Source organism: Physcomitrium patens, chromosome 16, assembly GCF_059467195.1.
Source record: "Physcomitrium patens ecotype Gransden chromosome 16, ASM5946719v1, whole genome shotgun sequence".
NCBI lineage: Eukaryota > Viridiplantae > Streptophyta > Bryopsida > Funariales > Funariaceae > Physcomitrium > Physcomitrium patens.
The window spans coordinates 4300909-4371728 of NC_143425.1; the positions used below are offsets into that span (position 1 = coordinate 4300909).

Below are 70820 nucleotides of genomic sequence, written 5' to 3' on the forward strand. Positions count from 1 at the left end.
TACAATTACTGCACCTGATATTGGGATGCATATTGGGTGGTTTATGCCTCTTTTCCTTGTCTTTTGCTAAGTTGACAGTCAGTTCTTCCATTTTCATTGTCAAAGTTATCAACAAAGGCTCAATTAGATCCTTTGGTCCAGTTTGACTTGATAATTCTTTTGCAGGTACTACTTTTTGATATGGGAAGTATGGAAAATACGACACTACACTTGTTGGTGGTATGTTCTGCAATGGAATAGCATTCACTGCTCTTTGTGAATTAACACTAAGGTTTGCACCGTAATCCAGCATTCTTGGGTAATTGTTCCTAGTTTCACTCCAAATTGGTATTAAGTAACCTGCTTGAGATGGAATCATTGTAGCTCCAATGGCTAAGAATTGGTCATAGTGACATTCTTCCCACACCTTTGCTCGTGCTAGTGAGGAAGCAACAATGGTCGATTGGGCCTCCTTCACGAATAACTTTAATTCTCATGAGTAAAGTCCGTTAACTAATATGGACAAAATAAACAAATCAGACATTTGGTTATTTGGCCATTTACTAAGAATATCTGCTACTCAGCCATAATATGATTATACCACTTCTCTTGGTACCATTTTGCTATTTATCAATCTTTTCCTAAGTCGCTCTTCAAATTCAATTGATCAAAAATGGGTTAAAAATGTCTTTTTTAATGCCTCCCAACTAAAAAATTGACCGACCGACTAGCGATTATACCATTCAAATGATGTATCCTTTAATATTTTTGGCAGCCATCTTGACCAAATATCTTCAATTCTGCCATTATTGGCTACGCATATAGTCAGAAACTGAGACAAATGTTGATCTGGATCCGCATCTAGCAAACCTCTAAAAGTAGGTAATAGAGCCACGTTAGTTGTGTGATCTTCCACTGCATCCATTTAGACTGTAATTGAAACTACTGATCCTCCGAACGCTATTAAAGATGCCGGTGTTCTGCTCAATTCCTTATTAAAATAAAATTATCTCCCGCAAAAGTCTTTTTTGGACTTCCAGGCCTTCCCGATTGACTATTATTATCTCCAAATAATTTTACTGGTTGAATATGAGGTGAAAACAATGGATTTTTATATACTCTAAATTGGTCTTTATTGGCAAGTGATTTATGCCAATCTTCAGAACCAATCTTGTTAAAATCAGACGTATCTCCAATTGAGAAAATACCCAATGGAGTACCTAATTCCTCTGTGCCTTCCTCGCTTTCTGTTAACGGCTTCGAGAGGTATGCTGGACTATTAGCAATGCTCCCGATGAGTGCTATTGGCAATTTCTTTAATAGTATGTACTTCTGAAATATTAGAGGTCGATCGTCTTCTGAGTATGATCGAATATGCCGACAGGCATGCAACCACAACTTAACCCAACTTTGTCGATGCTTCTTTTTCAATTTGTGATCTCGCTCATTATGCAACAAATTTCTTGCTTGCAATCTCTTTGTTCTTTCCTTTGATTGCTTTATTTTCTTTGCTGTTAAATTCTCATTTTTAATAACCATACCCTTTTATTATTTCTACTGAGTTTGTTTTTTAATCTCTTTTACTGCTTCGGTAGTTAATTCCTAACACTCAATAATATTGTCAATCCCCGACAATGGTGCCAAAATGTGATTGTCATTTTACTTATTCTGAAAGAAACCTCCCAGAATAAACCCGTATAGGGGAATTCGAACCTAGAAAAAGACCATGTATATGAGCTCCAATTGTTAGGGTTACATAATTAACCGCTACTACTGAATGCTTAGAATATCGAAGAACACTTAACTTTTTCTCCTACTGTCCATTCTCTCATATCAATACGATAACAACCACGACATCAATTTCAGTACCCTGTGTAATTCACGAACACACAAGCATAATCCAAACCCTGAAATGAACTACTTTCAATCCACAGAATCTGATTGAGACAATTCCTTCGATTACAATTCCTTTCTATTAAACTCACAACCTTACAATAAATAGTGACTCGAAACTTCCATACATCATCAATCTTTCACAACAATTGATAAACAGTGATCCATAAACAACTTCATAAATCAAACATTGATTCATTAAATCAATTCTCTTCACTAGAATCAACACTAACACAAAAGAAACAAGAAAACTAAGAAGAAGAGATAGCATCAAACTTATCCTGGCTCATTACTATTGCAATCTGGTCCCTCTCTCATAACTATCACAGTGTGGTATTTTCTTCCTCTCTCCCATCCTCCTTATACTACCCCGAGATACCAACTCCTATACTATGGATGATAACTACTTTTCCTGACTATTCATCCATTCTACCTACTAAACCACCTTTTCAGCAATTATCTATCCCTGTTTACATTATACACTAGATATCTATATTCTAAAAATAACTACTTATTCTACAAGCTTAGAGATTGATGTTCATTTATTACAATCAATTAACATTGATATTTATTTTACTACTTAAAATTATTTTATTATAAAAAATACTCATTAATTTATAAAAATATTCTTTTTCAAATACTCAAATTTTGACTTTGTCTTTATTACAATTGATGATGTTAAAGTAGAGAGAGTTTGCCTCAAGATAACATTGGACTTTTGACTATCATTAATTATTTAATTAAATTTCAAGAAAAGAAAGTACCAAGTTTATATATAAAATTATCCCTATAGAGATAATTATATTAATACATAAGTCCTAAGTACCAAAAAATATCCAAAATGTGATAGAAATATTCTAAAATCTTGTATATCCTTAAGGGGAATTTTTTCCAAACTTCAATAGCTGATATTTCACAATTAGATTATCCAAAAAAATTCAAATTTTATATGAAGTATTAATATACTTTAAACATCTATTAAAAAAAATTTCAATTTGAAACTTTTTACAAATCTTAAAATATTACCAAAATCCAAATAGTAGCTTCAAACCTTTGTTTATATACATCCATTGTTATAATATAACATAACTAATAGGTGAAAAGGATGAAAAAATTATTATATTATAAAAGAACTTACTTCAAATATTGTAGCAAATTATCTTAGAAAATAAAAAATAGTCCAAAAGAAAGTAAAATTAAAAGTGTAAATACTAATTTTTTGCAAAGAAGGATTCTACTTACTTTGTAAGGCCATAAATAAGACAAATCAAGGTAGATTAGAAAAATAAAGAATATAAAAAAATGTGGAGGAAGTTAGGAGTTAATTTTAGCAAAAATTAACTGAAAAGAAAAAATTTGATACCTAAAGAGGATCAATTATCAATTTGGGTCGAAATCAGATCCTAAGGCACAAAACTGGGCACTTATAGTAATTCAAGGATTCTTTGACAGATCAAGGAGTGAAATTAAAGAGCAGACTTGAAAGAGATTTTTTATACATTGATTTTGAGTGATTTAAGTGAATAATGACTTTGCAAGAGCTTTGCAAAGTCATAGTTGTTTTGGATAACTTTGGAATTTATAAAATAAAAAAGATATTATATTTTAAAAATTTTCATAAGTTTGTTAATAGATCTATAGTTTAAATTTTAAATACTTATGAGAATAGTTTTCTAAAGTATATATTATGAGTTTGAGCTTGATCAAATAGTTGACATGAAGTTTTTTGAATTTCAAGTAGGTTGAGGTCTCGAAAATTGGACTTTAAGAGGTAGTTAGGGTTTTTAAGATCTTTAGCAATCTACTAGTTGGATTGGAGTAAAATTTATATAATAGGATAATAGACTTGATTTTTATATATTTATATGAAATTTAAAAACATTTAAATAGTTCAAAAAAAAATATTGGCATTGGAAGTTCAATATGCACATTGGAATAGGAGGCCAATCAACACCTAAGTAGATTTTAGGATTTTTCTTCCATTTTTTAAGTGTGTATGCTAGTTGTTAACTTAGTTTTTGAAAATAATATAAATATTTAAGTAAGATCAATGATTTAATTAATAGTTATTGAGGTTCTAAACTATACTAGGATTAGATTGAGTTTGTTAAGGTTTAGTTAAAATTTGGTTTAGAATTAGGATTTGGTTTAGGATTTGATTTAGGATTTAAATTTTTTTTAGAATTTTTTTTAGATTTTAGGATTTTTTTAGGATTTGATTTAGGATTTAGGATTTGTTTAAGGTTTGATTTAAGATTTAAGGTTTGATTTAGGATTTAAGATTTATCTAAGATTTGATATAAGATTTAGGATTTGTCTAGGATTTGATTGAAGTCCATTAAGGTTTCAATAAAAATTACATTAGAATTTGGTTGAGATTTATTTAAGATATATTTGTGATTATTTTAATATTTTTTAGGATTTTTTAAGAATTCTTTTAAGGTTTATTGTGGATTTTCTTTCAATTTTTTTAAGGATTTCTTATTGTTTCTTTTGTAATTTCTTTAAGGTTTCTTTTTGAATTTAATTAAAGCTTATTTAGAGTTATTAAGATTTAATTAAATTTTATTTAATATTCTATTAGAATTAAGATTTTATTGTAGAAATTTCCATTCTATCTTCTACAACCACATATGTCATTCTTAAAAAAGACTGTATGCAATACAATAGCACAATTATTTTGTACTTGATTAAGAATAATTAGTGATTGTACATGCCATAAAGATATGGTAATACTATTTATTGGAGAAGCAAGTATTTGTTCAAACTGACCATCAATCCTTGCTATATGATTTGCATCTAAAAAATATGAAATCACATCATAGATGGAAAGAATAATTGCAGATTTTTGATATATAGCTTAATTATAAGCAACAAAAATAATATATTGTGTTAGACAACTTATTGCAAAGACCAGACTTGAAGGCTAAATTAGAAAATAAGACAGAAGTTATTACCATTAATAGTATTATTTCAAATCTAATCAAAGACATAGAATGGAAGAAAGCTATGCATTGAGATACTTATTTCAAGATAGTTAGCAATCGACTAAAGATGGATAATACACAATATCAAGATTATAGTCTTAGTGATGGCTTGTTTTATTTCAAGAAGTGGATTTATGTATCTAATAATGCTATATTCCAAACACGCATATTTCAAGAGGCACATCATATTCCAATATTTGGACATCATGGATAAGAGAAGACATTAAAATGGATCTCAAAGTCATGATTTTAGACAAGTTTGAATTGTAATATTTAGGCTTTTGTGTATTCTTTCAAGTCATGTCAACATATTAAAGCATGGAACGTAGCATCTTTTTGATTATTACAATCTATTCCACTACCTACAACATTTAAAAGTTGGTGATTATGGATTTTATTATATGTTTGTTGTACATGCTTCATAATTATATGATAATTTCCATCTTTGTAGATCAATTCTTGAAGCAACTTCATTAAGCCATGGTACATTCAAAAATTGATGCCCTAGCTTTTGCATGGATCTTCTTCAATATTATCTTTTTTTACCATGGATTACCTTATATCATCATTTCAAATCGAAATCCATACTTCACGGTGTCATATTACTTATTATCTTGCTTGAGAACGCACCAGACATTTGGCTATAGAAGATAAAATGATGTTTTGTAAGTATCCGAGTAGTCTAGTAGGTTTTAACCATCTAAATACAAACTATTTCGGATTTCAATATAAAAGCTTACTCCCAATATAAAGTGCTTAGAAACAATATTTTTAATAACTTCGAGATATAATAAGCATAATTTTTTCTATTATTTATTAGTTTTATTTTTATTATATTTATTTATTTATTTATTTTTTATTTATTTTTTAAACCCTAATCCTACAGAGTGAGCTTCGGTAAGCTGTAATTCTCAATCTGATTGTCCAATTGTTGTGAAACTTCTACCACTAGTGTCTTTACAAGTCTTCTAAATGATCAAGAAGTTCAATCCAATCCAACTTATAGATTGCAAGAAAATACCGTAAATCCACACTAATGTCCCTTGACCGCCGCCTAAAAGTTGATGACAAACTGTAACTTGTAATTTTTCCTTTTTTAATCGTTAATTCTCATTCAAACTTTGTGTGTAGCTCCGCCTTTAAGTCCTTGACTTATTGCGTCAAAATTCACCTTATTCCAGCTGATAGATCTCTAGATATTATAAAAATCCTAAACAACTTCAATATGCTAACTTCTAATACCTCTTTACACTAATGATCAAATATCCTCTATCTATACCGTTAGATTAACACAAATTTTTGCATGCACTTGGCATACTCAATCATCTAGACACTTCTATAATTTCAACCATAGATGTCTCTTTAATTTCATAAAACAGTCAAGAGTACTAGCCATTACTTTATTACAAAAATCCAATTCACCAATACAAACACTGACTTTTAGCAAGGGTTGTAAGTCCTCCCAAACCCTATGCATCCAATTCACCAATACAAACACTGGCTTTGAGCAACGATTGCAAAATCCTCCCAAATCCTATGAAACTAAGTCTTACACCTTTCGAAGGAGCTTGAAGCTAGCTCTCCGACCCCAAAAATCTCGATCTCCAAATGCCCTCTTTTTTTTTCTTTCTTTTTCTTTAATTCCATAAGGTCTCCAATTCTTCCGCCCTGGACTCGAAATTGGAACAACAAGCTGTGCTTCCATGGAATTCCCGCCTCTAAGAGGATATTTCCATGGAAAGGATGTTTTCCCCAAAATGGCATAGAGAACAGAACAGCTTGAAATGGAACCGAAGCCTCCATATTTGGAATCTCATTGGGTTGTCCAAACAAGTCAGGTCTCATACTGAGTAAGAAGCCTGTAACAGGACCAGAATTAGATGTCTCCATAATTGGGTCAAATTGGCTCTTCACATCAAGATCACCCAAATGTTGAATTGGTCATTTTTTCTTTTGCCGACTCTTGGTAAGAATGGCTTAGATACATTCCACTTGATTTATCGGAGAATCTTGAGGAGCTTGATTGATCTCCTAAATTTTTCCTTGGCTTTGGATCTGCTGATCCCAATTATTGAAATTGAACGGAGCATTACATTACTAATAAGTATGCCCTGACTGCTTACTATTCCCACACACTGGCGCTTTTCGTGATATAACATGTATAACAAGTAAAAAGGTGAAGAAAATATCATGTTTTGAGGATCTCACTTCAAAAATTTTGTAGCAAATTATCTTGAAAAAATAGATATTAGTCAAAGGATAGAATAATTAAAGGTGCTAATACTGCCTATTTACAAACTATGCTTCTATTTACTTTGTAAGGCCATAAATAAGGCAAAATAAGGTAGATTAGAAAAATAAAGAATATAGGCATATGTAGGAAGAAGTTAGAAGTGCAAATCAGTAAAAACTACCTCAAGAAGACGAAAGTTGATACCCGAAGAGGACCGGTTATGAACCTAGGTCGAAATCAGACCCTAGGGCACAAAACCGTGCTCTGACGGCAACTCAAGGAATCTTTGGCAGATCAAAGAGTGTGGTTTGATAGAACATTGAATAGGGTTTTTATGGGTGTTGATTTTGGGTGATTTGGATCTGTATTGACTTTGTAATAGCTTTGCAAAATCAAGGTTTGTTTCAGATGATTTGGGTTTTATGAAATAAAATAGGATTTATGTTTTGGGTGATTTCAAGAGTTTTGTAGTAGATCTACGGGTGGAATTTCGTGGGTTTATGATTATATTTGTTTTTAATATAAATTGTGAATTTGAGCTTGATCTAACGGTTGAATTGAGGAATATTGAGGTTTAAGTCGATCAAGGTCTTAGAAAGTAGAATTTTAGGTCTAGTAGGGTTTTTTAAGATTTCGTAAAATCTACTAGTTTTATTGGAGTGAAACTTATGTGAGAGGGTATTAGACTCTTTTTTCTATATTTATGAGAATTTTGAGATGAATCGAACGGTGTAAAGGAGAGATATTGGCTCTAGAAAATTGACATCAAGATTGGAGAAGGAGGCCGGCCAATACCCGAGCACATTTTTTAGGATATCATTAATTTGGTAACTCCGATCCTTTTCAATTTTTTTATGCTTGTTTTGAACTTAGTTTTTAAGAAGTGTGAAAAATTTGAGTTAAGATCAACGGTTGATTAATTAGTTATTGAGGTTTAAATCTGTTATAGTAATTACTAGGATTTGGTGTAGGGTTTGGTTAGGGTTTGGTTAGGATTTGGTTTAAGGATTGATTAGGATTTGGATTAGGATTTGGTTTAGGATTAGGATTTGATTAGGGTTTGTTTTAGGATTTAGGATTTGATTAGGGTTTGATTTAGGATTTAGGATTTGAATTAGGATTTGGTTTAGGATTTAGTTAGGATTTTATTTAGGATTTAGGATTTAGTTAGGATTTTATTTAAAGTTTAGGGTTTGGTTTAGGATTTGATTAGGATTTGGATTAGGGTTTGGTTTAAGATTTAGTTAGGATTTTATTTAGGGTTTAGGATTTGGTTTAAGATTTGGTTGGGATTTGATTTAAGATTTGTTTAGGATTTGATTTAGGATTTAGGATTTTATTAGGATTTAAGATTCAATTAGTTTTGGCCTAAAGTTTTAATGAAGTTCAATAGGATTTTAACTAGAATTAAATTAAGATTGAATTGAGATATATTTGAGTGATATTTGTGATCCTTCTAATATTTCTTTAAGAATTCTTATTGTTTGTTTGAAATTTCTTTGAGGTTTTTTTGAATTTGATTAAGCTTGCTTAGTATTATTATGGTCTAATTAGAGCATTGTTAGTATTCTATTAGAATTAGAATTTTGCTATTACAATTTCCATTCTTCCTTCCACAACCAGGTGCCTAGAGTATTCTCAAGCAAGACTTCACGTATTACGACAACACGTAATTATCACTGGCTCTGGGATTGGAACATTCACTAGCATAATGACCAATTTGTCTACAATAAAAACAATGAAGTGGTCTTCTTGAACCCCCATCAGTCATATTGGATGTCTCCACTGGTTTATACCTACTAGGCTTGTTCTACGTAGGATTAGAAAATGATCTTGGTCGTCCCGTTGGTACGGAGGGTACTTGGTTTGATGACGCCGGTGGAGCATACATTGTTGTCACGTTTGGTGGTACAGCTTGCAATGGGGTGACATTAATTGGCCCCTGAATATTGGCACTAGAATTGGCCACTGTTTCTAACATCCAAGATGACTAAATATTAATAAATCTTTTTCATTTATATTTTCACCATATAGTCATGTTACAATACGACTTCCACCCCCTTTGAACCTATGCATCCTTTGGTATACACCAAAAAACCTAGTTGTTGTTTGATTTATAATATGTTCTCCAAGTCTTTGTCCAAAACATCTTGTTCACTTTTGCTATCTAAGTCAAATTTCTCTTCTTGTTGAGGAATATCTATGTCTTTACCAAGGTCTTCTATATTTATTTTTGTGTATCTTTGTTTAAATATTTTTACTCGTTTCCTTGCAATTGATATTTTTAACCTTGTTCCATCTAACTCCCACAATGAATAAGTTGTATTGAATAGTTATAACTACATACGGTCCAAACCATCGCTTAGAAAACTCCCTTAAAATACTATGTTGATTTTCTAAGCTACTATCATAGACCAAAATCCAATCACCTTCAATTACTTTAGGCCTCAATCAATGCTGTTTATCAAATCATGCCTTGTTTTGTAACCTCTTTTTAACCTTTCTAATGTTATTTGCACATCTTCTGATATTTGTTCTAATTATTGAATTCTAATAGCTAGAAGTTCTTCTCTTATCAATCTATCTTCCCATGGTAGCACACTCCATGTAGGTACTTTTTCTTCAATTAGCATGATTGGTTTTTGACCTGACATAAGCTCAATAGGCATATATCCCATTACTGAGCTATGAGTTGTTCAATTAGTCCATAATAAAAATGACAAGAGTTGTGGCCATTCTCTAACCTTCCCATTACAAGCTTTAACTAATGCTTTCACAATTGGTAGGTGACCAAGCTTACTTTTTGTATTTCCTTTAGGATTATAAGCAGTAGTCAGTGATAGTTTAATTCTACATCTTTCAAAGAATTCATGAGCTTCTTGTGCATTTAATTCTCCACGATCTGCAGTGATTTTTTCTATACATCCGAAGCGACAAATAACATCTTCAACCAAAAATCTACAAATTTCTTTCGTAGATTTTATTCTCAATGCTCTTCCTTCTACTTGATTTGATAAATCTTTACAAACTAAGATTAAATATCTCATTTTCCATAACCTGATTGGAATAATAACCAAATCAACAATCCATTTAAAATGAATAGCTAGAAGATATATAGAATGAAGACCATCTCGATGTCATATATTAGAATATGTTTGACAAATTTCACACGACTCTACAAATAAGAGCACATCTCGATACATATTTTTCCACCAATATCGTTCCTTAAGTTTAGCAAAAATAGCCCAAATTCTTCTATGTCCTACCCATAAACTATCATGAAACCCCTTTAATAATTTTTGTTTCTCTTCCTTATTTCCTATCACTCTTTGTGGCATTCCAATTCCTTTCTTTGATCTCTTCCATAAGAATCCTTCTTGAAGCAAAAATCCATATGCATTTTTTCTTATTTGTTTAAATTTTTCTGTAGACCAATTTTCTTGCTTAGTCAAGGTATTCAAGTAATGACCAATATCTAATAATTCTCCTTCATAAAATTCTTCAAGAAATAGCTTTTCTTTGTTAAGATTTGATATTGAATAGAATTTTGATCCAACATCATCAATGTCTTCAACCATTTCGTCTTCTCTTTCATATCTTGCTCGAGATAGCATGTCTACTACTAAATTGTCTTTTCTAGCAACATGCTTAAATTTTGGATTTAATGACTTAATATAAGAAATCCATCTTAACATTGTAATATCCGACATTGAACAATAAGTAATCATTCTAAGTAATGGCAAGCAATCCGTTTCAATTACTATTGCTATACCAATCAAATAATCCATTTTAGCTTTTATAGCTGAAACAACTCCCCAAAGTTTTCTTTTGACTTGCAAATATGTACATTGATGAGTACTTAAAACTTTAGCTCGAAATCGAAGTGCAAATCTATTTCCACTTGAATCATCTTGACCCTCAGTCCATTTAATAGCATTAGGACTAGTATCCATAAAAAGAATTACTTATCTATTACAATTATAATCAATTCTTCTTAAAATTGGAGGTATCACCAATAATACCTTTAGCTTCTGCATTGCTTCAGTATGCTTTCTTTTCCATTTAAATCGATAATCCTTAAGTAATAATTCATACAATGGATTTGCTATATAAATATAATGAGGAATCCATATACAATAAAATAAACAAGCTCCTAAAAATCTGCATACTTCTATTAAAGAGTCACATAAATTTTTCATCCTTCCAATTGCATCAACTTTGCTTGCATCTAGCTTTCTCCCATAAAATCCACACAAATGCCCAATAATAAGAACTTCCTGTACTCCAAACGTAGATTTTACTCCTGAAAAATCAAGATGAACCTCTTCAAGTCGAGTTAAAATCTTTTCACAATCTTGTATATGATCAACAACATATTTGCGACATCTCCTCTCATCTAAAGTTTCATCTTTTTTTCCTTCTTTACATCTTGATAGGAATATCATCTAAAAAAGGTATAGTTTTTTTAGGAATGAAGTCTCTTAGTATCTTGTTCATCCCATTCATCATATGTGCAACTCAATTAGTAGCACCTTGTAGCAGAGTACACATTTTAAATAATCCTAGTGGAGTTCTCATTGATCTTAGATCTCTACTCTCATGTGCAAGTTAAAATTTATGATAATCCAAATATAAATCATCCATTGAATAAATTATCCTTCCCATAAACGCTTCTGTAAACTCATCTATTTAAGGTCGTTTACCTGCATTTTTTATAATTACTGCATTCATTGGTTGCATATTTCAAATAAAATTTAACGATCCATTTTTCTTAGGCACCGTAAACCAACGACTAGAATATAGAGCAAAAAAAGGCTCCAAAATTTTTATTTGCATCTTTTCTTTCAATAATTCCACCAATTCAGGTTAATGTGCCCTCGACACAAGAATTGGCCTTAAGTTCCAAGGTACATGAGGTACTGTAAAGATAACTATAGGAGCAACAACATTAGGATCTACACATCCTATTTCACGAGATCGAAAGACATATGATTTACCTTATTTTGTAAGTATTTTTTTCAAATATTCAATTTCTATTGGAAATAAAGAACCATCGCATCCAATCTTCAATCCTTCAAAAGTCTCTTTTATAAACTAATGTCCAATCTTCTTTAGATCTCTTAAACTCTCTTCTTTTAATGCTTCTTCCATTTGTTCTTTAGAATCTTCTAGTAAAGGTCCGACAACAGGTTTTACCTTTTTATCTACTGTTTTATATTTTGTCTCTACAATAACTTCTGGTGCTTAAAAAGATTCAAATATAGTATAAACCTCCCTCGAATGAATTTCAAAAATCTTATCATTATCCCCTAATCCAATAGATGTAATTAATTCCAAAGAATCTTCCAATCCATTTTCTTCATAAATATCTAAAATCTTCTCATCATATTCTAATGCCCTTAACTTACGTAGTTCCCTTTCAATACTATATAATCTTTTTCTTTCTTTTCTTTTAAAATCATCTAATTTCTTATATATAATATTTCTATTCTAAAAAATATCAATAAAATTTGCATCAAAGATACCTTCATCTCTTGAGAGTACCTCCTCTTTTGTACCTCCATAATCCCTCTTTGTAGTGGTACTTCCTCAAAATCCTTAAATTCTTCAACAAGCCTTGGCAATGGTTTTTCCTTCAACCTATCTTGATTTTGTCCATGATTAGGAGGTACTATTAGAAATTGTACAGATTTTCTTCCATCTTCACTACGTACCTTTACATAAGCACAACCATCGTCAAGTACTTTTGTTTCCATCCGTATTGCCGTAATATAAGGTTATCCTAAAATCAATCGATAAGACGTATCTTGAACAAAGAAATGTTGTTCTGTCGCAACATCTCCAATCCGAATTTTGACATCTGGACAAGCTTCATATAATTTGCCTCGCATATTATTAGCTGCTCGTATTGTCCATCCATGTTCCATATCAATTGGCCATTTCCGCTTCTTATAAAGATCCTTAGACATAAGATTTATTTCAGAACCATGGTCAACTAAAGCAACAATTGGTTCTTCTACATCTCCTACTTTCACCAATACTTCAGTAATTGCTCTTGTCCAATGCTTTTAAGTATAATGGCTTGAAGCTTCTATTTCTTTATCACTATAATCTTCAAAACTTACTCGTTGATTATACCCATTCTTTTCATTTGTTGATTGCTTGTAACCATTATCAACCTCTTCTTCATCTTTATATAATCATACATCAAAAGCATGTCTCATTCTAGCTTTGTCCATTAATTACCTCTTTTGCTAAATACTGTCAATGATAACATCATGAAACTCCTTCTTTGTAATTCCAAAAATTTCTTTCAATGTGGATTCCACCTTAGCATTTAATATACGGTCTTCCAGCACCCCTTTTAAATTTGTTGCCACTTCAATATCAGAAAGTAGCTTATAAGCAATTGGTCTACCCTTATCTTTAGTCTCCTTTATTTTTTCTTCAAATGATGCTGAAGTATCCTTTATAGGCAATTCTTGTGAAACCACCTCACGAGCCTCGTCTCCTCGAGTTTTCCTCTTAGAAAAATTTCCTTTTCTTATATCATCAAAATATCCTCGTCTCTTTTCTTCCATCAAAGCTTAATGTTGGTTCTTAGCAATATATGCATGAATTGAAAGAGACTCAATAGGATCTTTCCAATGTGTTGCACCTCGTATTGTAGCTGCAGTCTTCAATAACGCTTCTCTAGGCATTTTTTTTTTTTGCATTGTAGAAATGGCAGAAGCTCAAGATTCACTAGTTTCTATACTTCTACCAAAGTGTTAGGGACATAGTCTTTAGAACCTTCTAGAGACAAGTTCTAGAACCTTCTAGAAGTAAGTCTCTGGAACCTTCTAGAAGCTTCTTAATTAGTAGAAGCTGTTAGAGACATAGTCCTTAGAACCTTCTAGAGACAAGTTTCTAGAACCTTCTAGAAGCAAGTCTCAGGAACCTTCTAGAAGCAAGTCTCTGAAATCTTCTAGAAGCTTCATAGTTAGTAGAAGTTGCTTGAAAAGCTTCCTAAATAGTAGTATATATTAAAATCGAGGCTCAAGAGTTCTTCAGTCTCGACAACACATCTCTTGGAGCTCTAGCTCACCTCTCTGGTGTTGTTCTTGTATTCATCTGATTAATCTAGTTCTTGCCAGTTCTTCTTGAACTTCTTGTTAGATCTCAAGTCTATATTTCTGTGTCCGTGACAGTCTGTCGAGAGTTCACTCACCTCAGATATCTCAGTTAGTATCTTCCTCGTTAGAGTGCGGATTATCCCTCTGCTTGGAAGTGTACTAGTATTTTAGAGGTTACGGATTACCCTCCTCTAAACTGATATTTCTTTTGTTATAATATTGGAGTCTTATTCTTCTTGGAGAGAGTGAATTACCCCTTTTCTTGAAGCTCTTAAGGCATTTTAGAGGTTGCGGAGTACCCTCCTGTAAACCAATATTGTCTTCTTGTAGAGTCATTTTTGTCCTTCTCTTTGAATGGCAGGAGGCCAAGACATTAATATGAGAAAAAGTTCGGAGTCCAAGTTAGATGCCATCATGAATGCCCTCGCTACGTTGTCATATTACGTGCTTTCTTGCTCGAGAACGCGCCGGGCGTCTGGCTGTAGAAGGTAGTATGGAGATTCGTCGATAGTCAAGCAGTCTATCAGTTTTGACTGCTGGAATATAAATGACTACAACAATGTATCGTAAATCTATACGGATGCTCTTTGACTGCTTGTCGAAGTCCTTTTTACCCCAGCCGGTAGGTCTCTAGACGTTACAGAGAACCCCGAACAACCCAAACTGTTAATCTTCAATATCGCTTTGTACTTACGATCTTGTATCCACTGACTGTCTTGTTAGATTAACCCAATAAATTTCATTCACTCCGCATACTCAATCCTATAGACACCCTTTTAATCCTTCAATCACAGACGTAACTCGATTTTACAAAACAGTCAAGAGTATTCAAACCCACTTCATTAAAAATCTCGATTCACCATTACAATACTAACTTCAGCAGCGATTGCCTCAGTCTTCCCAAAACTCTACGAAGAAGAAAAATCCAAATTCTATGTCTTTCCTTTCCCGACCCGAAGCATGAAGCTCCTCTTCTCTAATCCCCTTGATCTTCAAAAACCTCCAATGAAAACCAAACTAGTAACCTTGCAAAAGCTTGAAAACTAGCTCCCCCCGATTCCCCGAGAGAAAAAAAAAAAAAAAAAAAACCCCCTTCAAACTTATTCTTCCCCTAACTTTATCCTCTGAATTTCTTATATCTTCCATCTTAGATCCGGAATTGGCTTCCACCGTCAAGCTTGGATCCAAAATTGGCTCTCGCCGTCAGAGCTTTCTCCTCCATTTTTACCTTTAAGAAATCCATTTACCAAAAACAACGTTCCTTGAAATGGCACAGAGAACAAGACAGCCTGAAACAGAATCGAAACCCGTAATCGGGACCACATTGAGTCGCCCGATCAATTCAGGTCCCATATTGGGTAAGATGCCTGTAATAACCTGGATGTCCCCATAATTGGGTCTGCATTGGGTTGCCTGGCCAATTCAGGTCTCATATTGGGTAAGAGGACCCGGATTGGATTCTCAAAATTGGATCCAATTGGCTCTTCGAACCCGTCGTGTGAATTGGTCCTTCTCTTCCTGCTGACTCCCGTTATTGGAATTGAATGGAGCATTTCAGTATGCCCCGAATGACTATAACGGAGTGACTGAACCTGGCCACTCAGTATTTGTACAGGAGTTGGTCGTTGCTCCCAATATTCGAGGTAACTGAATATTAATAAAATTCCCCTTTCTTTTTATTTTCACTGTATACTCGTGTTACAACACGACATCCACGCCCTTTGAACCTGTGCATCTTCCGGTATGCACCAATTTACCCAATTGCTGTTTGATTCAGAATATATCCTCTACGTATTTGTCCAGTTCGTCTTCGTCACCTTCATTATCCAAATCACTTTCATCTTCTTGCTACGGAATCTCTATACCTTCATTAAGGTCTTCCATATTCATCTCTGTGTGTCTTTGTTTAAATATTTTTACTCGCTTCCCTGCAATTGGTATTTTCAATTTTGTACCATCTAACTCCCGTAATGAGTAAGTCGCATTATCATGAACAATTGTTACCCGTATGGTCCAAACCAACGTTTTGAGAATTTCCGCAAAGTACTATGTTGATTATCCACACTATTGTCATAAACAAGTACCCAGTCACCTTCCTCGATTGCTTTTGGTCTCAATCGATGTTGCTTATCGAATCGTGCCTTGTTTTGTAACCTTGCTCTTTTTAACCTTCCCAATGCTATCTGGACATCTTCCGTTCTTTGCTCCAATTGTCGAATCCTAATAGCCAGAAGTTCTTCTCTTGTTAATCCATCTTCCCGTGGTAGCATACTCCAAGTAAGTACCTTTTCTTCAATCGGTATAATTGGTTTTTGACTTGTTATAAGTTCTACTGGCATATATCCTGTCACCGAACTATGTGTTGTTCGATCAGCCCATAATGCAAATGACAAAAGCCGTGGCCACTCTTTAACTTTCCCATTACAAGCTTTAACCAATGCTTTCACAATCGGTGGGTGACCACGTTTGCTTTTTGCATTCTTTTCTAGATTATAAGCAATAGTCAGTGATAGTTTAACTCCACATCTTTCAAAGAACTTACGAGATTCTTGTGCATTTAATTCTCCACGATCTGCAGTGATTTTTCCTACGCACCCGTAATGGCAAATGACATCTTCAAGCAAAAACCTACAAATCTCCTCTGTAGATTTTGTCCTCAATGCTCTTGCTTCTACTTGATTTGATAAATCTTCACGAGCTAAAACCAAATATCTCATCTGCCATAACCCAACCGGCATAATAACCAAATCAACAACCCATTTAAAATGAATAGCCAAAGGATACGTAGGATGAAGACCGTCTCGATGTCGGATATTAGAATACGATTGACAGATTTCACATGACTCTACAAATGAGAGCACATCTCGATACATATTTTTCCACCAATATCGTTCCTTGAGTTTAGCAAAAGTAGCCCAGATTCCTCTATGCCCTGCCCATAAACTATCATGAAACTCCTTCAATAATTTTAGTTTTTCTTCCCTTTTGCCTATCACTCGTTGTGGCATCCCAATTCCTTTCTTTGGTCTCTTCCATAAGAATCCATCTTGAAGTAAAAATCCATATGCTTTTTTTCTTATTTGTTTGAATTTTTCTGTAGACCAATTCCCCTGCTTAGTCAAGGTATTCAAATAATGACCAATATCCAATAATTCTCCTTCATAAGATTCTTCAAGAAATAACTTGTCTTCTTTGTTGAGATTTGATATTGAATAGAATTTCAATCCAACATCATCAATGTCTTCAACCATTTCGTCCTCCCTCTCGTATCTTGCTCGAGCTAGCATGTCTGCTACTAAATTGTCTTTCCCAGTGATATGCTTAAATTCTGGATTTAATGACTTAATATAAGCAATCCATCTCAACATCGCAATATCTGGCGTTGAGCAGTTAATAATCATTCCAAGCAATGGCAAGCAATCTATTTCAATTACTACTACTGCCCCAATCAAATAGTCCTTTTCAGCTTTCATAGCCGAAACGACTCCCCAAAGTTCTCTTTTGACTTGTGAATATGCACGCTGACGAATATTTAAAACTTTAGCCCCAAATCGAACTGCAAATCTACTCCCATTCGAATCATCTTGACCCACCGCCCATCCAACGGCAATTAGACTAGCGTCTATAGTAAGAATCACTGGTCTATTGCACTTATAATCAACCTTCCTCAATATTGGAGGTGACATCAATAATTTCTTCAATCTTTGCATTGCCTGAATATGCCTTTCTTTCCATTCAAATCGGTAACCCTTGCGTAACAGTTCATATAATGGATCTGCTATGTGAGCAAAATGAGGGATCCAGATTCGATAAAATACACATGCACCCAAAAACCTGCGAACCTCTGTTAAAGAATCACAATCCTCTTTCATCCTTTCAATTGCATCAACTTTAGTCGGATCTGGTTTTCTTCGGTAAGATCCACATAAATGTCCAACAATCACAACCTCTCGTACTCCAAATACAGACTTCATACCCGATAATGTAAGATGAACTTCTCCAAGCCGAGTTAAAATCTTTTCACAATCTTGTATATGATCAACAACATATTTGCGACACCCCCTCGTATCTAAAGTTTCATCCTTGTCTCCTTCTCTGCACCCTTTTATAGGAACATCATCCAGAAAAGGCATAGTCTTTTCCGGAATAAAATCTCTCAATACCTTATTCATCCCATTCATCATATGCGCAATTGAGTTGGTCGCGCCTTGAGGAAGAGTGCACATTCTAACCAATCCAAGCGGTGTCCTCATCGTTGTCATATCTCTACTTCCTTCGGCAAGTTGAAATTAATCATAACCTGAATACAAATCACCCATTGAATAGATCGCCCTTCCAGCAAATGCCTCAGCAAATTCATCCACAATAGGTCCAATTCGTGCATTCCTGACAGTTACAGCATTCACCGGCTGCATATCTTGAATAAACCGTAGTGACACATTCTTCTTAGGTACCGTAAACCATCGACTAGAATACGACACAAATGAAGGTTCTAATATTTTCATCTTTATCTTTTCTTTCAATAGTTCGACCAATTTAGGTAAATTTGCCCTCGGTACTGGAATCGGTCTTAGATTCCAAGGTACATGCGGTACAGTGAAGATAACCATAGGTGTTATAATATTTGGATCCACACACCCAATTTCATGAGATTCGAAGGCAAACGATCTACCTTGTTTAGCCAACATCTTTTTGAAGCAAGTAATTTCCTGCGGTAATTAAGAACCATCAGAACCAATCTTCAATTCTTCAAAAGTCTCTTCAGTAAACTGATGTCCAATACTCATTGGATCTCTTAAACTTGCTTCTTTTGATGCTTCTCCCATTTGTTCTTTAGAATCCTCTGGTAATGGTCCGGCAACAGGCTTTATCTTCTTATCTGCCGTTTTATATCTCGTCTCTACTGTGACTTCTGGTGCTTGAAAAGATTCAAGCATGGTATAAACCTCTCTCCAATGAATCTCAACAATCTTATCATTATCTCCTAACCCAATAGATGTAATCAATTCCAATGAATCTTCCAGTCCATTTTCTTCATAAACACCCAAAATCCTCTCATCATCTTACAATGCACCTATCTTGCGTAATTGTCCTTCAATATTATATAATCTTTTTCTTTCTTTTCTTTTAAAATCATCAACTTTCTTATACATAATATTTCCATTCTCCAATATACCAATAAAACTCGCATCAAAGGCACCTTCATCTCGCGAGAGTACCTCCTCTTTTGTACCTCCATAATCTCGCTTTACAGTGGTACCTCCCCAAAATCCTTAAATCCTTCAACAATCTTTGGCAATGGTTTCTCCCTCAACCTATCTCGATTCCATTCATGGTTAGGAGGTACTGTTAGAAATTGTACAGCTTTCCTCCCATCTTCGCTCCGTACCCTTGCATAAGCAGAACCATCGTCAAGTACTTTTATTTCCATCCGTGTTGTCGTGATATAAGGTTGTCCTAAAATCAACGGATAAGACGTTGTATCTTGAATAAAGAAATGTTGCTCCGTCGCAACATCCCCAATCCGAATTTTGACATCTGGACAAGCTCCATATAATTCGCCCCGTGTGTTATTAGCTGTTCGTATTGCCCATCCATGTTCCATATCAATTGGCTATTTTTGCTTCTTATAAAGATCTTTAGACATGAGATTTATTTCAGAACCATGGTCCACCAATGCAACTATTGGTTCTTCTATATCTCCTACCTTCACCAATACCTCAGTAGTTGCCCTTGCCCAATGCTTTCGAGTATAATGGCTCAAAGTTTCCATTTCCTTGTCACTAGAATCTTCGAAACGTACTCGCTGATTATACCCATTCTTTTCATTTGTTGGTTGCTTGTAACCAATATCAACCTCTTCTTCATCTCTACATATTCTTGCATCAATAGCATGACTCATTCCAGTTTCGTCCATTAATTACCTCTTTCGCTTAATGCTGTCAATGGTAACATCATGAAACTCCTTCTTTGCAATTCCCAAGACTTCTTTCAATGTAAATTCCACCTTAGCGTTTAATATACGTTCTTCCAACACCCCTTTCAAATTTGTTGCCGCTTCAATGTCAGAAAGTAGCTTATATGCAATTGATTTGCCCTTATCTTTTGTCTCCATTGTTTTTTCTCCCAATGATGATGAGGTATCCTTTACAGGCAATTCTTGTGAAGCTGCCTCTCGAGCCTTGTCTCCTCGAGTTTGCCTCTTAAAAGAATTTCCTTCTCTAGTATCATCAAAATTTCCTTGTCTCTTTTCTTCCATCAAAGCTTCATGTTGGCTCTTAGCAATATATGCATGAACTGAAAGAGACTCAACAGGATCCTCCCAACCTGTTCTACCTCGTATTGTAGCTGCAGTTCTCAATAATGCTTCTCGAGGTAATTTCCCTTCTTGCATTGTAGAAACGGCAGAAGCCCAAAACTCACTAGTTTCCATACTTCCACCAATTTCATCATCTACTCTAGTACCATAACTTGCATTTTCTCGTGCTACTGTTTCATGCTCTTTTAAGTAATCATGAATCAATGCTCTCATTCCTCCCTTGCCAAAATTGGTTTGAAGAAGATCCTCTCTATTTTTCAATGCTATCTTCCCATCTTTCCAGCAAATAATTTCCTGCCGTATCATATTATTAAATTCATTGCAATCTTTTCTAGTGTGTGAAGCATCATCACACCAAATGTATCTTTGTACATATCCTTGTTTTGAAACATTCTTCGAATTGTTTATAGAAGTATTCTCTTCAAGTCTTGCCAATTTGATTTGAAGATCTCGCATTCCTCGTATAATTTCTTCCATACCCATATCTGCTTTCTTTGACAAGGATGTCGAAGGTTGAACTGTAGGCATTGTTGGTGGTGTTGTACGTACTGGAGCTTTGGGTGCTTGTACTGTTTTCAAAATATTGCTCCTATCCTTCCTCCTTTCTTTTTTTGTAAGCAACCCCACCGCATCTTCAACGTTCTTCCACTTTGTTGTCAATCCTTCATCTTCTTCTTTGTCTTCAAGAAGGGATTCTAATTTCTCTTGCAATTCTCCATGAGCAGCTTGAAGAAATAGATCAACTTTGTTCGGCTCCAATGTCAATTTTTCTACCTTCGATAATTGAGAGTACTGCCTCTCAAATTCCCTTAGTAGCTCTGTTGCTTGCAAATTCTTATTGGGCCATTCAATCCATCCCAAAAACAGCTTCTTAGTAACGCGATCAGCATCTTCCAAGAAATATTCGTCTTTCAATGCATGTGAAAAATCCTCCCATGAATTCCCATAATGATCCGTAATCGATGTAATGTGGTCTCTTATCTCTGCTATCGTGGCAAGTCCAAATAGTGCAACCATTTTCTTCTCAGAAACCCGATTTAATTCCATTTCACGAACATAACATCTTAAATACCTTGAAATATTCCTCCCATCAAATTGATCAATTTTATTGACCACTGCTTGCAATGCTTTGGTTGCCAAAGCTTCCTTTCGATCATTGCTTTGCTATTGCTGCATTGACAATGAGAAGGCTTGAAACAAACTAGCAATAGATGGATCCATGTGCATACCTTGTCCTTTAGAAGACTCCCCACCAGAAACTCCTCCCAAAAATCCTACCAAATTTTTATTTTCGTTTTCCATTAAATAAAGATAAAATCAACCGAAATCCAATACCTTCTACCTCAAGCTTTCACGTCGGATTCACCACTTTTGTCGTATTACGTGCTTTCCTGCTCAAGAACGCGCCGGGCGTCTGGCTGTAGAAGGTAGTATGGAGATTCGTCGATAGTCAAGCAGTCTATCAGTTTTGACTGCTGAAATATAAACGACTGTAACAATGTACCGTAAATCTATACGGATGCTCTTCGACTGCTTGTCGAAGTCCTTTTTGCCCAGTCGGTAGGTTTCTAGACGTTACAGAGAACCCTGAACAATCCAAACTGTTAATCTTCAATATCGCTTTGTACTTACGATCTTGTATCCACTGACTGTCTTGTTAGATTAACCCAATAAATTTCATTCACTCTGCATACTCAATCCTATAGACACCCTTTTAATCCTTCAATCACAGACGTAACTCGATTTCACAAAACAGTCAAGAGTATTCAAACCCACTTCATTAAAAATCTCGATTCACCATTACAATACTAACTTCAGCAGCGATTGCCTCAGTCTTCCCAAAACTCTACGAAGAAGAAAAATCCAAATTCTATGTCTTTCCTTTCCCGACCCGAAGCATGAAGCTCCTCTTCTCTAATCCCCTTGATCTTCAAAAACCTCCAATGAAAACCAAACTAGTAACCTTGCAAAAGCTTGAAAACTAACTCCCCCCGATTCCCCGAGAGAAAAAAAAAAAAAACCCCCCTTCAAACTTATTCTTCCCCTAACCTTATCCTCTGAATTTCTTCAATCTTCCATCTTAGATCCGGAATTGGCTCCCACTGTCAAGCTTGGATCCAAAATTGGCTCTTGCCGTCAGAGCTTTCTCCTCCATTTTTACCTTTAAGAAATCCATTTACCAAAAACAACGTTCCTTGAAATGGCACAGAGAACAAGACAGCCTGAAACAGAATCGAAACCCGTAATCGGGACCACATTGAGTCGCCCGATCAATTCAGGTCCCATATTGGGTAAGATGCCTGTAATAACCTGGATGTCCCCGTAATTGGGTCTGCATTGGGTTGCCCGGCCAATTCAGGTCTCATATTGGGTAAGAGGACCCGGATTGGATTCTCAAAATTGGATCCAATTGGCTCTTCGAACCCGTCGTGTGAATTGGTCCTTCTCTTCCTGCTGACTCCCGTTATTGGAATTGAATGGAGCATTTCAGTATGCCCCGAATGACTATAACGGAGTGACTGAACCTGGCCACTCAATATTTGTACAGGAGTTGGTCGTTGCTCCCAATATTCGAGGTAACTGAATATTAATAAAATTCCCCTTTCTTTTTATTTTCACTGTATACTCGTATTACAACACGACAACGTTATCGCAAAGAACTGCAGAGATTGAAGGAGTCGTGGGAAGGCTTCATAATGATGGAGCATCTGGGATGGCACAATCTAGGTTGTACCAGCCTCAAACTTCTGCACTTGGAGAAGCAACTTTGCCTCATGTTCGACAAGCACCGCTGATTCTACAACATAAGGAGCTCCGAGTTAGCCTTCCAGACAAGTTTGATAGTACGCGTTCCAAGTTTTGAAGATTCGTCAATCAAATCAGGTTGATAACAGTTTTACAGCCCGAATACTATCCAATGGAGGAGTCACGTGTTGGGCTTGTTGGAACCTTACTTACAGGGCAAGCTCTATCATGGTTTGCTCCTTTGTTTGAGAAATGATCGTCCATACTAAACAACTTTGAAACCTTTTTGGAGGCGTTTGCAGAAGCATTTGGTGAACACAATAAGGTTCGATGGGTTGCAACAAAGATCCGGTCACTACGACAAGGGATGTGCTCTACATCAGTCTATGCATCAGACTTCAGGCAATTAGCATGCGACATCAATTGGGATGAAGAAGCGTTGATGAGTCAATTCTATTGGAGTTTAAGGGATGATGTGAAGAATTTTTTGTTAACTCTTCTTGATCCACAAATGCTCAACAAAGCTATTAGCGAAGCTGAGAAGTGAGATAATTGCCTATTCCAACGATGCCAAGATCAATGTTCAAGATAACATACGATTCGCCATGCCCCAACTATGTAAGCAAGAAGTGTGAATTCACATTCAGAGGTAGAAGACATGTAAATTGATGCGGAATGTATCAAATCCCTTATCCAAGAAGAAAAAAAGCTGCGTATGGAGGAAGGTCTATGCTTGTATTGCGGTGAAGAAGGCCACAAAGTTGGAAACTGTCCCAAGAAGCAAAATCAACGTATTGTCAAGACTAAGAGCATGTTTGTTCACGAAAACGAGGATGCCTAGCCACAATAGGAACCGTGCGGCTGGACAATGAAATATCACAACAACAACCAGGTTCCTTTCTTTCCACTCAACTTGTCCTTTGTTTTACAATCCCTTTGCTTATTGGCCCTCAGAAACAGAGAACCTTAGCATTATTAAATTCAGGAGCATCTGCTTGTTTCTTAGACGAAGAATTTGTGAAGCGTTATAAGATCCCTTTAGTACAAAAATCCAAACCTGTTCACGTTGAGGTCATAGATGGGCGACTTTTATTGTCTGGTAGTGTTACCCATGAATCAAAATCTATAGAAGTGACATTTAAGGGGCATAGTAGTCATATTATTTTCAATATTATTAGAATCCCATCAAATCCTCTTATTCTTGGTCTTTCCTAATTGAAAAAACATAACCAATCCATAGATTGGAGGTTGCGGAAGATGATCTTTCCCACAAAACCACTTAAGAGCAAGCCTAGTAGAAAATCCCAATTGAAAAATCTTTATTCATTGGAGCAAGAGGATTTATAAGATCATCCAAGGAAGGCACACTGTTTGTCATTTATGTGGCTCTAACTACCGGAGAGAAGATCTCGACAACAAGTATACTTGAGTAATATAAAGATTTTAAAGACGTGTTTCAAAAGAAGAATGCCGACATGCTACCGGAACACCGACCATATGATTACGCCATAGACTTGCAGGAAGGAGCACAACTGCCTTTTGGCCCAATCTACAATCTATCGCAGACGGAGTTGGAGGAGTTGCGGAAGTACATCGACGAGAATCTAGCCAAGAACTTCATCCGTCATTCAAAATCATCAGCTGGAGTACCCATCTTATTTGTGAAAAAAATAGATGGCTCGTTACAGATGTGCATGGACTATCGAGGCCTCAACAAGGTAACAAAGAAGAATCATTATCCGTTACCTTTGATTTCTGGTCTCTTAGAACAACTTAGACGTGCAAGGATCTTTACAAAAATTGATCTAAGGAGAGCTTACAACCTCGTACGAATCAAAAAAGGAGATGAGTGGAAGACAGTGTTCCGTACAAGGTATGGCCATTTTGAGTATAATGTCATGCCCTTTGGTCTTACCAATGCTCCAGCAGTATTTCAACATATGATGAATGACATTTTTCGAGAGCACCTTGACGATTTTATTGTCATCTATTTGGATGATATTTTGATATTCTCCAAAAATGAGGAAGAGCATGAAAAGCACGTTCGTTTGGTCTTAGAGAAACTATGCAAGCGAGGACTATATGCCAAGTTGGAGAAGTGTTTATTTCATCAAATAGAGATGGAGTTTTTGGGGTTCGTTGCGACTACAGAAGGCTTGAAGATGGACCCCAAGAAGGTGGAAGCAATCGTGTCTTGGGAGGTTCCGAAGACAATTAGAGACGTACAATGCTTTCTTGGTTTTGCCAACTTCTATCGGATCTTCATCAAGAATTACTCTCAAATTGCTGCTCCTCTTACTTGGTTGACATGCAAAGATAAGCTGGAATGGGAACCTCTTGTGGACAAGGCGTTTCAAGACGTGAAGATCGCATTTACTACGGCTCCAATCTTCGTACATCCAGACTTTACCAAGGCCTTTTATTTGGAAACTGATACTTCAGATTTTGCTTTGGAAGCTGTACTTTCATAAATGGGAGAAGACAAGAAGCTCCATTTGATTGCATTCTATTCTCAAAAGTTCTTTGCTGCTGAAATCAATTATGAGATCCACGATAAGAAACTTCTTGCTATAGTAGATTCTTTCCAAGAATGGCATCACTTTCTTGAAGGAGCTGCACATCCAGTGATCGTATACACAAATCACAAGAATTTGGAATATTTCATGTCGGCTCGAGTTCTAAATCGATGTCAAGCTCCGTGGAATATGTTGCTATCTAGGTTTGATTTTGTTATCACTTATCAATCTGGAAAGCAACAAGGACTATCTGATACCTTATTGAGGAGATCGTATCTTGTACCAAAGGCTGGAGAAGCAGCATTTGATCAACAATGTACGACATTGTTAAAGCCAGAGTAATTTCAGCTTTGCGCTACTATTGTGCGAATTGATGCTGACTTCTTGAATTAGGTACGTGCTGTGACCATTGAAGATTCAATAGCCATTGATACTAAGCAGCATGCCAATGACGACAAGTTCAAGGTGGAGAGAGATCTTTTATACTTTGAGGAGTGGTTATATATCCCAAAAGGACCAGTACGACTCGAAGTTCTTCAATCTCGCCACGATTTTCCAACTGTAGGATATTTTGGATTCAACAAGACCTTGGAGCCTATTTCTAGATATTTTTGGTGGCCTCAAATGTGAAAGGATGTGAAAGATTTTGTCCTCTCCTGCGACATCTGTTCAAGATCCAAGAATCCATGGCATCGCCCTTATGGACTCCTACAGCCATTGCCAATTCCACATCGACCATGGTCTTTAATTTCCATGGGCTTCATCACGGACCTGTCATCATCAAATTCATTTGACAGCATCTTTGTCGTGGTAGATCGACTTACAAAGATGGCGCACTTTGTCTCTTGCAAGAAGACATCGTCCAGTGAAATCACAGCAAGGCTCTTTCTCGATAATGTGTATCGATATCATGGACTACCAGATGATATCGTATCAAATCGAGGAACCCAGTTCGTATCAAAGTTTTGGAGATCTCTCTTTGAGATACTGAAGGTGGATATCAAGCTTTCTTTGGCTTTTCATCCTCAAACTGACGGCCAAACGAAACAGGTGAACCAAGTCTTAGAACAATACTTACGATGCAACATCGATTATCAGCAAGACGATTGAACTACATATTTGCCGCTAGTCGAGTTTGCATATAACAACACCCTCCATGCATCGACTAAATTCACACCATTCTTTTCTAAATATGGGTATCATCAGAAGCTTGATTTATTGAGTTCGTCAAGAAATAACAATCCAGCAACTGAAGGATTTGCGAAACAACTATCAAAGCTTCAAAATATGTTGAAGCTTCAATTACAATCCACTCAAGAACCCTACAAGGCATCTGCAGATAGATTTCGGAATCAAGCACCTACTTTCAAAATTGGAGATAAAACATGGCTTCTTCGACGGAATATCAAGACCAAGCGACCATGTGATAAGTTGGACTATCGAAGATTGAGACCATTTATCATCCAAAAGCAAATCAATCCAGTGGCGTACTGTCTAAAATTACCGGCTTCTATGAAGGTACATCTAGTCTTTCATGTTTTTCTGTTGGAGCCTTATCGAGAGTCGTCTTTTCCTGGAAGAGTGCAATGTCTGCCACTTAGTATTGAGATCGAGAACCACGAGGAATACGAGGTTGAAAAGGTGCTGGATTCACAGCAAAGGTGGGGCAAGTTGGAGTATCTTGTTCATTGGTTCGGCTACGACATTAATGAGCGAACGTAGGAGCCAGCTGAAAATCTCACCAATGCGTCGTAAAAGGTACAGGAGTTTCATCAACAACATCCTCATAAACCTTAGCCAGTTCAACAATAGCTTTCTTCTGAAGTTTGCTCACCCAAGAATATAAGAAAGGGAGACAGCACTACCAAAATTTGTAGTTGATGTAATTATTTTCTCCAAGATAAAATAGAATTTTTTTAGTAGCCATAGTTTAGTCTTCTGATATAGATAGCCAAGAGATAGATACTATGCTAGTCAGATTATCTCAACCGACTAGCTCACGAAGGCGATCTCGAGATGAAGAACCGCCTACACGACAACGATGAAGGAGGATACTAAGTAATCGATCACTGGTGATTGTATTTGAGTCCGAGCCTGCTTACGATGGTCAATCAAAAGGCGTGTTTGCAGGACAATTTCACAATGAAGATACGGAAGTTCATGCTTAGTCAGAAGTTGAAGGAATGGGCCATTACCATTGGCTTCAAGGGCCGATGAACCACTTGCCTCGTGAACAACAATTGAAGTTCATAGCAGATGTTATACGACAGATCTTTATTTTCTTACATTGGTACTGATTAACAAAAACATTGCTTCTCAGAGACCTCGAAGCTAAAAGAGGGGGTGATGTTAGGGACATAGTCCTTAGAACCTTTTAGAGACAAGTTTCTCGAACCTTCTAGAAGCAAGTCTCTGGAACCTTCTAGAAGCTTTTTAGTTGATAGAAGATATTAGGGACATAGTTCTTAAAACCTTCTAGAGATAAGTTTCTTGAACCTTCTAGAAGCAAGTCTCTGGAACCTTCTAGAAGCTTCATAGTTGGTAGAAGTTGTTTAAGAAGCTTCCTAAATAGGAGTATATATTAGAATCAAGGCTGAAGAGTTCTTCAGTCTCGACAACACATCTCTTGGAGCTCTAGCTCACCTCTCTGGTGTTGTTCTTGTATTCATCTGATTAATCTAATTCTTGCCAGTTCTTCTTGAACTTCTTGTTAGATCTCGAGTCTCTATTTCTATGTCCGTGACACAAAGTCATCATCTCTTCTAGCACCATAACTTGCACTCTCTTGTGTTGCTATTCCATGTTCTATTAAATAATCTTGAATCAATGCTCTCATACCTCCTTTGCCAAAATTGGTTTGAAGGAGATCCTCAATATCCTTTAATATAATCTTTCCATCTTTCTAGTAAATAACTCCTTGTTGTATCATATTATTAAATTCATTGCAATCCTTCATAGTATTTGAAGCATCATCACATTAGATACATCTTTGTACATACCCTTGTTTTGAAACATTCTTTAAATTATTTATAGAAGTATTTTTTTCAAGTCTTACCAATTTGATTTGGAGATCTCGCATTCCACGTATAATTTCTTCAATCCCATATCTCCTTTCTTCGATTAAGATGTTGAAGGTTGAACAATAGGCATTGTTCGTCGTATTCTATATACTGGAATTTTAGGTGCTTATACTGCTTTTGGAATATTACTCCTATCCTTCCTCTTTTCTCTTTTTGCAAGCAACCCACTACATTTTCAACATTTTTCTACTTTTTTGTCAATCCTTTATCTTCTTCTTTGTTTTTAAGAAGTCCCTCCAATTTTCTTTGTAATTCTCCATCAGCAACTTGAACAAATAATTTAACCTTGTTCAGCTCTAATGTCAATTTTTCTATCTTTGATAATTAAGAATACTGCCTCTCAAATTCTTTTAGTAGCTCTGTTGCTTGAAAATTCTTATTAGGCCACTCAATCCACTCTAGAAATAGTTTCTTAGTAACACAATCAGTGTCCTCCAAGAAATATTTGTCTTTTAATGTATGTGAAAAAATCTCCCATGAATTTCTATAATGCTCCATAATTGATGTAATATGCTCTGTTATCTCTAGTATCATGGCAAGTCCAAATAAATCAATCATCTTCTTCTCAGAAACTTGATTTAATTCCATTTTTCAAACATAACATCTTAAATACTTTGAAATATCCCTTCCATCGAATTGATCAAATCTATTAACCCTTGCTTGCAATGCTTTGGTTGCTAAAGCTTCTTTGCGATCATTGATTTGTTGTTGTTACATAGATAATGATAAGGCTTAAAATATACTAGCAATGGATGGATCCATGTACATACCTTGTCCTTTAAAAGAAAGCCTCTCAGAAACTCCACTTGAAGCTCCTCCCAAACTCCTTCAAATTTTTTATTCTTCTTCTCCGGATAAGAAAAATAAAAATAAATAAATTTTAATACCTCCCATCTCAAGTGTTTTACGTCAAATTCACCACTTATGTCATATTATGTGTGGTCTTGCTTGAAAACGTACCAGGCATCTGGCTGTGGAAGATAAAATGATGTTTTACAAGTATCCGAGTAGTCTAGTGGATTTCAACCATCTAAATACAAACTATTTTGGATTTCAATATAAAAGCTTACTCCCAATACAAAGTGCTTAGAAACAATATTTTTAATAACTTCGAGATATTATAAGTATAATTTCTTCTATTATTTATTAGTTTTATTTTTATTATATTTATTTTTTCATTTATTTTTTATTTATTTTTTAAATCCTAATCCTACAGAGTGAGCTTCGGCAAGCTGTAATTCTCAATCTGATTGTCCAATTGTTGTGAAACTTCTACCACTAGTGTCTTTACAAGTCTTCTAAATGATCAAGAAGTTCAATCCAATCCAACTTATAGATTGCAAGAAAATACCGTAAATCCACACTAATGTCCCTTGACCGCCGCCTAAAAGTTGATGACAAATTGTAACTTATAATTTTTCTTTTTTTAATCGTTAATTCTCATTCAAACTTTGTGTGCAGCTCTGCTTTTAAGTCCTCAACTTATTGCATCAAAATTCACCTTATTCCAGCTGATAGATCTCTAGATAATATAAAAATCCTAAACAACTTCAATATGCTAACTTCTGATACCTCTTTACACTAATGATCAAATATCCTCTATCCATACCGTTAGATTAACACAAATTTTTGCATGCACTTGGCATACTCAATCATCTAGACACTTCTATAATTTCAACTACAGATGTCTCTTTAATTTCATAAAACAGTCAAGAGTACTAGCCGTTACTTTATAGCAAAAATCCAATTCACCAATACAAACACTGACTTTTAGCAAGGGTTGTAAGTCCTCCCAAACCCTATGCATCCAATTCACCAATACAAACACTGGCTTTGAGCAACGATTGCAAAATCCTCCCAAATCCTATGAAACTAAGTTTTACACCTTTTGAAGGAGCTTGAAGCTAGCTCTCCGACCCCAAAAATCTCGATCTCCAAATGCCCTCTTTATTTTTTCTTTCTTTTTCTTTAATTCCATAAGGTCTCCAATTCTTCCGCCCTGGACTCGAAATTGGAACAACAAGCTGTGCTTCCATGGAATTCCCGCCTCTAAGAGGATCTTTCCATAGAAAGGATGTTTTCCCCGAAATGGCATAGAGAACAGAACAGCTTGAAATGGAACCGAAGCCTCCATATTTGGAATCTCATTGGGTTGTCCAAACAAGTCAAGTCTCATACTGAGTAAGAAGCCAGTAACAGGACCAGAATTAGATGTCTCCATAATTGGGTCAAATTGGCTCTTCACATCAAGGTTACCCAAATGTTGAATTGGTCATTTTTTCTTTTGCCGACTCTTGGTAAGAACGGCTTAGATACATTCCACTTGATTTATCGGAGAATCTTGAGGAGCTCGATTGATCTCTTAAATTTTTCCTTGGCTTTGGATCTGCTGATCCCGATTATTGAAATTGAACGGAGCATTACATTATTAATAAGTATGTCCCGACTACTTGCTATTCCCACACATTGATACGTTATTATCACTGGCTCTAGGATTAGGACATTCACTAGCATAATGATCAATCTGTCTGCAACAAAAATAATGAAGTGGTCTTCTTAAACCCCCATCAGGCATATTGGGTGTCTCCACTAGTTTATACCTACTAGGCTTGTTCTATGTAGGGTTAGAAAATGATCTTAGTTGTCCCATTGGTACGGAGGGTACTTGGTTTGATGACGCCGATAGAGCATATATTATTGTCACGTTCGGTGGTACAGCTTGCAATAGGGTGACATTAACTGGCCCCTGAATATTGGCACTGGAATTGGCCACTGTTTCTAACATCCAAGATGACTACATATTAATAAATCTTTTTCATTTATATTTTCACCATATGGTCGTGTTACAATACGAGAATGGGAAGTTTTTAGCAAGCCTTATTCAAACTATTGGACATACAACTTGTCATCTCTATAGCCTTCTATTTCCAAACAGATAAATAAATACAGCATGTAAATTAGACCTTGAAAGATATATTGCAGACATTTGTTGAAGTTCATTATAATGACTAAGATGAATACTTGACATCCTTAGAGTTTGCTTACAATGATAGTATTCAAGCAAGTATCAACCATTCTTCATTTTTTCTTAACACCAATCAGCATCTAATTATGCCAACAATTCTACATTGTTATGTTGATACCAATAAACTAACAACACAGGAGTTTATACAATGGCTTATAATAATCTTATAAGAGGTACAACACCACTTCTTTATTCCATAGAATCGATAGAAGCAATATGTGGATAACCACTCATAATACAAGACCTTTCAGAAAGGTGATCAAGTGTTATTCTCCAATGCCAATTTGCCATTTGTTACATTAACCCAAATCTGTAAACTGACACTTCGATGGCTTAGACCTTTCTGCATTTCTCGAATGAATTCTGATGTCACATACTGCCTCAAGCTTCTACCACATATTTAGGTCCATCCAATCTTCTATATTTCACAATTAAAGGAATTTCATACCAAGCCAAAGCACTTTCTAGATCGACACTAACTACCACTACCATTAGATGTAGTTGATGACCAATAAGAATATGAAGTAGATAATATTTTGGAGCATCGCTACCTTCACCATGGTAGTAGATATCTATAACTTTAGTATAAAGTTCTTTAGGAAGGCTATTCTATCTACTATGCAATGTGAAAACCTGTATATAATCTCATCCATTACCAAGAAACAATTTGGAGATACCATCAAGAGCAAAATGAGGACATTCTGCATTAGTGGAAAGGGCTTAATTGTAACATGGTATAAAAAAGATATTTATATTATTGATATATAAGGATAGATAGTTAGAACTATATTTGAGAAATTATAGAAATTTCTAGAATTGGGATTAGATTAGTGGATCAAGTAGGATCCACCAAAGAATATTTCAGAAAGAGTTTAGAGCAGTTATTTAAGTGGGATCTACCATAGAACCTTCTAAAAGGAATTTAAGGCAGTTATTTAAGTAGGGTCCATCATCTAGGAACATTCTAGAAAGTCTAAGGTGGTAGAACAAAGTATAGATAGGACTAATTAGGGCCTATTGAGTATTTGATCAAATATAGCTTTGAACCCTCTCTCTTAGTAAAGTCTAATTTTATATCTTTCTATTCAGCTTTGTTTTATTCTATTTTTGTTAGCACAATTTTGTCTTCCATGTCCTATTTTGTTTAGATTTGTTCAATTTTTTTCTCATCCATTTTTTCTTATTTTGTGATAAAATTTTATATTATTATAGATTAAAAGAGTCTTAGACTCTCAAGATAGACTAGTTCTATTTCAAACTAGTCTAGATCAAACAAAATTTGGATGTAAGATACATTAGAGCTTTGGAGGTTGGTTGGAGATTTTTTGGCATATGAATCCATGAAGAAATGCCAAATGTTGTTTGTTTGGCCATTCATCTTCTAAGAATACATCAAGTAGTATATGATCTAAATGATGAAGCAATTACAATTTTAGAACGTATTGAAAGATAAAAGATAATATTAATTTCATTTTTTGAAACATATGCAACAATTGAAGCTGTAAGATAATATACATACTAACAATTTTCACAATATTTTGTTTGGCATAAAACAAAGACATAGATATTAAAAAAATATAGATTTACTATTAAAAGATTATATTTTATAAATCTTACAATAGAAAAAAGATATTATTTGAGGCTTCTAATAATTTTCATTAAAGGTCCACAATCATTTGAGCACTTAAAGATTATTCATGAAATTTTTCATACAACATTTAAAAGTGCAAGTATAACTTTAAGAATGCTTAAAGATAATAGAGAGTGGCAACAATGTTTGAAAGAAGCATGAAGAATTTCAATTGGATTTCAATTAGGAGTATTGTTTGTTGTTTTGATATTGCTAGAAATTTGCTAAATCCATTAAACCTATGGAAAAGATTTTTAGAAAGCATCTTTAATGATCTCAATGCCTATTAGCAAAAAGAACATAAAATTGGCAATTGAATGAAAGAACAAATTAAAGATTTTGGACTTTACTTGGTGGATAAGATGTTGCAAGATTTTGACAGAACGCTTGCATAATTTCTTCTAATGCCATTATCAAAAAACAATTAGATCGCAAGAGTAAATAAAAATTGATTTATTACTGAAGAAAGAGTATGGAACATTCAACAATTAAAAGCAAATTTGAAGCAGTGTATTCCATAATTGAATCTTCAACAAAGAAAGGTATATGATGATATTGTAGCCTCTATATTAAAAGAATATGGATGTATATTTTTTCAAATTAGACCTATGGAAACTACTAAGACATTTGTCTATTATATTTTAGTAAGTAAAGTTTGATTGATGCAAAAAATTGTCATATGTGTTGTATCATGAAGAATTACTGCATTGCTACTTGAGAGAGAAAGAAGTACCCATTCTATGTTCAAGATTCTACTAAATAGTAACAAAGACTCTTTTTGTTCAATTACTAAGAATTTTGACCATGCTGAATTTATTTGCCAAACTTTTCTTAGTATTTGGAATGAACTTTCAATCCAATATTGTTGTTATGCTAAGGTAGTTGATTGTTCCTTTAGAGACATTTAGGATATTGATTGTCTATTTGGAAGAGCTATAATAGATTATGGCAAAGATTTTTGCCTAATATTGTAAGTAATTATAAAATAAACTTGAGAGAAAATTGTATCATCTTTTCGACATTCGATACTTTGGTGTCAATTAAAAATCCATACATTAAAAGAAAACATGAAGTTGAATTTAAGAGTACTTCAAGGAGATATTGAATTTGCTAATTGGCTTCTTTAAGTATAGAATGCATTTATATATTCTAAATATAGATGGTGGTGTATTTGAATTCTTTATAGTTACATTACTATTGATTAATATTTTTATTTTTGACTTTTTAAATTAAAAATAATAAAAATTTATTACCTAATAATATAATTATATTTTTTGATTATATGATTATTGATTAACAATTAATGTCTTTAGTTGATGTTCTTTATCAAAGATTGGCAAAAGAAAATATAGCAAATAATGCCTTTTTTAGATATAGAATTATTTTATTTGTACAAAATGATGATGTAGAAGATATTAATGATGAGATTATGGCCATATTTTTTAGAGAAAAATAAAAATATCTCTGCGATAATAAAGTTGTTATCAAAGATGGCATCAATAATGATAATGTTTATCCAATTGAATCTATCAAGTCACTTAATCCATTTGGAATGCCCAAATCAAGGCTTTGTTTTAAGATTGAGATCCTGGTGATGCTACTAAGAAATATTACTTCTTACTAAGGACTTTGTAATGGATCCCAATTAGTAATTACACAATTAATAGATCCTCAAGTATTTCATACCAACACATATTTTAAATCATTGCTAAGCTTCTTGAATCGAGTTCTTGAATCAAGAATTCTTAGAGGAAAATTTGGTAAAAACTTAGTGTTTATTCGGCAGATTACATTAACTTCTACAACAAAGGAACTTCCATTCATTCTAAAGAGAAAGAAATTTCCAATCCGTGTGGCATTTACAATAGCAATAAACAAATTCCAAGGATAATTAGTGAAGCATATTGGTTTGGATCTACAATAACCTATTTTTTTCCATGGTCAGCTTTATGTAGCACTTTCTTGATGCACTTTTTCCTGTTCTATCAAGATTCTTCTTTGAAACAGAAAAGATGAAGTTCTGTGCCCCAAAGCCGCTGAGCCGTGCGTTTCCAGGGCCTCGAGGCGGCCGTGAGAAGCCGCGTGAAGCCGGGGTCAGCGTCCAAGCTCGCCAGTTAGGCGTTAGAATTCGAGTGAATGCTTTCGCAGCACCTCCTGCTGCATTCGGTGCCGTCGTCGCGATTAAGATGACGGCGTGCTGCTGAATCACAAGACTCACCCACATGCATGGAACAATTATCTCTATCACTTCATTCTCGATCCTCCTGATTCAAGCAGTTTCTGGAGCATAGTTGTTGTCGCAGGGTCCGAGGCATTTAGGCAGCAGTCAGTGTTGCCGAGCGCATTCAAACAATCATTTTGACGACGGATTCAGTGCAGCAGATCGGAGACGTGAAATGGGTGCGTCTACGAATCCATTACTTCGTGCTCAATGGTGCGATATTCCGCTTATCGTATAACTGGGTGTAGGACTTCGTTATGGAGCCCCGCATAACTCTCGCGCGGATTTATCTTGCATTTTAGTCTGAAATCCATTCATCCCGCTTTCAGTGCCGGATCGTTTCGTAGCCTCTTTTCACCACGCGAATGTGCCGAGATGCGCAGATGCAAGCCGAATATGGCATTGTGGTTTTGAATTACAGGGATGAGCGCTCACGATACGCTTGGATCTAACACCAGGACATAGTAGCCTCTCCTGACACGCAGAGTCTGTTGCAAGTACAATTTCGCCATGTCGCGAGTTTACAATCACAGCCAAAGCAGAACACTTTATCGAAAGTAACGACGGATATACGAAATCCGAATCGGGAAAATCACACTTACAATAATGGTAATAACACTGCTGCCATTTGCTGGACGTATTCGAAAAATAGTTAGGCCAAGGTCGACAAAGACGAAGAGCCGCATAGCGACGCTGATGGAGCTCAGTTTGAGAGGGGCTCCAGGCCTCTCTCCGTCCGTCCGCCCGGTGTTGCTGTCCGTGCCCGCCCGTCACGGTCCTGTCACCACATGAAAATCCAACCCAACTGACGGAAAACTTTCAAGTAAAGGATCCGTTGCTGAGAATGCGATGTCTGTGATTAGCGATTACGACCCCCAGTTTGTCGCCGTGGTCTAGCAGCTGTCTGGCCAGGCGAAGTTTTATTTGTGTTTTTAACATTTATTTTCTTTTATCCAGGTTTTGAAATGGCGTAGCTCGCAAAGATATGTTTCGTAACGGAGGCAGACCATGGCTGCATGATTTGGAGTAGAGTGTGTTGAATCAAGGTTGTGTTAGAGCGATCGTTTAGTGTAACCTGCAGCTGCTCATCCATCGCTCTCTTCACATGCTCATGCGTGATGAGGGTTGACTGACGCATGGGAGAGAGAGAGAGGAGCGCATTCGCCGCGACGAATTACGAGAGGTTTTTCTTTCAATTTCTATTAAAAGAGTGTTTAACTTCAGTAGTCTACTGTTGCGATCTCAGAACGATTCTTCTTAAACCTCGTCCTCAGCGACTTTGGGCTGCCCGTGCGATTGTCTCAGAAAGGTTACTGCCCTGGGGAAGTAGTTGGAGTTGCATTGTGGACGGGTATGAGAAGTTAGTTCGGTATCTGAGTTGAACACCTATGAAATCCCGAACTTGCAGTGTGTAACAGCAGTACTGACGCTTTGCTGCATGGTGGCCGGCGGACATGTCTAGGTGAAGCTATACTACTGTGAATTCATACATCAGTCCGTGTCGTTTTGAAGGGATACGACAGCTCCACGGCACGTGCGTCTGCTTCCTGGCTAGTATACAATCGCTGGTGGCTTTAGAAAAGCCATCGCTCTCTTTGGGAGGTGATGGAAACAAGAGCGGCATCACTTTTGTAGTTTGCTCGTTGTGAAGGAACTGTGTAGGAGCCTCTCCACTTTCTATGCTAAGAGCCCCCGGAACTCTCCTCAGCCTTTTACCTGTAGAAACCGCAATGTTCCGAGGCTATACGTGTGAGCTTGTGTTCTGAATTCTTTGCTTCTCTTAGTGAGGTTCTTTTGCTGAGTTATTTTGTAGCGGGAATGCGTAAGTTATGTTTGTAGCAAACCAGGATAGGGCAGGACTGTAAACCTTCCCCAGTTTTGAGCGAGTGTAAGCATGTTTTTTGCTAGAAACATTTTGCTACGGAGCCTGTTGTCAATTTGATCAGTTTGCTGGCCGGAATGAAGAAGGTCCGTTTCTTGAAAGAGAAAAGTAGGAAGGACACGATCGTGTTCTTGGAAATGCGGAACCGTTTTGTGCTTGCCATATCCCTTTTGGCATTTCTTACCTTGGTGCGATACTGTCGTTTCGCGAATTCGCTGAGGGGTATTGCTCCTCCCATTCATGAATCCTTGCAAGTGGACTCGCCCCTTCTCTCGCGGGCTGCGAAAGCCCAAAACTTAGTGCACGACAGGTATGGCTCTGTCATTAGGCAAGCCGGAACTGATACTATCATCTTAGATGAGCATGAAGCAAATTTTGGTGGAAGCCTTGATGGGGTCAGAGGTAAGCACAAGGACGGCAGGGGTGGGATCGAGGCTTTGTGCAAAAATAGATACGTGCATGTTCTGGACGTTCCAAAAGAATTCAACGAACAATTGCTACAGGAATGTCACACACTGAAGGATTGGAGTGACATGTGCGTGGCGCTCTCCAACGCCGGCCTCGGTCCAGCCATGGTCGATGAAGATGCGTTCACCAGCTCGGGCTGGTATGAAACCAACCAGTTTGCTTTAGAGGTGATTTTCCACAACAGGATGAGACAGTATGATTGCCTGACAGTCGACCCAAGCATGGCTTCGGCGATTTACGTCCCTTTCTACCCAGGTTTAGAAGCCTCTCGCACACTCTGGAGCAGCGACATAAAAGCCCGAGATACTATTCCTCTCAAGTTCGTGGAGTGGCTGCAAAAGCAGCCAGAGTGGGCAGCACATGGCGGAATCGATCATTTCATGGTCGGCGGAAGGATCACATGGGATTTCAGAAGGCAGGGGAATTCTTGGGGCAACAAGCTGCTAACTCTTCCGCCTATGCAAAACATGACTACTTTGGTGATAGAGGCAAGCACATGGAACACAAATGACATGGGCATTCCATACCCCACCTATTTCCACCCGTCCTGCGACTCGGAGATTCGAGCATGGCAGCAAAAGGTGAGGTCCTTCCAGAGAAACGTTTTGTTTTCGTTCGCTGGAGGCAAGAGAGACAACATGGCCAGGTTGATTCGAGGACAAGTGATCGATCAATGCGGGCGATCGCCGTTGTGTAAGTTGCTGAGCTGCGACAGGGGAGCCTGCCAGTCACCGCAGCCTGTGATGAAGCTTTTCAAGGAGTCGCAGTTCTGTCTGCAGCCTCAAGGCGACTCTGCTACTCGCAGATCTATCTTCGACTCCATGTTGGCTGGCTGCATTCCGGTGTTCTTTCACCCAGAGTCGTATTCTGGCTACGTTTGGCATTTACCCAAAAATCAGTCCGAATACTCCATCTTCATCTCTGAAGATCAGATCCGCAAAGGAGTTTTAACCGTTGAGAATGTGCTGCGCGGTGTGGAAACTGAGACGATTCAACGAATGCGAGAGCGAATTATTGGGCTTATTCCTAACTTGGTATATGCTGATCCTCGTATGTCAATCCTAGAAGAGTCGACTGACGCTTTCGGGATAACGATAAAGGTACTCACTCTCTCCTAGTTCCATTTCGTTTCGTTCTATTTCATTTCTTCAGGCTTCTTTCATGTCTAAATGTCAATTTTCGCTGAATTTTCAAATTCTTGATTAAGTAAGAAAGTTATGTGATGAGCTTGCCCACGTTGATAGTCTTGTTGAGCTGTAATTTATCTTTCTGTCCTCTTGTTGACAGTTGACAATAGAAGATAAATTTCCCACTATTTCTCCTCTGTTTTCTGTTAAGAATTTTCATACAGATTAAAACCAGTATCCACATCTCAATCGGTTGCCAGAGACAAATGCCATTGTTCCGACTACCATTGATAGTGTTCATCGTCAACTTATGTACGATAACTGTGTGTTGCTGATTTCATATTCTAGCATCCGCCAGTCTTTCACGACAGATTAATAATGAAACCTACGAGAAAGTCTGTTGACAGTGCTCGATTCTTGTGTTGCAGGGAGTACTGGAGACGATATCCCAGAAGAAATGGGCCACGGCACAGCAGTTCTAAGATCGACCCAGCGGCAGCTCAAGATCGTGTGTTCCAGACAACAGAGCGTGAGTATTCAGGGGCTGCGTGAGCAGAAACTCAAAAAATGTGTATAATGATAGCATTGATCTCACAACCTGAGTTGCACGAAGCGGCAGTTGTGTCCTATTCTGGACTCTATCTAAGGAGTTAGCACTGCACCATTGTTGCTGAGCCCACAGCTGGAAAAGCTCTTTAGATGTTTCAAGCTACAATCTGAGAATCTTGACGTCCTACTGAAACAAACTTTATTCCAGGAAACTCAAGAAAAATCACCACCTTCCGGCGTCGCACACATCGTGTCTTCCTGAATAAGACTCGCATTTATGCTAAAGCGCCCTCGCATGCACTTGACATCGAGAAATTGCGTCCTGGAGCTCTAGAGTCACAGGATCGCTATGTTAGAAAGGGGTTAGAACAAAGTAACCAACCCGCTTATATGGCGAGAATCTGTGGAGAATATTCCCTGTTCAGGGATCGCGCCGTTTCAAGCAGCACCACCTGTGGCAGTATAAAACCTGTCAGAATTTATCATTAAAATCATTAAATACAGAGATTATTATTCATTGAACTATATCTTGTTATAATAAGGATTCTAATACGCTAATGCTGTAGAGATCTCTAGGTACTGCTGCGATCGTTGCACGCAACCGCAGATCCAAAGTACCGAGTCCGCTGATACGTAAGGCGAGTTGAGACCCACCCAGCATGCTGAGAATGGACGGGCCGGAGCGACGAAGGTGGACGAACGTCTTCGTCGGTTGCTTCTCGTAGGTCTGGAGCCAACTTCGTCCTGGTATGGATTGGAGAAGAGTCTCGGGTATCAAGCCTATCAAGGGTATAGACGGTATCGAGGGTATCATATGGTATATCGGGTGCTGAGGGTATCAGGAGGGTATCGAAAGGATTTAGAGAGGGTATTAAAGGGTCTTGATTTGGTGGATATCCTCATAACTACTTAAATTAAGAATAACTACTTTAATTTTTTCATGAATTTTTCGAATAATTTTCAAAAAATCAGTTATGCCTTATTTTATTTTGTTTGTCAATATACATATGAGTTTGTAAGATCGGGAAATTTTCAAAATTTGGTGAATGAGAAACTTTGATTATAGGTTGTACTGTTCAGAACAATCAATAATGAGATTTTAAATTTGTATTCCTACATTTAAACGTGTATTAACTTAGTGTGCTCATTTAAATAGAGTGTTATTTTGTGTGTTTTTATATTTCATGTGTGGCTAATTCATAAAATAAAATCTATGTCTTGTTGCTCAATCTTTGAGTTGTTTACAAATAGTTCTTGATGTCCAATCCCATGCAACGTAATCAAAAAAATTGATTAGTGGCTTGTACAGAAAGTCATGTCTTTTGAATATATTAAAAATGATAAGATTTTTCATATAATATATATTTTTCTCAAATATATAATGTAATTTATTATATTAGATAACAAGGCTTCGGCAGATAAGATTCTATGTTTGTGTGTATGATATATATATATCTATGTGTAAGCATATATATATGTACATACACATTAATTTTTTTCAATCACCTCTTAGTCTATCCTTCGATAAAGTTAGTTTGCTTATAACTATGTTCTATTACTGAAGCTGTGTTCCAATATATCAATCCATTACTTTTATAAATTTTACAACATCACATTTAATTTTCCCAACTATATTCCAAAATCCAAATGCTGTATCACACCAAATCCCACAGTAAAATTGTACTATTCGACAAAAAAGGAGGAAATAAAGAAATAAATAACTGAAAAAATAAATAAAAATAATTTTAATACTCATTCCCAAATCCACTATTCCAAAAACGAATTTTCCGAAAAAAAAAAAAAAAAAAAACCATTGTGAAAATTAGAGAGAGATAATTGCATTCGGGAATTGGTTTTCTTAAAGAAACTAACGCCACGTTAGCAAGAGCAATGCCACGTAATCGAAATGATGCCACGTAGGAATGTGACGTGGTGACCTCCGTGGAACTTGTCTCTCGCGCTCAGACCGACTCGGCTCACGCTCGTTGCGAGCATTTCGACAGGTTAGACTGCTGCCCTGGGTTGTTGTATGAATGCCTCGCTTGCTCCCTCATAATCTGCTCTCCACATTCGTTTTAAACGGCAAATTTTGAGCGGTAGGGCGAGTTGCATGCGCAATTTGGAGGGAATTTGAGACGCCGTGGCCGGAGGAATCTCTTTCTGAAACGAGAAATGGAGAAATCAGAGGAGAGCAGGGAATTTGTCCTGCCTGACGATGAATGTCAGCCCGCTGCTGCTATTCAAGCCACAGTAGCCGAAGATAAATGCATTCACGTGGGTGCGTCCTCTCAGCTCGATGCCCCACCCTCTGAGGGACCATCCTCGCTTGCGGTGGATTTAGAGTGTCAGCCACAACCTCTTGTTGATTCAGATCCGAGACCAGCTACGTTTTGGAGAAGATTGCAGACAGGTAGAGCTATGTTGAAGGATTTCTGGTTTCAATTTTACTTGCTATGATTTTTGTGCAATGGAATGAACAATCGTAATAGGGTTTCTAAAACCCTAGGCATCGTAATGGCATGTTCTGTTTGGCTAGTGTGAAGTTTTGCTAATTGCTACGCAGTGTGTTAGTTGTGCTCCCAGCCTTTCATCCCAAAGCTACGTTGTAAGATGAATCGTGGGCTTCAGATAGGGGTTCAATTGACGAAGTTGGTGGTGGTGTCAGGTTGGTCAGAGGTGGAAGATCGACTTGCAGAGTGGTTCGGATTAGACCAATCTAAATACCAGTGGGCCGTCGATGAACTGTTGGAGCGCCAACTGGTGAGTGGTAACTTTTGTAAAATTTCGTAATGTGTAATAATTCGCGACGAAGGGTGTCATGTTCAGAACGTGTTTTCCCAGCCGTAGTTTAACTGCATACGTTGTCGAGTGCTTTAAACGCATCCTCTTACAGTCAAATAATTTTAGGATAGAATTATGCCACTTGTGTTATTCTCTTGCCAATGATTACAATGAGCGGAGACTCGCTGCACTCTAACCGATTGATCGGGTCCTAGACTCACACACCTCCGCTGTTGATGACTTCGATATGCTGAAACAGACAGGAGACCACCCTGCTTCCAAGGTCAATGTGGTGGAGCTTCAGATGCAGGAGATTCAAGAGCAGAGAATGGAGGTTTGTCCACGCTGTAATCCTTACTGTCACAACTCTCCTTTTGTATGTATATGTATGATGCAATTTTGTTACATATCCTTGGCAATTATGGAGGATTGGGTATGTTGAGTTCGCTTATTGTTACCCTTCAGTCATAAAATCGGTTCTCGGTGAATGCAGAGGGATTTAAAAGAATCCAGTTCTTAGGGCAACACCATCATACTTTAAAGTGAAGAAGCTGAAATTTGCTGAGTTCACAACGAATAGCATTTTTTCCACAAATGCACGCGGACACAAGCTCCAGTCCAATCCATTCCACGCTCCGCTTGGTTGCAGCCTCCAGACCTCTGTTCCGTTTGCCTCTTCGAGCAAAACCAGTTCCCGAAATTTTCTGCAGTCGAACTCACAAAACCCCTCTTGCATGGAAATCAATCACAGCTCCAGCGAAACCATAGCCGAATCATCATATCACCAAGGCGTGGAGTCCTACCTCAAGGCCTACCCAATAGCAGCACGAAGATTTCATATCACCTACTGGAAGACTTGGAATGCTCAGAGGTGCCCTTACCTTGGTGGTGCTAGCTGGGTGCCGCCACAAATGCCCGTAAGTACCCTTATCACGACACTGGTGATCCTTGAATGATTCTCCCTGGGATCATAGCCATGTACTTAGCTACGGTAATCAAACTACGCAGCATTGTACGTAGCGGTGATAATTCTCTTCCAGCCCGGGGGGCATCATACTTCATCCTCGACAGGACATTGTGGGTCGATTTTGGCAGGTTGTGAAGGTGACAAGATGGAGGTACAGATCAGAATCAGCGACCGAGTGGAGCAAAAGAGGGTGGCATTCCCATTATTGCTTGTGGGGGGGGGGGGTTACAATTATACCGGGAACTCTGTAAATGATACTGCACTGGAGTCCAGCAGACCTGGCTCTCGTAGTCTGTGCAAGCTCGCTAGCTGGAGCATTAGTCAGTCTCAACAAAGCTGTGGGCTGCAGACCACAAGAGAAACGCTTCGTAATGGAGCGGCACTTCCAATCCTGCAGAGGTCTCATCTACACGTGTATTTATATATATATATATATTTGAATATACACATATATATATATATATATATATATATATATATGTAGAGACATACATTCACAAATACATACACAGAGTATCTTTATTTCAAAGAGGGTAGAACTAGATTTCTCGAATGACAAAAGTAAATCCAAAATGCATCATTTGTTGTGCTCCACTCTGCCAGTGTATTTCAGCGCAGCGAACAAAATTTTCAAAATAGTATGTATGATTTATTCCCTCCTTACTAAACGGTAAACGGAACTCTCACGTCACTGCTTCCACTGAGAGCCTTCTGCTTACTAAACGGGTGCTCTAGACAACTTGGTCCGAATCCATACCGCGGGTAAAAGTTAAAGTAAAGTATCGCACAATTCTGCGCGTTATGCGCTAGTTTCGAGTTCTATACCCTTGTGGGGCCACGAGGGCCTGGAGTGCAGCAATGCCACGTGCATGTTGTGGCATGTGAAGTCGCAACTATGGCCTGCTGACTATTCACTATTTTCTGTTGTAGCTGTTGTGCTGCGTTCCTGTTGTTCACTTGCTAGATTGTTGCCTTAACGATGCTGCTCCATTGTGGGACCCTTGATTATCTTGTTGGGTGTGCTGTCGGAGGCATTGGTGGATTGTTTGTTGGGGTTGATCCTGTTCTTGCTGATTGCATTGCTTGTGCTCCCCTATATATGTTTCTCTGATTTTTTCTACCTCTATGCTATTCATGACCTCTTCACTGTTTGTTCTCATGATTCGGTTTGCCTAGGTGCTGGTCGCCGATGGCGTCCTTGGTGTGGGATTGGCTATTGAGGTGAACAGTGCATCTATTGCAGAGCGTAGGACTGGATGAGGGATCGGTAGGAGCTCCGGTGCCTTCTAGTGGGGGTGAACAGCTAACTCCAACGAGATGAATGGCTGTGGTGGAATCATTTTCCAAGTGAGTGGGTCTTGAGTAGTGAAGATGTTGTCATCTGTTCAGATCTTCATGAATAGAGCTGTTTTTTGTTGGTGTTAGGTAGAGGGATTAGGATGGTGATGTAGTTCTTGCCTTGCTTCGATCCCAATATGTACTGTTGTCCTCCAAGCTTTACAGAGAACTAGGCCGATATGAAATGATTCCCGATCTCTGTTAAAACTGCATTTAGGGCATTATATGTTCCATTTAATTAGTGTCTTGAGTAAGAACCATGGAGTTTTGTTGGAGAAGCAAACATTTGTGGGTGAGTGATTTCTGGTGATGCTAAGTTAGTACCTTCTTTGCGATGTGTAGTTGTATAAAAAGCTTATTTTTTTGGTGATTTTGTCGTGGCTATTTCCATTCCACTAGGTCGAACATGAGGGCTTGTACTAGGCGCTTTCTAGCTACATAAGATGTCTGGGATTAGCAAATAAGGCTGATGGGATTGAATCCGATGATTTCTTGATGTTTATTTTATTGAAAAAAAGAAGTCTAAAAGCTACAAATACTTAGAATCAGTAAGGATTGTACTCTAAGAGAAGTGTGGAGAAAGACATCTCTTACTTCCAACATCTTTTACTTATAGGTGGAATTTACATCCCAAGTACATAGACTTCATCCAGAGTCACCTTCATCTTTTCAATCTAAATCTAGATTCATCTTAACCTAGTCGCCACTTTAAAACCCTAGCCGTTGCCATAGTAACTTTTTTTAATCCTTCGGTGTCTTTTGACTATTAGCAACTTAATATGCTTAATCTTTATATAGTGGTAACTAAGTAAGAACTTGCTGATCTTTAACACTCTCACTTTATTAATTTTCAAAAGGCTTTTAATCTTAATCTCTGAATCAAGTCATGATGTCTATCCTTCACTAATGCCTTTGTAAGCACATGTTAATGACAAGAACTCGATAAAAAAGTAATTTAGACAAGTGAGCCTTCACTCAAAGAAAGGTAACAAAATATAAATAAACAAGTATGTATATTGAAAGAAAAATTGGAATGGCTATTACCAAAGACTAGAAAACATGAAGACTCTTAAAACTACACTGGAAACAAAAAAAGAGTTGACAAGAGTGAAGAAGGCTTCACTCTTGTCTCTATATATACTATCTAACTAAGGGCTATGTAGCGACATTCCATAGGACCTCCAATATGTGTTGACTTTATAGGACACATGCCTTGACTTACAAGGTAAGTTTTTCTACGTGTGGGCCACATAGTTAGCTTGGTCTTTAAGCTAACAACATGTGTAGCACATGGCTAACTTGTTGACGATGTTTCTAATCCAAAAAGTCAATTAAAGACACCTCTAAAGTCAAAGTAGCATCTATAAAGCTTCTAAGAAGCTTCCATACCAAATACTATAGAATTAACTTATTTTTATCTACTTTTATTTATTTCTACTTATTTATATATATAATTATTAGCTTTTATGAGTATGTCTGTGACATTACTCCCTCTTCTACGGACGAGTTCCACAAAGAGTAGTCATCATATGTTGAGAAAATCTATGATGCGATGAACTGTATTCGCCACATACTCTGATTTTTGTTCTCTTTGAAGATGATTGATAGGGCCTCTCAATCATCGATTGTGTCCCATACCAGGGTGGAAAGACCATCTAGTTATTTGATCATTGTTGAGGCCTTCATAACTTCCTTCGAATAAAACATTTCGAACACCATCAGGAGTTGTTCCTACCTCTAGTAAAATCACCAAACATCGAAAGTTCCTTTCGAAGTCGTGATATCAAACACGTTGTATCTTGCCATCTATTTGAGGAAGAAGATGTCGTTCTTGAAGTTCTTCATGTCGATTGTGTCATCTTGAAGGTTATGACAATCATAATGTCTCGTCTAGTAGGTCAACAAATGAAGGCTTTTGAGTCGAATCTGCTAGTTGTTGGTTCTCTATCTCCTGAGTGTCACAACTACAAAGAAGCTACAAATAAGGATTGAAAGTAGAATGTTATCTTATCTAGATCTTGTTTCTTTTATAAAGAAGATTTTTATCTTGGTTTAGATGGATGTCATTGATGAAAAGCCTCCACTGCCTTTGCTATATTTACAAGATTCTTTACTGGCTTCCATGTGTGTTCACTAATATCATATCTGCGCCAATGGATAAGATATTCTAATTTATTTTGGCGCTGCCTTGAATCTAAGACTTCTTCTACTTTAAATTCTTCATTATTGTCTACTTCTAAAGGAGTAGGTGGAGCTTGTCTTCTTCTTGATATGTTCACTGTCTTGTATGGTTCAAGAAGAGATACGTGGAATACTGGATGGATTTTCATTGACTTTGGTAGATGTAAACGATATACAATTGGATTGATTTGTATAGAAATAGAAAATGGTCCAAGCCTTCGATAGTCCAAGTTGTTATAAAGACGAGTGGTCTTAATATTGCGACAAAGTAACCATACCTTATCGCCCATGTGGAATGGTGGTTGTTCCTTTCGATAGACATCCACATTTATTTTTTGTCGTTCTTGAACTTCTTTTAATTGTACCTTTATTGTTGCATTTAACTCTGACAACCGATTTGTCATATCTTTTGTCACAAGATTATCAACTTTTGAGAAATCAAACGTGTCAAGTTGTGCATGATAATCATAATTGGCAAAGAAAGGTGTTTGTTGCATAGAAGAATGCACCATATTATTATAAGCAAACTCTGCCAATGGCAGAAGAGTTGTCAAAATATCTTGTTGATAGTTGATGGTACATCTTACGTATTGCTTTAAGACTTAGTTTACGCACTCTGTCTGTCTGTCAATTGAGGAAGAAAAGCCGAGGATAGTTTTATATCCACTTGTAAAATTTTAAAAAGAATTCTCCAAAATCTTGATAGAAACTGAGTTCCCCTATCCGATATAATATCCTTTGATAATCCATGATAGCGATAGATATTGTCAATAAAAAGCTTAGTTGTTTCTTCACCTATGATGGATTTTATACATGGTACAAAATGTGCCATCTTGATGAAGCGATCTACTATCACAAATATAGAGTCATAAAAACCTAAGCTTGGAAGATCTGTGATGAAGTCCATAGAAATAGAAGACCATGGTTGTTTTAGAATGGGTAATGGCCGAATAAGTCCAATAGGTCGATGACGAGGAATTTTTGATCTTAAGCAAACATCACATGATTGTACAAAATCTTTGACTGCCTTCTACATTTGAGGCCACCAAAAATCCCTAGATATCAGCTCCAAAATCTTATTGTATTCAAAATATTCTGCTGTTGGAAAGTCGTGACGAGCTTGAAGAACACGTAAACGTGTTTCTTCTTTTGGAACATATAGGCATCCTTCAAAATAGAGTAGGTTATTCTTGAACTCGAATTTATAGGGATCATGAAATTTAGAAGAATTATTCTTGATATCATGAACAAGAGGGTCTAAAGAGATACTTAATTGGACTTCCTTGAGAAAAGTTAAATCAACAATCAATGTTGATTTTATTTCTCGAAGATGAAATTGCTCTAGCTTCAAGAGAACCATTCTTTGTTGCTCAAAAGTTGCATTTCCTTCTTTTGGTGCAAGATAAGAACATCTAGACAAGGCATCAAACAAACCTTGTTATTTTTCTAGTCAATAAGTGATGATAAATTTGAATCTTGATAAAGACATGCTCCAATAAGCTTGACGACGATTTAATACGCATGTTGACATGAAATACTCGAGGTTTTTATGATCCGTATACACGATAATTGGACTTGAGGTGTCTTCTAGATAATGACGCCATTCTTAAAATGAATCCACAATTGCAAGAAGTTCTTTATCATGGATTTCATAGTTAATCTTGGCTGTTGAAAATTTCTTGGAATGGAAAGCTACTAGATGGAGCTTGTCATCTGCTCCCATTTGTGACAAAATGGTACCAAGGCAAAGTCTGATGCATCTGTTTCCATAAAAAATACCTTGGAGAAGTCGACACGATACAAGATTGGTGCAGAAATAAATTCTTTCTTCAAAGCATCAAACGCTACTTCAGCTTCTTTACTCCACTCAAATTTTTCTTTACAAGTCAAACGCATAAGTAGAGCTGCAACTTGAGAAAAGTTCTTGATGAAGATTCAATAGTAATTTGCAAAGCCCAAAAAGCATTGTACATCTTGTATTATTTTTGGAATCTTCCAATTTATGATAGTCTGGATCTTTTTAGGATCCATCATCAGGCCTTCGTTGGAAATGATGTATCCTAAAAAGTCAACTTGAGTAGTGTGGAATACACACTTTTTCAACTTGGCATATAATCTTGCATCTCTTAGTTTTTGTAATACATGACGAACATGGAATTCATGTTCTTGTGTGTTCTTAAAGTAGAATATGATGTCGTCTAAATAACAAACAACAAAATTATCTAAAAAATCATAAAAAAATATCATTCATAAGACGTTGAAAAGCAGTTGGTACATTTGTGAGTCGAAAAGGCATGACATTATATTCAAAATGTCCATACCTAGTTCAAAAAGCAGTCTTCCATTCATCTCCTTTTTTGATGCGGACCAAGTTGTATACTCCTCGTAGATCTATTTTTGTGTAGATCTTTGCTTGATTGAGTTGATCAAGTAGTCCTGAAATCAAAGGTAAAGGATATTTGTTTTTTATGGTGATCTTGTTAAAGCCCCGATAGTCTACGCACATCCTTAGAGATCCATCTTTTTTCTTCACAAATAAGATCGACGCTCCTGCTCAAGATTTTGAATGGCGTATGAAGTTTTTAACCAAATTCTCGTCAATACACTCCTTTAGTGCAGCCAACTCGTTTTGTGATAAGCTATAGATTGGTCTAAATGGTGGTTGAGCTCCTTCTTGAAGATCAATTGAACAATCATAAGGTCGATGTTCTGGAAGAATATTTGCATTCTTCTTCTCAAAAACATCTTGAAATTCTTGATATTGACTAAAAAGACCACTTGACATCTTTTCACTATCTGAAATGGGCATGGCATATATAACAAAAGATGACCCGTCTTTGGCTGCATGCATGAAAGCTCTTGCCCATACTAGTAAGGGCTTAGATGCATTAGACTTATGTATTTTCTCTTGATTAATAGAATTTCGAAATAAACTACTAAAAAAGTTAAGGTTATAAGAAATCCAATCTATCTGAGGGTTGTATTTTTCTAACCAGGATAGTCCTTAAATGACTGGATTCAAAGGAGATCGTATCACATTAAATATTACTATACTATTATGATCTTTAATTATTACATCTAAAGGAACAGTCTCATGGGTAACATCATCAGAAGACAACAAACGACCATCTATGACTTCCATATGTATGGGTTTGATTTTCTTGACTAATGATATTTCTTGTTTTTTGACAAAGTCTTTGTCTATGAAATAAGCTGAGGCTCCTGAATCTAATAATGCAAAGAATTTATGATTTTGGGATCCTAAATACACATCTATTGTAAAATAAGGTGAGGGATCTGAGGAGAGAATATGACCTTGACTAGGTGTTGTACATGGTTCGAGCCGCACGATCCCTATTGTAGTTGGACGAACTCGTTTTTTCACACATTATCTTCTTTTGTAATTGTACTCCTCATTTTGTGATTGCGTTGCTTCCTTAGACAATGTTAAGCAGTGTATTTAGCTTCTCCGTAATATAGACATAAATCCTCTTGACATCGTCTAGTCTTTTTCTGCTCCGTGAGGGATTTAAAACATACCATATCAATTTGCATTGGCTCTAGCCTTGATGGAAAGGTTTCCAAAAACTTAGGTTTTGCCATGACTTGACTTGTTCCTCTTCAGCCATATCTTTATTCTTTACGTCTTTCAAATAAACGATTATCACATGCAATAGCTTGAGTAATGAATTGTTCTAAAGAATCTCTTTTTGGCATTATCAATAACAAATCTTTGATATTATTCTTTAATCCATAGCGAAATTAATTGATAAAGGCTTTATCATTCCAGTCCACATCACAAGCAAGACTTTGGAATTCAGTGACATACGTGGTAGTTGAATGTGATTCTTGCCGTAATGATACAAGTTTGGTCTCTGCTATCCTTTCTCAATTACTTTTTCCAAATGTAGGCATAAATACTTCCAAGAATGAGTTCAAATCATAGAGTAGTAGTGAATCTTTTTCTATCAAAGGTGCGAACTAAGAGAGAGCACTTCCAAATAGAAGTGCACCTATGAATCCAACTTGAGTAAAACCATCAGGATATTGGAAAGGATGCAACCTTAAGTAGATTTTAACTTGTTATAAAAATCCTCAAAATCTTGATCTTGTTCTGTCAAACTTTTCAAGCATACTAATCCTTGCCTTCCTCGAGTTTATAGAAGCAAAACTCACGGAATTTGGTTATGAGGCTAATAGATTTATTTCCTTCAACTGCACAACTTCTTGGTGTAGACTCTGAACTTCTTCCATAGTAGTAGGAATAGTGCTTCCATGGTTGGTATTGGTGATGCGTGAAATTTTGGTCCTAAGAGTGTTGACAAGCTCATGAAGATCTGCAATAGTTGCAAATCTATTTTTACTTCCACCAAATATAGCATCCATGATTTTTCCTTCCATAGACAACTCAAACGAATTCAAAAGTTAAATAAGTCAAGGGTAATCCGCAACCTCTAAAAATAAATTCCACAAAGATGGATAATCCACTCTCTTTAAGGAAAAGATCAATGTTAAAGAATAAGATTTTTTTGTTTAAAGGTGGGTAGTCCACAACCTTCACAATATAATAATAGAAGTAGGATAATCCACTCACTTTTAGAACAAAACAGAAAGAATATATTAGCACTCTTGTTAAATTATTAAAGACATGAACTTCAAAGAAAGATAATCTCAATATACTCTTGTATCACTCAAAAATATTTAGAAATCACTCAAAGGTGATAATATATTGAACTAAAATGGCTATTGCCAAAGTCAAGAAAACATGACTCTTGAAACTAGACTGAAAATAAGAAAGGAATTGACAAGAGTGAAGAAGACTTCACTCTTGTCTCTATATATACTATCTAACTAAGGGCTACGTGGCGACGTTCTATAGGACCTCCTATATGTGTTGACTTTATAGGACACTTGCCTTGACTTACAAGGCAAGTTTTTCTACGTGTGGGCTACATAGTTAGCTTGGTCTTCAAGCTAACAATATGTGTAGCACATGGCTAACTTGTTGACCATGTTTCTAATCCAAAAAGTCAATTAAAGACACCTATGAAGTCAAAGCAACATCTATGAAGCTTCTAGGAAGCTTCCATACTAAATACTATAGAATTAACTTATTTTTATCTACTTTTACTTACTTCTACTTATTTATATATGTAATTACTAGCTTACATGAGTATGTACGTGACACTTGCAAGGCAATTTATCTAAGTATGTACCACATAGTTAATTTATTCCACAAGCTATTATATGGAATTAACTTATTCCACAAGCTACCAACATGTGGTTAACTTATTGGCCAAGTTTCTAACCTACAAATACATCTAAAGTCAAAATTATATCTATAAAGCTTTTAAGAAGCTTTTCTAGAAGACTTTATAAAATTAATCTATATTTACCTATTTCTACCTAACCATATTAGTAACTATTGGAGTGAATATATATGTCCATGACATTATCTTCTCTTTTAGAGCCGAGTTCCATGAGGAGTAGTCATCATCTTTTATAGATCTTGCAATTCTTCATCTTTGTTTTGATGGATGTTATCAATGAAAAGCTTCAACTCTCTTTGATGAATTTGCAAGTTTTTTTGTTGGCTTCTATGTACATTCACTAATATCATATGTATGCCAATGAATAAGATATTCCAACATATTTCAGCGCAACCTTGAATCTAACACTTCTTTCACCTTGAATTCTTGATTATTATGTAGTTCTATAGGACAAGGTAGTATTTATCTTCTTCCTAAGATATTCATTGTCTTATACGGCTCAAAAAAGAAGACGTGAAATACAAGGTAGATCTTCATAGATTTTGGTAGATGTAATCAATAAGCAATAGGATTGATTTGTTTACAAATAGAAAAAGGTTTCAGTCTATGATAGTCCAACTTATTACAAGGATGATTAGTCTTAATATTGCAATGAAGTAATCATATCTTATCACCTACATTGAATTGTCATTGCTTTTTGTGAGAGGCATCCATTTTGGTCTTTTTTCGTTCTTGAACTTCCTATAATTGTATCTTTATTGTCGTATATAGTTGTAACAAATAATTTGCTAAATCTTTTGCCACAGGATTATTAATATTTGAAAATTCAAAAGTATCAAGAAATAGATGATAATCATAATTGTCAAAAATCTAGAATACTGATAGGAAATAAGAAGCTCAAAAAGAATTGGCAAGAACTAGATTAATTAGATGAATACAAAAACAACACTAGAGAAGTGAGCTAGAGCTACAAGAAGTGTGTTGTCGAGATTGAAGATTTCCTAAATCTCAGCTCTTATATATACTACAAGCTAAGAAGCTTCTGAAGTAGCTTTCACAAACTACGAAGATTCTCAAGCAATTTCCATGAGCTTGGAGGCTTCTCAAGTACCTTCCACAAACTAAAAAGCTTCTCAAACAACTTCTACAAACTACAAAGCTTCTCTAGAACCTTTTGAAATCTTCTACAACTTCCTAGTATATGTACTTGATATCATCTCCCCCTTTAGCTTCGAGGTCTCGGAGAAGCACTCCTATTTTGAGTCTGTACCAATGTAAGAAGTTGAAAATTTGTTGCATAGTATCTGCAATATACTCCAATTAACGTTCACACGGCAAGTAATTCATTGATCCTTATAACCAACGATAGTATCCTACACCTTCGATTTATGACCAAGCATGAACTTTTGTGTCTTCATTGTGAAAATGCCCTACAAACACTCCTTCGGGAAGATCACCATAGGTAGGTTCTACCTCAAACACAATCACTAGCGAACTGTTACTATGTATCCTCCGTCGTCTTTGTGGTACATGCGGTGCTTCATTTTAGAGTCATCCTTGTGAAATATTCAGTTGAAAGGACATGACTAATATGGTATCTATCTCTTGGCTATCCATATTAGACCAAAAAAATAAGCACTAAACATAGAAGAATGGACTCAAGTTATAGATTTATAGTCTCTAACTATGTCTTTTAGAAGTTCCTTCTCATCCTTCTTTGTAAGGCCAAGGATTAAGAAGCTTCAATGAGAAGGAACTTCACTGAAAAACTTTCATCCAAAAGACTTAGATTTCTGAGGATAGCGTCGATGAAACTCCTATACCTTTTGTGACGGATTGATAAGATTTTACACTAGTTCCTATGTGCACTCATTGATATCATAGCCGCTCCAATGCACTAGGTACTCTAATTTCTCCCACTTATGTCGTGAATCTAGTACCTTTTTCTCCTCGTATTCCTCGTGGTTTTCAATTTCAATACTAGATGGCAGACATTACACTCTTCGAAGAAAAGATGGCTCTCGATAAGGCTCCAACAAAGAAACATGAAAGATTGGATATACCTTCATAGCAGTTGAAAATCCCAATTGTTATGCCAGTGAATTGATTTACTTCTAGATGACAAATAGTCCCAATCTCCGGTAGTCCAACTTATTATATGGCCGCTTGATTTTGATATTCCATCAAAGCAGCCATACTTTATCTCTAATTTTGAAAGTAGGTGGCTGATTCCAAAATTTATCTGCGGATGCCTTGTAAGATTCTTGGGCGGTTTGCAATTGAAGCTTCAACGTAATTTGAAGCTCCGATAGTTGTTTCACAAATCCTTCCACTACTGGATTGTTATTGGTTGATAGACTCAATGAACCAAGCTTCGAATAATATCCATAATTAAAAAAGAATGGTGTTTGTTGAGCCGATGCATGAAGCAAGTTGTTATATGTAAACTCAGCTAACGATAGATATGCAGTCCAATCATCTTGCTGATAGTTGATGTTGCATCGTAAATACTGCTCCAAAGTTTGATTCATCCATTCCGTTTGGCTGTCAATTTGAGGATAGAAAGCCAAAAAAAGCTTGATATCCACCTTTAATAATTCAAAGAAAGATTTCCAAAACTTTGATACAAATTGGATTCCTCAATCCAACATGATATCATCTGGTAAACCATGATATCAATACACACTATCAAGGAAGAGCCTTGCTGTGTCTTTGCTTGACGATATTTTCTTATAAGGGACAAAATATGCTATATTTGTAAGTCGATCCACCACAACAAAGATATTGTCAAATGAATTCGATGGCGGCAGGTCCGTAATGAAGTCCATGGAAACTGAAGACCATAGAATAGGCAATGGCTGAAGAAGACCATAAAGACGATGCCAACGATTCTTGGATCTTGAACAAATATCACAAGAGAGGACAAAATCCTTGAAATCCTTCCACATTTGGAGCCACCAAAAATCTCGAGAAATAAGTTCTAAACTCTTATTAAATCCAAAATATCCCGTAGTTGGAAAGTCATGTCGAGATTAGAGAACTCGGAGTCATGCTAGTCTCTTTAGAATATACAATCGCTCCTCAAAGTATAAAAGATCTCCTTCCACCTTGAACTTGTCATTATTGACACGTTGCATGATATCGAGGGCTATAGAATTTCCAATAGTTGTAGTACGTACCTAATTGAGGAAGTCGGCATTAATTGGTACTATAGCAGAGCAAAGCCTAAATTATTTTGACTTCAACAATGTTGTACACTATTGATCAAACGCTGCTTCTCCAACCTTTGGTACTAGATACAATCTCCTTGATAATGCATTGGATAGTCTTTGTTGCTTCCCATGCCAATAAATAATAACAAAGTCAAACCTGGATAGCAACATATTCCATCGAGCTTGACGATAATTCAAAACAAGAGTTAACATGAAGTACTCCAATTTCTTGTGATTCGTATATATGGTCACTGGATGCGCAGCTCCTTTGAAAAAGTGACGCCTTTCTTGGAAAGAATCCACTATCGCAAGAAATTCTTTATCATGGATTTCATAGTTGATCTCGATAGCAGAAAACTTTTAAGAGTAGAACATAATTGGATGAAGCTTTTCGTCTGCGCCTAGCTATGAAAGTATAACTCCCATAGCAAAATCTAAAGCATTGGTCTCCAAATAGAAGGCCTTTGCAAAGTCTGGATGTACCAAAATTGGAGCCATAGTAAATGCCATCTTAAGATCTTGAAATGTTTTTTCCACTAGAGGTCTCTATTTGAGCTTGTCATTACATATCAACCGAGTGAGTGGAACAGCAACTTGAGAATAATTCTTGATGAAGATCCAATAGAAGTTAGCAAAGCCAAGAAAGCATTGTATATCTCTAATCATCTTTGGAACTTCCCATGATACAATTGCTTCCACCTTCTTAGGATCTATCTTCAAACCTTTTGTAGTTGCAATGAATCCCAAAAATTCCATCTCAGTTTGATTAAACAAGCACTTCTCCAACTTGGCATAAAGTCCTCGCTCACAGAGTGTTTTAAAGACCAGACAAATGTGTTTCTTATGCTCTTCTATGTTTTTGGAAAATATCAAAATTTTATCTAGATAGATGACAACAAAACCGTCAAGGTGCTCCCAAAAGATGTCATTCATCATGTGTTGAAAGACCATCAGAGCATTGATAAGATCGAAAGGCATGACATTATATTCAAAATAGCCATACCTTGTACAGAAAGTTATCTTCCATTCGTCTCATTCTTTAATTCATACGAGGTTGTAAGCTCCCCTTAGATCAATCTTTGTAAGGATCCTTGTATGCCAAAGTTGTTCTAGAAGACCCGATATCAAAGGTAATGGATAATGATTCTTCTTTGTCACCTTCTTGAGACCTCATTAATCCACACACATCTGCAGCGAGCCATCTTTTTTCTTCACAAATAAGATTGGTGCCTCAGTTGGCAACTTTAAAAGACAAATGAAGTTCTTGGCTAGATTCTGGTCAATGTACTTTTGCAACTCCGCTAACTCTATCTGCAAAAAATTATAGATTGGGCCAAAAGATGGTTGTGCTCTTTTTTGCAAGTCTATGGCACAATCGTATGGTCGATGCTTCGATAGCATGTCGGCATTCTTTTTTTGAAATACGTCTTTAAAATCCTTATATTGCTTTGGTATATTTGTTGTCAAAATCTTCTCTTTGTTAGTTGCAGTCGCATAAATGACAAATGGTGTGTCTTCCTTGGACGATGTTACAAATGCTCTTGCTCCAATAAATAAGGATTTTTTGATTCGAGTTCTTCTAACATACTTATTTTGAGAATGTTCTAAAGGAAATTTCATCCTTCATAACCTCCAATCTATGGATGGATTATGTATTTTTAACCAAGAAAGACCAAAAATAATAGGATTTGACGGTGTTCTAAAAATATTAAAAATAATATAACTACTATGGTCTTTAAACGTCACTTCAATAGGCTCTTATTCATGGGTGATACTACTAGATAATAAAGGTCGTCCATCTATTACTTCTACATGAACGGGTTTAGTTTTTTGTACTAGAAGAATCTCAAGACGCTTAGCAAATTTTTTGTCTAAAAAGCAAACAGATGCTTCTGAATCTAATAACACTAAGGTTTTTAGTTTTTGAGGGCCAAAAGATAGAAGAATGGTAAAGCAATGGGCAGGTGGAGGGGAAAGAGAGGAATCTAATTGTTGTTGTGCTATTGAATTGTCCAGCCGCACGGTCCCTATTGTGGCTGAGCATCCTCATTTTTTTGAACAAACGCTCCTCTCGTCCTAACAATGCATCAATTTTGCTTCTTGGGATAGTTTTTAGCTTTGTGGCCTTCTTCACCATAGTACAAGCATAGTCTTTTTTCTACACATTGCTTTTTTTCTTCTAGAGTTAGAAATTTGACACGTACTGTATTAATTTGCATGTCTTCTACCTTTGAATGTGAATTCAGGCTACTTATTGACAAAGTTGGAGCGTGGTGAACTGTATGTTGTTTTGAGTGTTGATCTTGGTGACGTTGGAACAGGTAATTATTGCACTTCACAGCTTGGCTAATGGCTTTGTTGAGCATTCACAGATCAAGAAGAGATAATAAAAAATCCTTCATGTCATCCCTCAAACTCCAATAAAATTGACTCGTCAATGCTTCCTCGTCCCAATTGATGTTGTACGCTAATTGTCTTAAATCTGATGCGTAGATTCATGTGGAGCATGCTTCTTGTCGTAGTGAGTGGATCTTTATTGTAGCCCATGATGCCTTATCATGTTTGCCAAATGCTTCCGTAAACGCCTCCAAAAAAGTTTTGAAGTTGTTCAAAATTCATGATCCTTTTTCAAACAGAGGAGCAAACCATGATAAAGCTTGCTCCACGAGCAAAGTTCCAACTAGTCCAACACATGATTCCTCCGTCGGATAGCGTTCGAGCTATAAAGCTATTATCAATCTAATTTGATTGACAAAATCTAAAAACTTAGAACGCATACCATTGAACTTGTCTGGAAGGCTAATTTAGGGCTCTTTTCATTGTAAGACCAACAATCCTTGTTGCACTAGAGGCAAAGCTCCTTCTCTTAGTGCTGAAGCTTGAGGCTAGTGAATCTTCGATTGTACTATCTTGGATGTTCCATCATCATGAAGTCTTACAATGATTCCTTCAATCTGTACAGTTCTCTGTAATAACGTAGCAAGAGCATTCATAATGGTATTCAACTTGGACTCTGAACTTTCAGTCATACTAATATCTTGACCTCTGGCCATTCTAAGAGAATGAAAGAAATGACTCTACAAGAAGGTAATATTGGTTTAGAGGAGGATACTCCACAACCTCTAAAACACCTTAAAATCTTCAAGAAGAGGGGTAATCTACTCTCTCCAAGAAAGATAAGACTCTAATATTATAATAGAAGAAATATCAATTTAGAGGAGGGTAATCTACAACCTCTAAAATGCTAGTACTTTCAAGCAAAGGAATAATTTCCACCCTAATAAGAAGGAACTAGCTCTGATATGAAAGATGAGTGTAGTCTTGATAAACTTTCACGAATCTAGAATACTGATTGAAAACAAGAAGCTCAAGAAGAATTGGCAAGAATTAGATTAATCAGATGAGTACAAGAACAACACTAGAGAGGTGAGCTAGAGCTCCAAAAGGTGTGTTGTCAAGACTGAGGATCCCCTCAATTTCAGCTACTATATATACTACAAGCTAAGAAGCTTTTCAAGTAGCTTTTACAAACTAAGAAGCTTCTCAAGCAGCTCTTATGAGTTAGGAAGCTTCTCAAGTAGCTTCCTTAAAACTAGGAAGCTTCTCAAGCAACTTCTACGAACTTGGAAGCTTCTCAAGTAGCTTCTACAAACTACAAAGCTTCTCTAGAACATTCTAGAATCTTCTACAACTTTCTAGTATATGTCATTGATATAGAGCTTGACTTGTTGCAAAAAACATTGAAATTTTGATCTTATTCTATTAAACTTCTCAGGCATACTAACTCCTCTTTCCATCATACTCATAGAAGCAAAATTCTTTGGATTTGATTGTGATGTCAATCTACTTGCTTCCATCAATTGTACAACTTCTTATTATAGATTCTAAACTTCTTCCATAGATTTAGATATACTACCTCTATGATTCACATTGAAAATAAATAAGATTTCCACTCTTAGAGTATTAACAAGCTCATGAAGATCTATAATAGTTGCAAATCTATTTTCACTTCCACTAAAAGTAGCATCCATAACTTTTTCTTCCATAGATAACTCAAACAAATTCAAAAAGTTAAATTAGAAGAAGGTAATCTGTAAACTCTAATAAGAAATTTCTACAAAGAGAAGTAATCCACTCTTTTTAAGGAAAAGATCAATGTTAAAAAAATAAGATTTTTTGTTTAAAGGTAGGTAGTCTACAACCTTCAAAATACAACAATTGAAGTGGAGTAATCCACTCACTTCTAAAAAAGACTAGAAATAGTATGTTAGAATTCTTATCAAACTATCAAAGATATAAATCTCAAAGAAAAAAAATCCTAAATACATTCTTATATTACTAAAAATAAATAAAAAGTCACTCAAAGATGATATAATATTGAATTAAATAGCTATTACCAAAAAACAAGAAGATTAAAAAGTCTTGAAATAAGACTAAGGTTTAGAAAGGTGTTGATAAGAGTGAAGAAGACTTCACTCTTGCTTCCATATATACTTTCTAACTAGGAGCTATGTGGGGATATTCTATAAGACCTCCAACATATATTGACTTTATTAGCCACATGTCTTAACTTGCAAGGCAAGTTATCTATGTATGCGCCACATAGTTAGATTATTCCATAAGCTATTACATGGACTTAACTTGTTTCACAAGCTACCAACATGTGATTAACTTGTTGGCCAAGTTTCTAACCTACAAACACAACTTAAGTCAAAATTTCATCTATAAAGCTTCTAAGAAGCTTTTCCAGAAGATTTTATGAAATTAATCTATATTTACCTACTTCTACTTAATCATATAAGTAACTATTGGAATAAATATATATAACTATGACATTGATTGAAAGAAGGTCTCTGAGGTAGTAGATATTTTTATAAAAAGAAAATATAAATGCTACATGTTGTCATGTACATATGCATGTAAGCCAATAATTACATGTATAAATAGATAGAAGTGAATAAAAGAAAGTAAAAATAAATTAATTCTATAATATTTACTATGAAAGCTTTCTAAAAGCTTCATAAATATTGCTTTGACTTTAGAGGTGTCTTTAATTGACTTTTTGGATTAGAAATGTGGTCAATAAGTTGGCCATGTGCTACACATGTTGTTAGCTTGAAGACCAACCTAACTATGTGGCCCACATGTAGAAAAACTTGCCTTGTAAGTCAAGGCATGTGTCCTACAAAGTCAACACATATTGGAGGTCCTATAGAACATTGCCACGTAAATCCTAGTTAGATAATATATATAAAGACAAGAGTGAAGCCCTCTTCACTCTTGTCAACTCTTTTTTTGCTTCTAGTCTAATTTCAAGGATATCTTATTTTCTTATTTTTTGGCAATAGCCATTCCAGTTTCTTTCTTAATATATATATTGAGTTATTTCTATTTTTTCATCTTCCTTTGAGGGAAGTCTCGCTTATTTATTTGCCTTTATCAAGTTTTTGTCCTTGATAGATTGACAAGAGTATACTTATAATATCAAAGCTTTATCTAATCTTAATTAAAAGTAGATTACTCCTTTCTCTTAATAAGACATAAGTATATTAGAATTTATAGATTATCCTCTTCTAAACTCATATTGTCTATAATATTTTTTTTATTCTCAAGTCCTCTCTTGTATTTTTTTTGAGCAATATTAGATATCTTTTTTTTCTAAATATTATTATGAAAAAATTTGCTGAAATAAAAAGTACAATGGTATAAATACAAGAGCAATTGAGGATGTGTATGCTTGCGATGCATCAACTCAATTTACCACCACAAGAAGCAACAAGTTTGGCAAGAAATAAAGATATAGAAATGATTGGAGCTGCTTCAACATCTACACCAAATCATGTTTCTTCTCCTATGGTAGAACATCCTTCCAGTATTAGAGAACCAAGAATTATCCTACCCGAAAAGTTTGATGGCACTAGATCAAAGTTTAGAGGATTTATCAATCAAGTATAACTTGTGATTGAACTTCAACCCCAAAGCTATTCAACTCCAAGATCACAAGTTAGATTCATTAGTACGCTTCTTTCAAGTTCAATATTATCATGGTTTTTATCTTTTCTTCAACAACGAGATCTAATATTGGATAATCTAGAGGCTTTTTTGGTAGAATTTCGATCTATGTATGGAAAATATGATACAATTTGTGTTGGAACCAACAAGATCCATATTTTGTAATAAGACAATCGATCAGTAACATTGTATACTTTACAATTTTGACAACTTGCAATTCATATCAACATCCTTAGTTATACTTTCAATACGGATCATTGCAGATGTGTGTCGATTGTCAAGGACTCAACAAAATCATTATTAAAAATAGATATCCACTATCTTTGATATTTGGACTCCTTGATCAATTGAATCAAGTTAAGTTCTGTACAAAAATAGATCTACGAGGAGCATACAATTTGGTACGCATCAAAGAAAGAAATGAATGGAAGACTGCGTTTCGAACAAGGTATAGATATTTTAAATACAATGTCATGCCTTTTGGACTTACAAATGTACCAGTAATATTCCAATATTTAATAAATTATGTCTTTTGAGAGTTTTTAGATGATTTTGTTGTTTGTTACTTAGACAACATCTTAATCTATTCTAAGAACTTAGAAGAATATGAACTTCATGTTCATCGTGTATTACAAAAATTAAGAGATGCAAGACTCTATGCCAAGATAGAAAAGTGTGTATTTCACACTACTCAAGTCAATTTCTTAGGATACATCATTTCAAATGATGGACTTATGATGGATCTTGAGAAAGTTCAAACTATTATGGATTGGAAGATACCAAAAATGGTAAGAGATGTCTAATATTTTTTAGAATTTTTCAACTACTATCAGATCTTCATCAAAGACTTCTCTCAAGTTGCAACTCCACTTACACGTTTGACTTTGTAAAGACAAACTTCAATGGAATCAAGAAGCGAAAGTAGCATTTGAAGCTTTGAAGACAGCCTTTGTTTCTTCACCAATCTTGTATTGCGTTGATTTTTCTAAGCCATTTTTTATAGAAAGAGATGCATTAGATTTTACTTTGGATACTGTATTATCACAAATGGGAATAGATGATAAAATTCATCCAATAGCTTTTCATTCCAAAAAAATTTCAGTAGCCAAGATCAACTACGAGATCTACAACAAAGAATTTCTTACAATCGTGGATTCATTTCAAGAATGGAGCCATTATCTAGAAGGTGCTTCTAATCCAATCATCCTATATACAAATCACAAGAATCTTGAATATTTTATCTCAGCACGTGTTTAGAATCGTCACCAAGCCTATTGAAATATGTCTTTGTCAAGATTCAAATTCAAGATCATTTATCGACCAGGAAAATAAGAAGGTTTGTCAGATGCACTCTCTAAGTAATCAAAGGAAGGAGATGCTACTTTTGATCAAAAATAGTTAATTTTCTTGAAGTCAAAGCATCTTCACCTTCAAGCAATGAAATCAACATTAACTGTTGATTCAACTTTCATTAAGCAAATTCAGTCAAGTATGTCTTTTGATTCTCTTATTCGTGATATTAAGAAAAATCCTTCAAAGTCTCATAATACTTTCAAGTTTGAATTCAAGAAGAATCTATTATATTTTGAAGAACGCCTATATGTTCCAAAAGATGAAGTTTGATTACGTGTTCTTTAAGCTCGTCATGACTTTCCAGCAACAAGACATTTTGGATACAATAAAACTTTGGAACTAATATCTAGGGACTTTTGATGGTCCCAAATGTGGAAAGCAGTCACAGATTTTTGTACAATCTTCTGATATTTGCTCAAGATCAAAAACTCCTCATCATTGTCCTTATAGACTTCTTCAACCATTATCCATTCTAGAACAACCATGGGCTTCTGTTTCTATGGATTTCATCACGGATCTTCCAATCTCAGGTTCTTATGACTTTATATTCATGATAGTAGATCATTTTACCAAGATAGCACATTTTGTACCATGTACAAAATCCATCACAAGTGAAGAAATAGCTAAGCTCTCTCTTCACAATATCTATCGCTATCATGGATTACTCAAGGATATTATATCAGATAGGAGAACTCAATTTGTATCAAGATTTTAGTGGACTCTTTTCAAGATTCTAAAAGTCGATATAAAACTATCTTTGACATTCAATCTTCAAACTGATGGACAAACAAAGCATGTTAATCAAGTTTTGGAGCAATATTTAAGATGTACCATCAACTGCCAACAAAATGATTGGACAACTTTTTTGCCATTGGCAGAATTTCCTTACAATAATACTGTACATACTTCTATAAAATAAACACTTTTATTTGCCAATTATGGTTATCATCCATGATTTGATACTTTTGACTTTTCAAAAGTTGATAATCCTATGGTGAAAGATTTGGCAATTCATTTGTCAAAGCTATATGCAACGATAAAGGTGCAATTAAAAGGAGCTCAAGAACAACAAAATATTAATGCGTATGTGTCTATCAAAAGGAATAACTACCATTCTATATGGATGATAAGGTATGGTTACTTCATCGCAATATCAAGACCACTCATTCTTGTGAAAAGTTGGACTATCAAAGGCTTGGACTATTTTCTATTTCTATACAAACCAATCCAATTGCATATCGTCTATACCTATCGGAGTCAATAAAAATCCATCCAATATTCCATGTATCTTTTCTTGAACCATACAAGACAATGGACATACCAAGAAGAAGACAAGCTCCTCCTCCTCCTATAGAAGTCGACAATAATGAAGAGTTCAAAGTGGAAGAAGACTTAGATTCAAAGCAGTGCCAAAATAAATTAGAATATCTTGTCCGTTGGCACGGATATGATATTAGTGAATGCACATAGGAGCCAATAAAGAATCTTGCAAATGCAGTAAAGGCGGTGGAGGCTTTTTGTCAATGACATCCATCAAAATCAGGATAAAAATCTTTCTTATAAAACAAACAAGATCTAGGCAAGATAACATTTTACTTTCAATCCTTATTTGTAGCTTCTTTGTAGTTGTCATGCTGAGGAGATGGAGAACCAACAACTAGCGGATTTGACTTAAGAGCCTTTGTTTTCTGACCTATCGAATAAAAAATTATGATTGTCTCAACCTTCAAGACGATACAATTGAGATGAAGATCTTCAAGAATGACATGTTCTTCCTCGAATAGATGGCGAGATAAAATATGTTTGGTATCACGACCTTGGAAGGGACTCTCGATATTTTGTGATTTTACTAGAGATAGGAACAACTCCTGATGGTGTTCCAAATGTTTTATTCGAAGGAAGTTATGAAGGCTTCAACAACAATCAAATAACTGGGTGGTCTTCCCACCCTAGTATGGGACACTATCGATAGTTGAGAGGCCCTATCAATCATCTTCAAAGAAAACAAAGATCAGAGTATGTCGCAAATACAATTTGTTGCATCATAGATTTTATCAATATATGATGACCGCTCCTCATGGAACTCATCCCTGGAAAAAGGGATAACGTCACAGACATACGCATGTAAGTCAGTAATTACATGTATAAATCTGTAGAAGTAAAAGTAGATAAAAGTAAGTTAATTCTATAATATTTGCTATGGAAGCTTCTTAGAAGCTTTATAAATGCTGCTTTGACTTTATAGGTATCTTTAATTGACTTTTTGGATTAAAAATGTAGTCAACAAGTTGGCCATGTGCCACACATGTTGTTAGCTTGAAGACCAAGATAACCATATGGCCCACACGTAAAAAAACTTGTCTTGTAAGTTAAGGCATGTGTCTTACAAAGTCAACACATATTGAAGGTCATATAGAACATCGCCACATAGATCCTAATTAGATAGTATATATAGAGACAAGAGTGAAGCCCTCTTCACTCTTGTCAATTCTTTTCTTGCTTCTAGTTTAGTTTCAAGGATCTCTAATTTTCTTATCTTTTGGCAATATCCATTCTAGTTTCTTTCTTAATATACATATTGAGTTATTTCTATTTTGTCATTTTTCTTTCACAGAAGTCTTACTTGTTTATTTGTCTTTATCAAGTTCTTGTCCTTGACACATATATGAGTTCATGTGGAATCAAGCTTGTACTTATAACAAATATATTTTGTTGAGTATCAATCTAACAGTACAAGTCCATATAGAAAGTATTGAAGATACTCAAGTATATTGTGAAGCTCATCTACATTGCTTGTTCTTTTGGCCCATGTATGATATATTGAAGCCTATGCTTCTATTTGTATGTAACTTTGTCATATTGAAGTTCCCTTCTATTATCTAGAGAATTCAAGAAAAAAAAATGATGACTAAGTGTGAGCCTATAATCCACCACTCTATAGAATTAATGTCACGGACACAAAAATACAAACTCGAGATCTAACAAGAAGTTCAAGAAGAACTGGCAAGAACTAGATTGATCAGATGAATATAAGAACAACACCAAAGATGTGAGCTAGAGCTCCAAGAGATGTGTTGTCGAGACTGAAGAACTCTTCAACCTCGATTCTAATATATACTCCTATTTAGGAAGCTTCTTAAGCAACTTCTACCAATAAGGAAGCTTCTAGAAGGTTCTAGAGACTTGTTTCTAGAAGGTTCTAGAAACTTGTCTCTAGAAGGTTCTGAGGACTATGTCCCTAATATCTTCTATCAACTAAGAAGCTTCTAGAAGGTTCCAGAGACTTGCTTCTAGAAGGTTCTAGAAACTTGTCTCTAAAAGGTTCTAAGGACTATGTCCCTAACATCACCCCCTCTTTTAGCTTCGAGGTCTCTGAGAAGCAATGTTGTTGTTAATTAGTACCAATGCAAGAAAATAAAGATTTGTCGTATAACGTCTGCTATGAACTTCAATTGTTGTTCACGAGGCAAGTGGTTCATCGGCCCTTGAAGCCAACGGTAGTGGCCCATTCCTTCAACTTCTGACCAAGCATGAACTTCCGTATCTTCATTGTGAAATTGTCCTACAAACACGCCTTTTCATTGACCATCGTAAGCAGGCTCGGACTCAAATACAATCACCAGTGATTGATTACTTGGTATCCTCCGTCATCATTGTCATGTAGGCGGTTCTTCATCTCGAGATCGCCTTCAGGAGCTAGTCGGTTGAGATAATCTGACTAGCATAGTATCTATCTCTTGGCTATCTATATCAGAAGACCAAACTATGGCTACTAAAAAAATTCTATTTTATCTTGGAGAAAATAATTACATCAACTACAAATTTTGGTGGTGCTATCTCCCTTTCTTATATTCTTGGGTGAACAAGCTTCAAAAGAAAGCTATTGTCAAACTGGCTTAGGTTTATGAGGATGTTGTTGATGAAACTCCTGTACCTTTTGCGGCGCATTGGTGAGATTTTCAGCTGGCTCCCACGTTCGCTCATTAATGTCGTAGCCGCACCAATGAACAAGATACTCCAACTTGCCCCACCTTCGCTGTGAATCCAGCACCTTTTCAACCTCGTATTCCTCGTGGTTTTTGATCTCAATACTAGGTGGCGTTGTCGTGTTGTAACACGAGTATACCGTGAAAATATAAAAAAAAATGACTTTTATTAATATTCAGTTACTTCAAATATTGGGAGCAACGACCAATTCCAGTGCAAATACTGAGAGGCCAGGGTCAATCACCCCGTTACAATCAGCCGGAGCATATTGAAATGCTTTGTTCGATTCCAATAATGGGAGTCAGCAGAAAAGAAAATGACCAATTCAACGACGGGTGAGCCTGGTTCGAAGAGCCAATTGGATCCAATTTTAAGACATCCAATCTAGTTCCTATTACGGGCTTCTTACCCAATATGAGATGTGACTTGGTTGGGCGACTCAATGTGGTCCCGATTACGGGGCTCCGATTTCGTTTCAGGCTGTTCCGTCTTTTGTGCCGTTCCGAGAATGTACTTTTGATAAAAGGATCTCTTAAAGGTAAAAACGGAGGAGAAAGCTTTGACGACGGGAGCCAATTCTGGATCCAAGACAGAAGATTGAGGAAATTTAGAGGCTAGGATTTGAAAGAGGAGGAATTAGGGTTAAAGGGGAAGATAGGTTAAGAAATAAATGGGGAGAGAATAAGGTTTGGGGGGGTTTTTTGAAGGATCGGAGAGCTAGCTTCATGCTTCAGAGCGGAGAAAAAAGACGAAGAATTGGGTTTTTTTTTCTTCATAGGGTTTTGGGAAGACTAAGGCAATCGTTGCTGAAGTCAGTGTTGTACTGGTGAATCGGGATTTTAATGAAGTGGGTGTGATTACTCTTGACTGTTTTGTGAAATCGAGTTAAGTCTGTGATGAAGAATTAAAAGGGTGTCTATAGGATTGAGTATGCGAAGTAAATGAAATTTATTGGGTTAATCTAACGAAACAGTCAGTGGATACAAGATCGTGAGTATAAAGCGGTATCGGAGATTAGCACTTTAGGTTGTTCGGGGTTCTTTGTAACGTCTAGAGACCTATCGGCTGGGGCAAAAAAGTTTTTGGCGAGCAGTCAAAGGACATCCGTATAGATTTACGATATATTCTTATAGTTGTTTATATTCCAACAGTCAATAACTGATAAACTACTTGAATATTAGCGAATCTCCATACTACCCTCTACAGCTAGACGCCCGACACGTTTTCGAGCAGGAAAGCACGTAATATGACAGCGTACATTGCACTCTTCTAGAAAAAGACGACTCTCGATAAGGCTCCAACAGAAAAACATGAAAGACTAGATGTACCTTCATAGAAATCCGTAATTCCAGACGGTACGCCATTGGATTGATTTGCTTCTGGATGATAAATGGTTCCAATCTTTGATAGTCCAACTTATCACATGGTCGCTTGGTCTTCATATTTCGTCAAAGAAGCCATGCTTTATCTCCAATTTTGAAAGTAGGTGCTTGATTCTGAAATCTATGTGCAGACACCTTGTAGGATCCTTGAGCGGATTGTAATTGAAGCTTCAACATATTTTGAAGCTTTGATAGTTATTTTACAAATCTTTCAGTTGCTGGATTGTTATTTGTTGACGAACTCAATAAATGAAGCTTCGGATGATACCCATATTTGGAAAAGAATGGTGTATATTGAGTTGACGCATGGAGGGTGTTGTTATATGCAAACTTGGCTAGCAACAGATATGTGGTCTAATCGTCTTGCTGATAGTTGATGTTGCATCGTAAGTATTGTTCCAAGACTTGGTTCACCCGTTTCGTTTGACCGTCAGTTTGAGGATGAAAAGCCAAAGAAAGCTTGATATCCACCTTCAATATCTCAAAGAGAGATCTCCAAAACTTTGATACGAACTAGGTTCCTCGATCTGATACGATATCATCTGGTAGTCCATGATATCGATACACATTATCGAGAAAGAGCCTTGCTGTGACTTCATTGGACGATATCTTCTTGCAAGGGACAAAGTGTGCCATCTTTGTAAGTCGATCTACCACGACAAAGATGTTGTCAAATGAGTTCGATGATGGCAAGTCCATGATGAAGTCCATAGAAATTGAAAACCATGGTCGACGTGGAATTGGCAATGGCTGTAGGAGTCCATAAAGGCGATGCCAAGGATTCTTAGATCTTGAACAGATGTCACAGGAGAAGATAAAATCTTTCACATCCTTTCACATTTGAGGCCACCAAAAATCTCGAGAAATAAGCTCCAAGGTCTTGTTGAATCCAAAATATCCTACAATTGGAAAATCGTGGCGAGATGGAAGAACTCGGAGTAGTGCTGATCCTTTTGGGATATACAACCGCTCCTCAAAGTATAAAAGATCTTCCTCCACCTTGAACTTGTCGTTATTGGCACACTGCTTAATATCAATGGCTACTGAATCTTCAATGGTCACGGCACGTACCTAATTCAGGAAGTCAGCATCAATTGGTACAATAGTAGCACAAAGCTGAAATTGCTCTGGCTTCAACAATGTCGTATATTGTTGATCAAACGTTGCTTCTCCAGCCTTTGGTATAAGATACGATCTCCTCGATAAGGCATCAGATAGTCCTTGCTGCTTTCCAGGTCGATAAGTGATAACAAAATCGAATCTAGATAGCAACATACTCCACCGAGCTTGACGTCGATTTAGAACTCGAGCCGACATGAAATATTCCAAATTCTTGTGATCTGTGTATACGGTCACTGAGTGTGCAGCTCCTTCAAGAAAGTGACGCCATTCTTGGAAAGAATCCACTATAGCAAGAAGTTCCTTATCGTAGATCTCATAATTGATTTCAGCAGCAAAGAACTTTCAAGAATAGAATGCAACCAAATGGAGCTTCTTGTCTTCTCCCATTTGTGAAAGTACAGCTCCCAAAGCAAAATCCGAAGCATCAGTTTCTAAATAAAAGGCCTTGGTAAAGTCTGGATGTACCAGGATTGGAGCCGTATGTCACGAACCAAAAATACAAACAAGAAATCTAAACAAGAAGTTCAAGAAGAAATGACAAGAACTAGATTATGAGATGAGTACAGGAGCAACGCCAAGAGAATTGAGCTAGAGCTTTAAGAGATGCGTTGTCGAGACTGAAGAACTCTTCAGCCTCGACTCCTATATATACTACTAGCCTATGGTTCTAAGGAAGCGCATCAAGAAGCTTCCCAAGAACTATGAAGCTTCTCGAGCAACTACCCAAGAGCTAGGAAGCTTCTTAAGTAACTTCCTAGAATCTACTAGAATATTCTAAGAATCTTCTAGAGTCTTCTAAGGGAATCTTCAAAGAATCTTTAGAGAATCTTTGAAGGATATTCTAAGAGAATATTCAAGGAATCTTCTGGAAGTTTCTAGAGACTTCTTTCTAGAAGGTTCTAGAAACTTGTTTCTAGAAAGGTCTAAGGACTATGTCCCTGACATCACCTCCTCTTTTAGCTTCGAGGTCTCCGAGAAGCAACGTTATCGTCAGTCAATTCCAACGCAAGAAAATGAAGATCTGTTGCATAACCTCTGCTATGAACTCCAATTGTTGTTCACGAGGCAAGTGATTCAATGGTCCTTGAAGCCAACGGTAGTGGCCCACGCCTTCAACTTCTGACCAAGCATGAACCTCCGTGTCTTCATTGTGAAATTGTCCTGCAAACACTCCTTCTGGCTGACCATTGTAGGCAGGCTCGACCTCAAATACAATCACCAGCGATCTGTTGCTCAAAATCCTTCGACGTTGTCGTAGTGCAGGCGGTTCTTCATCTCGCGGTCGTCTTCGTGAGCTAGTTGCTTGAGATGACATGACAAGTGTAGTATCTTGGCTATCCATATTCAAAGGCTAAAACAATAAGAACAACTTGGGCTACTAACAAAGTTCTACACTATCTTGGACAGAATGACTACATCAACTATGGATTTTGGTGGTGCTCTCTC

The 70820-nt window shown here is 36.3% G+C and overlaps 3 protein-coding genes across 4 annotated transcripts; all 3 read left to right on the forward strand.

Annotated features, from left to right (window-relative positions):
• Positions 1–37010: 37010 nt before the first annotated feature.
• LOC112293292 (xyloglucan galactosyltransferase KATAMARI1 homolog) lies at positions 37011–40751 on the forward strand. Its single transcript, XM_024542545.3, has 2 exons — positions 37011–39193; positions 39649–40751. Exons 1-2 carry the CDS (start codon positions 37703–37705, stop codon positions 39700–39702), a joined length of 1545 nt encoding a protein of 514 aa, XP_024398313.1. The 5' UTR covers positions 37011–37702; the 3' UTR covers positions 39703–40751.
• A 996-nt stretch (positions 40752–41747) lies between these two features.
• Positions 41748–44046, forward strand: LOC112293236 (uncharacterized). 2 transcript variants are annotated; one of them, XR_016506935.1, is made up of 5 exons: positions 41748–42179; positions 42435–42529; positions 42810–42884; positions 43044–43467; positions 43646–44046. XR_016506935.1 is itself a non-coding variant. In XM_024542435.3 (4 exons), exons 1-4 carry the CDS (start codon positions 41942–41944, stop codon positions 43068–43070), a joined length of 435 nt encoding a protein of 144 aa, XP_024398203.1. In that variant the 5' UTR covers positions 41748–41941; the 3' UTR covers positions 43071–44046. The 2 variants fall into 2 exon arrangements, 1 of the variants encoding a protein (XP_024398203.1); XM_024542435.3 differs by having other exon boundaries at positions 43044–44046.
• Positions 43663–44877, forward strand: LOC149987602 (uncharacterized). Its single transcript, XM_090256736.1, has 2 exons — positions 43663–43916; positions 44694–44877. Exons 1-2 carry the CDS (start codon positions 43663–43665, stop codon positions 44740–44742), a joined length of 303 nt encoding a protein of 100 aa, XP_090112862.1. The 3' UTR covers positions 44743–44877.
• The last annotated feature ends 25943 nt before the right edge of the window (positions 44878–70820 follow it).

Bases quoted from the DNA above. Each gene is read 5' to 3' on its own strand.
- LOC112293292 (XM_024542545.3), top strand. From the start codon at position 37,703: ATGAAGAAGGTCCGTTTCTTGAAAGAGAAAAGTAGGAAGGACACGATC. The intron at 39,194-39,648 runs GTACTCACTCTC...CTTGTGTTGCAG, and splicing joins CTTTCGGGATAACGATAAAG to GGAGTACTGGAGACGATATC.
- LOC112293236 (XM_024542435.3), top strand. From the start codon at position 41,942: ATGGAGAAATCAGAGGAGAGCAGGGAATTTGTCCTGCCTGACGATGAA. The intron at 42,530-42,809 runs GTGAGTGGTAAC...ATGCTGAAACAG, and splicing joins AACTGTTGGAGCGCCAACTG to ACAGGAGACCACCCTGCTTC. The intron at 42,885-43,043 runs GTTTGTCCACGC...CGGTGAATGCAG, and splicing joins TTCAAGAGCAGAGAATGGAG to AGGGATTTAAAAGAATCCAG.
- LOC149987602 (XM_090256736.1), top strand. From the start codon at position 43,663: ATGGAGGTACAGATCAGAATCAGCGACCGAGTGGAGCAAAAGAGGGTG. The intron at 43,917-44,693 runs GTCTCATCTACA...CGGTTTGCCTAG, and splicing joins GCACTTCCAATCCTGCAGAG to GTGCTGGTCGCCGATGGCGT.